The following is a 72089-nucleotide window of genomic DNA, read 5'->3' on the forward strand; positions in this document are numbered from 1 at the left end:
GGGTAAAGACCCAGTGTTTGAGTTAAAATGGCCAACTAGGGCAACAAAACAATTTGCAGTGTTTGATAGGATATTCAATTCATTTTCCAATTCTTCAAAAGCTTCTATAGTAGAATACTTAGAATTTTCAGGTGGTACATAAACACAGCCAAAAATTACATCTGAATTAAGGGACAAAATTGATTTCGAAATTTGAAACCATAAAACAAATTGACTCTCAGTATTGTAGAATTTCAACTATTTTTCTAAACTCTTTCTATGAATAACAACTATTCCACCTGATGCTTTTCTAAAAAATTTTCTGTTTTTTGTGACATAAATGTAATCGTCTGGTAAGTTTAAATTATCTAAATCAGTTAACATTGTTTCAACAAAAACACAGATATCATGTTTTATCAAAATGTCAACGAAATCAGGAGACAATAGTCTTTTCTTAAGCCCACAAACATTTAAGAAACAAATATTTAAACAACCATTGTTGAATGTATATTTCTTATTATCACAGTTTGACTTTTTTGAGGTTGTCCTCTTGCACCATTCACCTATCTGCCAGAATTCGGTGGAGGGTTTGCGTGTGGTGGACCAGTAGACGGTCCAAGTTGCTGTCTTTTGCAAGGTGGTGTATCACTAGAATAAGAGCCTTTTGGGGTTGTGTCATGGTTTGTTGATGAAGAGCCGGTATGCTCTGTTCTACAATCCTCCATTAGTGTGTCGGGAATGTAGAGCTGATTGTCTTTATATAGTTTATCACGCACTAAAAATTAATGAATCGTTAAGTTCTATAAAGAAAACACTATTATGTCATGGTTCAATTATTTATTCATAACCATAATAACAAAGAACAATAAATGACAGTAGATTATTAACTTATATAAAATTAAATATTAAAATCAATCAATAAATGTATAAAAAATAAATAATTAGCAAAAAAACAAACAAAAAAGTCATAAACTTTTAATAATGTATCACAGTAAATAAATAATAAGCAAAAGTCAAAATAAAAAAGTCCCAAGCTTTTACAGTTTGCAGGTGGTTTATATTAACATAAATCGTCACGTTAAATAATTCCCTGAGTTAAGTTCTAAATTCACAAAAGAATTACTACATAAACTACAATAAAAAAAATCGTCATTTAAAAAAAAAAATATAGTCATAAAGTATTGACTCAAAAATATTTTTAAACAGTGTTGAAAGTCTTAAGAAAAAGATTATGCAATCAATAAAAAAAATCATTGTCCTGTGCTAGTCACTTTAATACCTTCAAATAATTTACCAATACCCTCAAGTTTAAATTTGGTTTCTAATTTATTAACTTCCTCATCAAATGTGGCCGTTTCAGAGGACATCAGTCCAAATAATTTATCTAATTTTGTCAAATCAGGTTGCTGTCGGTGGAATTTAAACTGCATTGGTTCGAAACCTTTATTTTTCAATTCTCTGACCATCTGTCCATCTGAATGTTGTTGATGTAAGAATGAAACAAATACAATCTTTGCTGGATAAACTTCTTTGTAGTATTTCTCATATAGTTCAGCAAACCTACAATGAAAATTAAAAAAATAATAGTTGGAACTTTAGATGTTAGCATGTCAATAAGTAATACCCCTGCTTTAATTTCCAAATTTCAATGTTCAGGTCATTTCAACATCTAGGTCTAAAACGATTTTTCTGTAAAAGTACTCATAAGAACTATAAAGTTTCAAGTAAATAAAACCTCACCTTCATGGTAAACCACTTAAAATCAAAACTTAATCCTTATACAAGATAGACTTAATTGTCAAAAAACAGACGAACTCATGGACCAGAAAACAAAAGGCCAATTATTTTGTAGGCAGGGGATAAAAAAAGTGATTAAAATGAGGGGGGATAGGACCTTTATCGGGACTCCGGGATTGGGTGTTTTTAAGCTCGGGATTTCGGGATTGACACTTTCAGGATCCGGGAATCCTTTTTTTCTGATTTGGGACGTCGGGATTTACTTTATTTAAGTTCGGGACCTCTGGATTTCGTTTTTTTAAGTCCGGGATTTCGGGATCAGCACCCCTCCTATCCCCCCTCTAAAATGGACTAACATAAATTTTCATAACTAGTCCCTCATCATCTACATCTGGACCTACCACTAAAATGATAGTAAAGTTATTATCTTAGAAATTCATGATAATTCATATTTGAATAGCACAAAATTCCATGATTACAAATGAAATCAAGTGGAAACACTTCTATTCGCATGGAATTTGTATCTCTAAAAATAGGCTATTTGCCAATTCCCGTCAATTGACCCCGTTATTAGAGATCCCTTTTTAGTTGTCTCCCTTATGAAGGACATTAAGTTTTATTTACAATGGGGAGCTAGCAGAAAGAACAAATTTACCTGTGCGTAACATGAGTAATCTTTAAGGTTTTCAAATCTTTTAATTACATTCATTTGTTGTTAAGCTAAATACTTTTGTCATCAGAAATTGTTTTTCGTGAAAAATTAGTTGAACCGCCGATACACCTGACTTTCAATTTGTTATGCTTTGCATTGGCAAAAGCCAATTTTGTCCGGTATGGAACCAGTCTACGATTCACAAAGGGAAGTAATTCTATTAAAAAGTGTATAGTAACAGAATCAAATCGGTAATTGGCAAATGGACTATTAAATAAAAAAAAGATTTTCATTCATATTTTTTTAAGTCATATACAATTTATTTTATGTTTTCAGTTGTTAGGTTGCTGTCACTTTAACATGTCAGTAAAATAACAAACAAATCAATCAAGTGTACTTACCTCTGATTTTCAACGTAAGTATTTTCTTCTTCATCAGTTACCATTATAATAGTCTTCACAATTTCTTTGGCCTTGTAATAAGGGTCTAGACATACACCTGGGTTAGTAGCTGATCCTGCTTGTATGTCAACTGCTAACTTCAGAACCTGAAGAAAATACATATAAGTTTGATTACGTAGGATTCATTAATATTCACTGGATACTTTAAAATAATCCATGTTTTGATTGTTTCTTCAAAATTTGGTATATGTATACAGTCAAATGATGATCACAAATGTTTATTTTTTTATTGAAGTCACTTTTATAAATGCTGGTAAAAATTACTAAATTTACAGAATATATTATTGTACATGAATTATGCCGCAAGTTTTCTTGTTTGAACTGTTTTACATTTGTCATTTTGCAGCCTTTTAAAGCTGACTATGAGTTATGGGCTTTGCTGATTGTTGAAGGACAGTGATCTATAGTTGTTCATTTCTATGTTATTTGGTCTCTTGTCGAGAGTTGTCTCATTGGCATCATACCACATCTTCTTATTCTTATATGGCTTCTAAATTCAGAACTTGCCAGCATGGGTACACTAGGTCCCAAAATTGTCAAAAAATATTATAAGGACCAGAAGAGCTACAGTTTCACATATACTTCACCCAGGGAGCTAACTACATTACCCAATAAACTTACTTCTTCTATACTCTCTGGGTTTTTATCTGGTGTGATGACTTTTGTGTTGAAAAATGACAATTTAGCTTGTGTTATTGCACTCAGAAGTCCAGCTATGATTGAACTTGTTTTAATTGCCACCTGCATAGAGGCTGAGGCATCACCTATTACTGCGATGGGTGAATCCAATGGTAAACTGAAAAATAAAATATAAGTAAAGATATAAAAATATGTATATACCACTAATGAATCATCAATGCAATGCTGCATTTTGGAACAAACCACTAGGAAAAAATGTTGTGATCTCGTTTTTCTCAGTATAATCAGTTTGTCATTTTTATTTCATGTTTTTGTGTGCTTAAAGCCACTGATTGCTGTTAAATACATTATTACTCATGAGTTGTCAAATAATTTCATATATTGTTGTTTTCATATTTAATTTCACACTCTCCCAAGCACAAAACTTTGTGTCTCATCCTGACCGCCAATGGTGGTTGTAGATGCTCTTGTTTCCTGTATTTGATTGGTTTTAACTATATTTTCTTTTATCATCAATAAATTGTAGTTGTATGAGACAAACGGTTACAAACCTATAGTAACTTTATATCAAATTGTCATTACTTTAAGTAAATTCAACTTATTAGTAATTGTATATATGTACTTTGTTAAACTTCTGCAATTTTGAAATGATAACTATCAGTATTTACCTCATAGCATCTAATCTCTCCTGACCAATTGGTAGCAGGTATTTATAAAAGGGAGCTTTTGATTGGTCCCTCTCTCTGATGCCCTGAATGGTCAACATTCTCTCTATAAACTTTCCATCTGGCAGATTTATTTTTTCTCCTTTAGATATTCTTTCATCTAGTAATTTATCTACTTCTGCACACTGTAAATCTTCATACCACCTGTTATAAAAAACAATACATGACTTTTAAAACACTAAATCTAAAGCACATAAATAGAATATAATGTGATAGAAGGAATGGTTAGAGCATATGTATATACTTTTAAATGTAGATTTTTTTTGCCACCAAACTGATAATCTTTTGAAAGCTTTTTGACATGGCATGAATATGTTTGCATACATATGTCTTAATGAGTGTTCTCTATTCTTTTGTTGTTTTTGTCTCAATTATTCTAATTCTTTGCACATTATTCTCTATTATAATATGAACCCTTCCAGAGCCAACTTAATGACAACACTGAACAACATCAAATTCTTAAATGAACCCCAAAAAAATCCATACAAACAAATAATAAAATCCATTATCAACTTTACTGACTTTGAAGGAGGATATCAACATGTTGTCAGGTTTTCTTGTTTTATCTATCAATCTGACTTCAACTTCAATGATTGAAATTGTACACAGTGATAACTTACCATAAAACTGTATCTATTTTAGTTTCATACTCTGCAATTCTACCCTTTGTCTCACTGGTCAGGTTGTCTTTAAATTGTTTGACTTGACTAAAGGGTACAGGATATTCCTTCACAATTTCATTGATATTATCTGCTGATAGAGCTTTACACTGGAAAGCCATGGTGTCTGATGGAGGTTCATCGCCATAACAGAATCTCAGGAACCAAGGAAGGTTAGGGAAATCCTGAAATAAGCAAAACAGTTTTTTTAATTTAAGAATACATGTAGTTGCTTCTTTTTAACTTATAACTTAAAGAGAACTTATTTTGCCATAGTTATTTATATTGTACTTTCTTTATAAATATTTTTTTTCACTCCAGGGATTGAGGTTAAAAGAGGGAAGCGTTGAATCTAATAATAACTAATATATCCCTACCATATGCCACTTTTTGCCTACAACAAATATGATCTTATCATAATATAAACAATAAAATAAATTCTAATTTTGTATTGTCTCAAAAAATATTCTGACCAAGTATATTACTGAACTCCTCACTTATATTCATGCCATAGACAAAATAGAATGCCCAATTTGATTACTCAGTACTGGCCTAATCCAATTTTCCAAGATGTAACTTTTTTTTTAAATCCATGAGTTATCCCCCTTCTTTAATTTTAAAAATCAATTCCTTGACATGTGTACATTTTTGTATGTAACCAGAAATTATTTAATAATAACTAATTTTCAAATTTTCATGACTTTTATAGGAATATAGTTTTAAACGGTTGGAATGACTTTTGAATTCATTAACTATTCAAGTTGTCATAAAGCAAAAGTTACTTCCCTTGCTATAAATCAAAAATTATCTCACATTTTCAAAAAATATTTTTTGTTGTAAATTCTGTAATGACTGTGAATATCATAAGCTATCCAATTTCTAAACACTTTTAATTCTGAACAGTTTCTTTAGCTATATAATCTTACCTTTTCAGGATGGAAATGACAAATGTCAGCTAATTTCTTCCATGGTTCTTTGGGAAGGAAAACAGTGAAAAATTCTAGCTCTTCTTTTGTAAATGTTCTGGTCCACTGCCTAATGTGTTTACATACTGCCCCACTAGCTGATCCATACTGAATTAAATTATTTACATTTAATATTATGAATATTTTTATAATAAAAATTCACATCTAAAAAATATTTACTCCAGATTATCAAATTTCAGAGTATATAGTCTAGAAGGATTGATACAGTATCAAAAACTACATATACATGTATATGTACAATCTTCTATAAAAATAATATTTATAATATAATATTATTAATTTTTATATTTTAACAAATTTGATTCGTTTAGGGATAGTCACATGTTAAACTATATTTTCGAAGGTAGAGAGAAAACGGCGGATAGCAAAAAGCATATTGACCAGCAAAAAGCATATTGCACGGTTATTTTTAGAATATCTAACCAGATGCTCCGCAGGGCGTAGCTTTATACGACCGCAGAGGTTGAACCCTGAACGGTTAGGGCAAGTATGGACACAACATTCAAGCTGGATTCAGCTCTAAATTTGGATTGTGATTAAATAGTTGACACAGCATAGGTTTCTGACACAGAATGAATGTGTTCTAATGAACTTAAAATTTTTGTTTCTCTTAGAGCAATTCACTATGCTGTTGAATATTAATCCTCTCAAAAAAATGTTTGAAGAAATTTTCTTTTTTATTTATGAAATTTCAAATGAGAAAAATTGAACCCAATTTTTTTAATCACATCCCCCTTTCCCTTATTCCAAAACTAATCTCAATTAAAATTTCTAATGGAGTTTGCAACAATAACTACTCATTTAAATACATCATAAAATATTAAGATGTAAAAAAACTGCTTGTTATCACTGAATGGTAAAGATTATTTTAATTTATCAGTTGGTAGTAAAAAGTGAATATACATTGTATATTGTATATAACAAAGATTTAAGTTGATTCTGGACAAAGAAAGATAACTCCAATTAAAAAAAAATCTTGCTATTGCACAATATTTTGCAATTAGATATTTCTTGCTTACTATTCTGGACAAAGAAAGATAACTCTAATTAAAAAAAAAATTTGATATTTCACAATATTGTGCAATTAGATATTTCTTGCCATTGCGCAATACTGTGCAATTGAAAAGACTTGCTATTGCACAATACTTAATATAATAATTTTAGATCCTGATTTGGACCAACTTGAAAACTGGGCCCATAATAAAAAATCTAAGTACATTTTTGGATTCAGCATATCAAAGAACTTCAAGATTTCAATTTTTGTTAAAATCAGACTAAGTTTAATTTTGGACCCTTTGGACTTTAGTGTAAACCAATTTGAAAACAGGACCAAAAATGAAGAATCTACATACACAGTTAGATTTGGTATATCAAAGAACCCCATTTATTCAATTTTTGATGAAATCAAACAAAGTTTAATTTTGGACCCCGATTTGGACCAACTTGAAAACTGGGCCAATAATCAAGAATCTAAGTACATTTTTAGATTCAGCATATCAAAGAACCTAACTGATTCATTTTTTGTCAAAATCAAACTAAGTTTAATTTTGGACCCTTTGGACCTTAATGTAGACCAATTTGAAAACGGGACCAAAAGTTAAGAATCTACATACACAGTCATGACAGTTAGATTCAGCATATCAAAGAACCCCAATTATTCAATTTTGATGAAATCAAACAAAAGTTTAATTTTGGACCCTTTGGGCCCCTTATTATGTTGGGACCAAAACTCCAAAAATCAAACCCAACCTTTCTTTTATGGTCATAAACCTTGTGTTTAAATTTCATAGATTTCTATTTACTTATACTAACGTTATGGTGCGAAAACCAAGAAAAATGCTTATTTGGGTCCCTTTTTGGCCCCTAATTCCTAAACTGTTGGGACCTAAACTCCCAAAATCAATACCAACCTTCCTTTTGTAGTCATTAACATTGTGTTTAAATTTCATTGATTTCTATTTACTTAAACTAATGTTATTGTGCGAAAACCAAGAATAATGCTTATTTGGGCCCTTTTTTGGCCCCTAATTCCTAAACTGTTGAGACCAAAACTCCCAAAATTAATCCCAACAGTTCTTTTGTGGTCATAAACCTTGTGTCAAAATTTCATAGATTTCTATTAACTTAAACTAAAGTTATAGTGCGAAAACCAAGAAAATGCTTATTTGGGCCCTTTTTGGCCCCTAATTCCTAAAATGTTGGGACCAAAACTCCCAAAATCAATACCAACCTTCCTTTTGTGGTCATAAACCTTGTGTTAAAATTTCATAGATTTCCATTCACTTTTACTAAAGTTAGAGTGCGAAAACTAAAAGTATTCGGACGCCGGACGACGACGACGACGACGACGACGACGACGCCGACGCCAACGTGATAGCAATATACGACGAAAATTTTTTCAAAATTTGCGGTCGTATAAAAACCGATATACTTTGTGACGCCATGTAATGAATTTCAGGATATTGTTTAACGTTTTGAAACAAATGATATCTGTCATCGATTATTTGACAAAAAAAAATCTTGAAATACTTAAGATGTCCAAAAAAAAGTAAATGAAATAACAACTAATATGTTGTTATTGTCAAGGAGACAATGTAATATCTATAAAGTTCCAACAAACCTAAATGACGATTTTGATACAAACATGGTCGGAAATTAATAATATAACAAATATAGCCTTTGTATGAGGTCAATACAGGATATATCGACCCAAAGAAGTATATCGACCTCGGACTTCGTCCTCAGTCAATATACTTCTTTCAGGTCAATATATCCTTGTATCGACCTCATACAAAGGCTATATTTGAATAATATACATTGTAATGTACTCTACATGTATTATAAACCCATTCACATTTTCTATGTGCATTTCTCAAGCCAGAAGTGTGTAATTGACGTGCCCATAGTTGTCAATATTGGTTGCTGCCATACTTGTTTTAGTATAAATCAGACTTTTGTATTGTATCATATTTTGTTCTTCCAGTCCATTTCATGGTGAATTATATGGTTTAGTTTTACTTATAGTTAAAGGCTGTACTGAGTGACCTGTGGCGGTTCACATCCTTAGCTTGGAACTTTTCTTTGGTGGAATGTTGTCTCATTGGCATTTGTACAATTCTACTATTTTATCTTAAACCATTTGTATTTTTTAATCACAAGTATAAAGTAAACTTTTAGAGAAAAACTGGGTTTTTAAAATACCAATATTTTCATCTGTAAATATTTAGTATTTATATACATGTACTAATTTAAGTTTCTATTTTGTTCTTTACAATCTTAGCAACTGTAAAATTTACTTCAAAACTTTAATTCAAACAATCAAAACCATATGATTAAATCTATCTTTAGTGTAATATATGAGGGAGGAATAGAAACTTTATTGGGACTCCGGGATCGTGTGTTTTTAAGCTCTGGATTTCGGGATTGACCCTTTCGGGATAGGGGAATTTTTTTTTCGACTTTCGGGACTTCAGGATTTCGTGTTTTTAAGTCCAGGATTTCGGGATCTCGTGTTTTTAAGCCCGGATTTCGGGATCAGGACCCCTCCTACCCCCTCTCATATATTTATTTTCATAATAAAAACAAGAATGTGTCAATAGTACATGGATGCCCCCTCTGCACTATCCTTTTCTATCTTCAGTGGACTGTGAAATTGGGGTAAAAACTGTAATTTGGCATTAAAATTAGAAAAATCATATTATAGGGAACATAATATGTGTACTAAGTTTCAAGTTGATTAGAATTCAACTTTGTCAAAAATTACCTCAACCAAAAACTTTAATTAGAAGTGGGACAGGCAGACGGACAAAGGAGCGAACAGATGCACAGACCAGAAAACAAAATGCCCATAAATGGGGCGTAAAAATATGAAAACACTTACTGGTGACTTCTTGGCATTTAGGTTGTCAATGTCAGATTTCAACTTGCCAATGGTCTTTGGTTTCACCTTGTTCTTTGAGACCTGAAGCATTTTCATTCTCTTCTCAAGAATTCTGACTTGTCTTCCAGCGTCTAGTAACTCTAATGCCTTCAAAATTTCTGGCAGTCCAAAATTTTCCCTATTTGATAACAAGGCATTAGCCATATCAAAATCGTGTCTAGCCCATGCAGCAGTTAAACCTCTTACTCTGGCATCTATTACAAAAAAAAAAGGAAACATGTTAATGTCATTTATTGGTGATATCCTCTGCTCTGAGTAGTAATGTGCGGCCACTTGCCACTAGTACAAATGTACTTCTAGTCAGTTACTTCAGTTTTGGGATTATTCAAATATATATATTTTTATGAATTTTCATGCGCAGTTCATAAAACAATGTACAAATGTACATGATTTTCCAACAAAACTACATGTATGCTTCAACGGAACAGTTGACCTCAAATATTTTTGGTTCTTTAATAGGGATAATACACCATTTAAATTAAAGTGTTTTTTGGTATGATCTACATTTTGTACATTTGTAACTTTTCTTCTGTCAATATTATTTTTTAGTACTCTGGAAATCATGGTACATGTACCCCAGAAACATGAGATTTATTCTATCATATCCACACATATTATACATTATATAAAAATAGCTGACAATGTGGTACACAATTCGACATACATTTTGTTGTAAATGTAACTTTGACTGTGTGATGTAGAAATTTTGTTTTATACAGTACTGGTTTTTTTTTTTAAACTTTCCATCCAAATTTTCTCTATCTTTAATCGATCTAACATTCTTTTTTTTTTAGAACATTCTTTAATTTCTTTTTTTCTTTGCTTTTTTATATGACTTACTTTGAGTAATGGTCACACCATCTTTCATCAAAGCTACCATCCCTGCTGCATATTTGTGTTTGTTTTCATTTTGAGCATTATAATGTTGTTCAACAGATCCGTTTCCTATAAAATACTTCTTAACGTCTTTACTGATGTCCAACTCTTCTGTTATTTTAACTTCGTTGTCGTCCTTTGGCTGCTGAGGTCGCCTGCCGCCGCTTCTTCCTCGACCACTGGGTCGTCCACCACGCCCCCTTCCACGACCTCTGCCTCTTCCTCGTGGCATTGTTTCTGTTTTAGTGGCCTAGTTGTGTGCTAGGTGTCCTTTGCTTTCAATCACTTTCTTACCTGTAACTTAAAATTTTTGTAACCGAATTTATATTCTAAGCCAAGCTGCTAACTAAGCAGCATTGCACAACAAGTTGACAACGATGTAAACATAACCGTAGTACATTTCCGGTAAACCTTTCCGCAAGATAAAGTCAATTAAATATCATTTTGTCAAGTATAAAACTCTCTATTTTTCTAAAAAAAATACTTTTAAAGTTGTGAATATACCTTATTTTAATATATTATTAAGTAAATGATTTATATTTTCTGTTATAAATTGAAAGAATAATTTGGTCGTCTCTTATATTCATCCGCGATTTTATTTTTAGACCACAGGATTACCCCAGCCGTCAGCGATTTTTCTATTTCAAACTGATGTACATTTTTGTAACTACCGGCAAGAAATATAGAAACGTCTAGAGGCTAATTTCTTCTTTTTGTGCAATAGTTGAACAAAAAATTAAACAAAGAAAAAACTTTAATAAAAAAAAATGGCGTACTTTTTCCTCTTCTAGAAATGGCTATTTTACCTGCACCAGCAACAAAATTAATATAGCGAATTCGTTTTTTTACTGAGCTATTTTGTTGTTGTAAAGATTGAAATTTGATATTTACTTTTAAAAAGTACTATGAAAATGTGCACTGTCAACATACACGAATCTAATAATAACTGATATACCAGTAGTTAAATAAGAAAACAGTTAACAATATTGAGGGGGGATAGGACCTTTATCGGGACTCCGGGATCGGGTCTTTTTAAGCTCGGGATTTCGGGATTGACCCTTTCGTGATCCGGGAATCCTTTTTTCGGATTTCGGGACGTCGGGATTTACTTTATTTAAATTCGGGACCTCGGGATTTCGTTCTTTTAAGTCCGGGATTTCGGGATCAGGACTCCTCCTATCCCCCCTCAATATTTGAGACACATATATATATATATAATCGTTTAATTAAAACATTTATCAGTTAAAGTATACAGACATGAGACATGACATAATTATGAAGAATTTATAACAAGATTTTTTTTTATCATCCGTTGTTTCAATGAAGTCATATCTGAACATGTAGTTGAAATTATTTCTATGATCAGGCAGTGCCAGTCTTACCTTACATGTACATGTATGCATAAGAATAATACTTCAGATTTTCTAACTGTACATGTATTATAAAAAGTCAATCACATCTGGGAACAGTGTTCCTGATCACATATAGCTTAAAAAAATCTTTAAATTAAACTTGTGTTTTGAAATAAGTTATTTGAATTGCATATGTGTAAAAAAAAATAGATTTTAACTGGCTTCCATTTACCTAATGCCGACAAAATAACTTTTTCTATGTTTCCGGCACCGACAACACATTCTCTATATCTGCCTTGGTGGCATTCGTCTGGTGTCTGCTTTTTTAGTCAGGTTGTTGTCTCTTTGACATATTCCCAATTTCGATTCACTATTTTATACAATTTTTTTATCACTGAAGTTCTATTTCTATTGTCATTATTAAAAAAAGTACATGTAGTTTATATATCGATCAGTAGTCAGCCGGAAACAAAGCATCAAGTGGGGTATTAAGTTTATGACTTCCTAGCCTGGCATCCTGGCCCAAATCTAATACTTTTTGTCGATCAGTGAGCCAGGATCCAAGGCTATAGTGACTTCGAACGAACTGTATTAAGATATGTAAAAATGAAGAATTGTGGTATGGGTCATTTTCAAAAAATGTCGAATTTTGAAATTGCAAAAAATATTAAAAGTTACTTATTCAAACAACCCTCTACATTAGCAAATCAAAACAAACAGTTCTTTAAGAACAACATACTAAAAGATGCAATCTTAATGATGTCAAACAAGAATATCTTGAAACATTTTTTGATCGGTGGTACAATATTTTGTCTATCCTGTTACCATTTTCAAAAGAAATTTTGGGTTATTAAGAAAAGGTTTAGATAAAATGTTAAGCTTGGTTTACGTAGCCAATTAGATGGTTTTCAAGAAAATAAACTTCTATATATATTCATTCTGTAAAATAATAGATTGTTTGCCAATTTTCCAGGTTGTACTGAAAAATGCCTCTAAAAATTGGTTTTCAAAGGTTGTAAAAATTACCACCAGTAATGCAAGTCTAAGATAGCAGTTTATATTGTTCGGCATTTCAAATAAACCCAACATCAAGTAAATCCCTCATAAGTTAGTTTACTTTTCTCTTTATTTCATTGGTAACAAGAACGTACGTTTCTGATATATATCACTATATAAAAGTCTATCCTGTTACCTTTTTGTCTATCCTGTTACCGATATCAGTATTGCACCTGCAAATGCTTAATTGCATGGGAAGATAAAGACGTTATAACCTTAAGATGAGTTCAAACAAAGAAATATTTCATTAGTTTTGCACCGATATGTTAAGATAAAAAATTTAACGACGTTTTTGACTACAATTGTCTGTCCTGTTACTGTAACCATAGCAACCATAGTAACAGGATAGACATAACAGGATAGACAATTTTTTTCGTTTTTGATTGCTGTTGTGAAATAACTACTCCCTTTGGTGAAATGAATATGGTTGTTTCTATTGTGTATTTGGTTTCCAACACGGTATTGCACTTTTTACAAGCATACTGTTGGTGTAATTAATTAAAATTGTTGGTAACAGCATAGACATTAAAAAAAGTACGCTCTATTTTTTTTCATTAAATGTCTTGAAATTTGTTTTCTCTACACTGTCGTTCAAGAAATGAGGCGTTTTAAATGTAAAGATTACTTTGCACTTTTGAAATCAACACTGACTGATTCAATATTCATAAGGAGAATAATTTAACGGCTGTTTTAAGTAGCGGTAACAGGATGGACATGAACCTCCCGTACGCTGATTGAATTTAGTTTGTAGATAATATGTTACATACAATGATAAAGAAGCTACGATTTTTCGTTAGAGTAATAATTATAAATAATAAAATTAACGGTACCAATTTTCTTGCACCAGATGCGCATTTCGACAATACATGTCTCTTCAGTGATGCTCGTGGCCAAAATATTTGAAATCCAAAGCTTATATAAAAGATGAAGAGCTATAATCCAAAAGGTCCAAAAAGTATAGCCAAATCCGTGAAAGGAATCGGAGCTTTGCATGAGGGAGATACATTCCTTAATTTATAATAATTTCTATCATTTTGTAACAGTAAAATTTAATAACACAAAAAAATCCGTATTTTCATGCCAGTACCGAAGTACTGGCTATAATTAACGTTCTTAAAAAGTCCCTTTTGCAGATGCCAAGGCGATCAGAAAATCGGAAAAAAATCATTTGAAATGTGTTTTTTCTGACACTGTACGCACACAAATACCCCCAAAATCGGCCTTAAATGCAGTTTAATCTTATCAAAATAGATGAAAGGTGTGTTTTTTTATTAATGTTCTGAATCACAAATCCGACAAGCTTTCATTTAAACCATTACAACTGAAATTTCCATTAGAAATAAAAATGTAAGCATGGGTGTACTGAAAATTCGACATTTTTTGAAAATGACCCGTATGATTGCCAATAAGACAACTCAGTATCCACCAAAATGAAGTGGAGGTTAGGGAACTGCACGAGTACCAACCACGAGAAAAACCCATACCGTAAAGTCGTCTTTAAATTGGCCAGGTCGATATGGCGGTATAAAAAATGTTTAAAGAGGGACCAAGAGACTTAAAGGGTTCATTATACAGGTGAACAATTCTTTAAATTAAAATTTTGATTGCGATAACAGCGATATAAATTACCCTAAAGAAAAAAGAGCACAGTGCATTCAAAATTCAACAAACACTTAGGGACGACATCAAAAGTTCAATGTAGGATAAAAAAACTTAATTCACATAGTATTTTGGCTGACCCCCCTACCCCCCTTCTTAACTTAATTTGGGAAAAATTGATTTACCTATATGGATATATGTAAAATCGATTTTAGATTAACAAAACTTGCAGCAATGTTGACCCCCCTACCCCCAAACTATTCGATTTAAGTTTTTTATCCTACATCGATCTTTTGATGTCGTCCCTTACCATGGGTCATTTTCTTCACAAAAACAGTCGACAACGATGTCAATTTTATGAAAACAGATAACAGCTTATAAGTCAATAACTATAAGCAGCACATATTTTTTCTAAATAACAATTAACAAGAGCGTTAAAATGCCTAAAATAACACCATATTCACAATAAAAATCTTATCCCCTCCCTATTTAAAGGCGCCAGCTAGTCCTCTAATAACCAGGGACAATATCGCAACGGCACAACACGAATGAAGAGAACAAACTATAAAAAAAATTAGAAACAGAAATAAACAACGACCACTTAATTACAGACTCCTGATTTGGGACAGGCAAATATATACAGACTGTTTATTTAGGTACGCTTGTTATGGTGTTATTGTCATTTACCACCATTTCGCTCAATTTCAACACATTGTTTCTATCTTTTATTAAAGGATTAATAAATTCTATGGATTTTTCTCAAGAATTTACAATCTTAGGAGAGCATACCAAGGCAAAACAATTCAATTTTTTCCCAATCTAATTAAAATATTGATCTCTGATTACGTTATACTACATATGAGTAACTATAACGTAATCAGAGATCAATATTTTTTAAATTAGATTGTTTTTTTCCTGAACTACAGATTTTGTGAATGTAAGAAGTATTGGATATGGGCAGGGTTTCAGCCACAGGCACTTTTTTCTATCCACAGGAAGGTCGACTATCCATATAAATAGCGTCTATTTATATGGATAGTCGACCTTCCTATGGAAAGAAACAAGTGTCTGTGATTGTGAGTCACCCGACTCCAAATCTGCATAACTATAACAAATTCAATATTCCTCTGTGGAGAAAAAATACTAATACGAGTGCATAAAAGTCTGATCTTTTGCACACAAAAATTAAATATCAGAAACGACGTTTTTGTGTGAAAATTGGGTAAAAAGTTGTTATAACTGATTTTGTACTTTTTTAAACTATATTATTTGTTTTCTTAATTTTCAAGCCTGTTTATACTTAGTTGAACATAAACTCACCGTAGTTTTTTGTCTGTCTTCACTTTGTTTTTTTGTGGTTATCTACTCCGTACGTTTGATCAGGAACAGTCTAGTAAGTGCAAGTCTCTTGTTAGACAGTCAAATAGTAAACACTTTAACTATTATCGAAACTCAGTCCAAGGCCTTCTTTGAATGCCCCTGAAGTATGTATTGCCTACCAGCATATGTAATACGCGAAAACCTGTGAAATATTGTTTCATCTCATACACCTAGCTGAGAGTGTTTTACAACTAATCTTTTCAGGGTGCTTTTATTTTCCTCCATTTCTACTATCAAAGAACTTATCTTTAACCTCTGTAATAAATGTTTTTTTCTAAAATTGTTTATAGAGTGGATCATTTAGACAATTTCTATGCTTTTGGTGGTTCTTTCACTTCGGTTGACAGTTTTGTCTTTTCTACACTTCAAATTACACTTCCACACAATCTTTTTCATTGTTCCGAAGCAATTATTGGTCACTGTATAGTCTTCAACAATGAGAAAAATTCATATGTATAGCTATTATATAAAATGCGCCGATATGAATAATTAGAGTGAAACAATTCAAATGAGAAAACTAACGTCAAAAGTATAGCAATACTATGTAAACCATACATACATAAACCAGCGAAAAACACTGAATTACAAACTCCTGACTTGAGACAGGCACATAAAGGATTCGCGGAATTCTTGGGTGCATAAACTGCATCCAATCTTGGACAGTTGTGTAATAGCACAAAGTAAAAAACTGTAAACAAGAGCGCACACTGTCACGCTGAATTGTCTCTCCTCGATCTTCACTAACCATTAATTTTATGTTGATAGTCCTAAATAAAAAAGCTTTACTACAAGTATTAAACAAACTTAACGTGATCCAAGAAAACGAGGTCAAGGCCAGATAAACTAAATGAGAAATATATGTACACCTTATAATCATTATACACAAAATGTAGTTGACCTTTTGCTTATAGTTTCTAAGAAACAGACTAACCAAAAAACTAAACATTGAATGACCAATAGACCATGAAAATGAGGCCATGGTCAGATGAACCATGCCAGACAGACATGTACACCTTACAATCAATTTATGAATTAAATAGTTGACATATTGCTTATAGTATCCGAGAAACAAACGTAACCATGAAAACTCAACATGACCAATGAACCATGAAAATGAGGTCAAGGTCATATGATACCTGCCAGCCAGACATTATTTATACAGATTAGACAGATGGTTTTCCCGTTTGAATGGTTTTACACTAGTCTTTAAAGTTTTTGGGGCCCTTTACAGCTTGCTGTTCGTTGTTAGCCAATGCTCTGTGTTGAAGACGTACTTTGCTCTATAATGGTTTTCCTTTACAAATTGTGACTTGGATGAATAGTTGTCTCTTTGGCACTCATACCAAAGCTTCTCATATCTATATACACTTTACAATACTTCCATACAACCAATATAGTTGACATATTGCTTATATTCTAAGTAAAACTGACAACCAATATAGTTGACATATTGCTTGTATTCCAAGTAAAACTGACAACCAATATAGTTGACATATTGCTTGTATTCCAAGTAAAACCGACAACCAGTATAGTTGACATATTGCTTAAATTCTAAGTAAAACAGGCAAAAAACACAAAAATCACTGAGCAATGAACCGTTAAAATGGTAATACAAGAGTGCACACGCTGAAATGTCTCGCCTTCTATACTAATCATTGATATTATGTTGATAGTACTAAGTATAAAGCTAAGCTTTATTACAACTGTCATATAAACTTAACATTAACCAAGATAACTAAACAAAGACCAATGAACCTTGAAAAAGAGGTCCAGGTCAGATGAACCATGCCAGGCAGACAGGTACAGCTAACAATGCTTCTATACAACATATATAGTTGACACATTACTTATAGTTTAAGAAAAATAGACCAAAACACAAAAACTTAACACTGTGCAATGAACCGTGAAAATGAGGTCACGGTTAAATAAAACCTGCTCCACTGACATAAAGATCATAAAATATTTCCATACACCAAATATAGTTGACCTATGGCATATAGCATTAGATAAAAAGACCAAAACTCAAAAACTTAACTTTGACCACTGAACCATGAAAATGAGGTCAAGGTCACATGACATCTGCCCGCTAGACATGTACACTTAACAATCATTCCATACAACAAATATAGTAGACTTATTGCATATAGTATGAGAAAAACAGACCAAAACACAAAAATTTAACTATAACCACTGAACCATGAAAATGAGGTCAAGGTCAGATGACACCTGCCAGTTGGACATGTACACCTTACAGTCCTTCCATACACCGAATATACTAGCCCTATTGCTTATAGTATCTGAGATATGGACTTGACCACCAAAACTTAACCTTGTTCACTGATCCATGAAATGAGGTCGAGGTCAAGTGAAAACTGTCTGAAAGACACGAGGACCTTGCAAGGTACGCACATATCAAATATAGTTATCCTATTACTTATAATAAGAGAGAATTCAACATTACAAAAAATTTGAACTTTTTTTTCAAGTGGTCACTGAACCATGAAAATGAGGTCAAGGACATTGGACATGTGACTGACGGAAACTTCGTAACATGAAGCATCTATATACAAAGTATGAAGCATCCAGGTCTTCCACCTTCTAAAATATGAAGCTTTTAAGAAGTGAGCTAACGCCGCCGCCGTAGCCGCCACCGGATCACTATCCCTATGTCGAGCTTTCTGCAACAAAAGCTGCAGGCTCGACAAAAACCTTCAAAACTGACATGCACTTCATAAAATTTGCCCATACACCAAATATAGTTGACTTATTGCATATAGTATAAGAAAAAAAGACCAAACACAAAAACTTAACATTGACCAATGAACCATGAAAATGAGGTCAAGGTCAGATGTCATCTGCCAGTTGGACATTTACTCCTTACAATAAATCCAGACACCAAATTTAGTATCTGAAATATGAACTTGATCAAGCAAACATACCTTGTTCACTGATCCATGAAATGCGGTCTATGTCAAATGAAAACTTTCTGATGGGCATGAGGACCATGCAAGGTACGCACATTCTAAATATAGTTATCATATTACTCACAATATGAAGAAAAAAAACATAACAATAAAACTTATTTTTTTCAAGTAGTTACTGAAACATGAAAACAAGGTCAAGGACATTGAACATATCACAGAAAATCCATAACATAAGGCATCTATATAGATATAGAAAGTATAAAGCATCCAGGTCTTTTACCTTCTAAATATAAAGCTTTAGAAGTTAGGTGACACGCTGCTGTCAGATCACCTTCCTTATGTCGAGCTTTAAAATTTCAACAAAAGTCGCAGGCTCAACAAATTTTTTTAATAAAATTAGGGATAATATATAGAATAGAAGACATAGTGCCTTTTGATACAGACATCATATAATACTATGCAAGATTTCTTTCTTCTCTACAAATAAATTTAACAGCCCATTAAGACAAATGTGTCTACATTTAATGGTTACTTCAGCCTGAATGTTACTGGTGGTATATATCTCTTAAGCCTTATCACAGTTTTTTGTGTTTTGTTTCAGCACTTTCAGTTTTGGACTACAGTACTATTTCTAATATGACTTCAGTTTAACTTTAGGTACAATTTCATGATCGAGGTTGTTGACCTATGTATCTGTTCTTATGTATATCTATACATCTGTATAGTAACAGGTTCGTAGGTTTGCATGGCAAAATGTTCATCTTATCTAACACACCCTCTTTATCTATTTGACTTCCAAATTTCCAGCAATCTAATTATTATCAATATTTAATAACACCATTTTGCTGTGAACTTTCACAATATTGTCATTTAAAAAAAAAAAGAAACCATAGAAAATATATAGTCTAAGAATTAAACATTTGAATGTGAACTTGATCTTGAAAGAAGATTTTCCTGAAATACCTTGGTCAGGTTCTCTAGTGATCACAAGCTGTATCATCATTGAACTTTTCAGCAAAGGTTTGAATATTACAGACCTAAAATTAATTGTGAAGGATGGACAAGAAATTTTAATACCATAACTGTTTTTTTGTTAATCAAACTTTTGACATTGATGAATTTAATATGTGTTAGTTAAGTATTTGTTTTGAAGGGCAAACCTTTGTTTTGAAGGGCAAACCTTTGTTTTGAAGGGCAAACATGGTGCATCAGATTTGCATTGGTATCTTGTAATTATTTAGTACTTTTAAACATGTGTAAGTCTTCGAAGGAAGATATGTGTGTGTGTTACTTACCTTAAAAAGTGGCATAGACTATAATAATTTACAGTGGTGGATCCAGAAATTTTCCTAAGGGAGGCCCACTGACTGACCTAAAAAGGGGGGGGGGGGCTCCAGTCGTGCTTCAATGATTCCCTATATAATCAACCAAATTTTTCCCACAAAAGGGGGAACCTGAGCCCCCAGGGCCCCCTGGATCTGCCTATGACTTAGGTGCAGAGAACAACAACAATCACCCAGATCAAAAGTTGAAATAGCAGATGCCCAACTAAATGTTTTGTAGGAGCATGTTTGGTTGTATTCTGGGAACTATTTTCTCATTGAATTGCAGATTTAGTGATTAGCAAGGACAATCCAGGATGTATAATAGAAGCTTCTGCTTGTGGTTAAGCAAAGGAACAAGCTCTTCAAATAAACATTACAAATTTAAATTCAAGAAATAGTTTTTATTTTCATACAAAAAGAGATTTGTACATAAACTTGTTAAAAGATCCTTTTCAGACTCCTGTTCTATGATTTGATTGGCTAGTAATTACTTAAATATCGTAACAAACATATAAAATAATTCTATGGTAACTCAGATGGATTTCAAATGTAAATCTGTTAATCAAATATATAAAAAAAAGTTTTATAGTTATAACTCAGGTGGATTTCATATATAAATCAAAAATATAAAATATTACAAAAACAGTAATAAAATATTGCAGATCTAAACTTTAACAACAAATAACTTCAAAGAGGGATTTCATAATATAAGATACTTTGAACTAGAAAATGACTGTTCAATCAAGTGGCAGTCCTTTTAAGTCGCAAAACGACTGTTCACAACTGTTAATGACATCAAAGGTCTTTAGAAAGTTTTACCTAGACTATCAATGACTAATTTATCAAAGGTGTTTTGGTGTCACAAACTCTGGTATGTGAATCAATGCTCATTAAATAAGGTCTGTGACAGACCAGATAAATGTTGAGAAAGACTGAGATAGCTGAGAAAAGCCAAAGTCTAACATTTGTCACAAATGTTTGGTATTAGTTTAGTTGTGAACAGTCATAATGGCACAGTAGTGACTGTCAGTGGAATGGACAATCATTTTTTATGGTCCAAATAACAAATTGCACAATAAATAGCAAAGATAATGTTTCACAACAATGGTTTTGTATATTTCTAGCAAAATAAAAAAAAAACATAGAAAATATATTCAAGCAAGACTTAATTCAATTTAAGTTCAAAATGTTACATTTCATAACTAACTTTAACAATACTATTTGCCTGCTGGTTTTATATATATTTTTAGAATTTTACAGACAAAAGATAGTTTTGATTTTTTCCATAACAGAATTCTCCTAATCATGCAAATGTCTAATTTCTTTTTCAGGATTGACACAGAAATTTCATTTAAACATTTTATGATTGCATCTCCAAAAAATCATAAATATGTAGGAAAGTTGAAGATAATATCTGATATGATAATTAAAATTGGTCTTGATTAAGACTTTTGAGTCTTCAACCAGCAAAAAAGAAGTTTGGCTTCATAATGGATGTAAATTTGCATAACAACTTAAGACTTGTGAATGTTTAAATATCATACAACATTTCCTCAATAAAGGGGCTGTTATGACTTGATTATTAAAAAAAAAGCAGGCTTGTGAAAGTTCAAAAATAGTACATCCTTTTAACAAGACTTAAAAGTTCTTATGAGTGATTAGAACCAGCCAACCTGTACAATTCTATCTGAAGGATAAAGACATACAATACAATGGCAATGTTTTTTTTAATATTTCAATAATGTTTGAATGAACTTATAGTTTGACACTTTGTTGTGATAGATCAAAAATTGTACAACCTTTAAATAAATGAGTGCAACAGTTCAAAGAAAAAAATCTGACTTTTTTCACAACCATAGAAGTTTTATTGCCACAACATGACATATATATCATTTTCACTTAAATATTTTGGAATTTTGAGATCTTTCTTATATATTCAAAAGATAATTATAATGGAGCAGATAATGGATGATATTATTCTTTTCTCAATATTGAATTTTAGTTTGATGAAAAACAATCATGAATTATCTCCCCTATTTTGCTGTAGTTTAAAAATGATCAAATGTCAAAATGATTAGAAATAGGAACAAAATATGAGTAAAATCTTTTAAAAGATCTGAAACAGAACAAAGACGCAGCATTTAGAGTCTTCATGTATAGAATTTGAGAGTATTAGTAATAATATTTAAATTGTCACAACAGTAAAGAAAGAGTCACTTAATTTCAATATTACTTCCATTTAGATATAAGACACATTAATCATCATTTAAAGTGATAATAAAACCCTTTACCCTTATTTTTGTTGAAAGTGAGTATTAAAGTATTCATTGGTGTATCTATTTCCTGTTTTGAAGAATTTTTCTTAGATCCCGGATAACCTCTTCGATATCATCAACTGTTGCATCTCCAGGCTTCTCCAAGAACTCATCCAAGTATCTTTCAGCAAATTCTTCTCGTGTTTCTTTCTCTTGTTTTTTTTGTTCCTGTATTTCTCTTTCTTTTTCGGCTATTTCCTCTCTCTTCTCTTTCTCCTGTTCAGCTTGTTCCTTCCTTTTCTCCTCAGCTTTCTCTCTCCTTTCTTTCGCTCTCTCAGCTAGTTTTTCCCTCACAGCCTGCTCTCTTCTTTCTTTTTCACGTTCGTCAAAGATATTGTTAACAGCTTTTGACATTCCGTCAATAAATTTATCATGATCAATGTCTTCCTCCCCAAATGTTCTCCGACTTAGTCCTCGTCTGCTATTCGGTTGATCTTTTCTGACCTTTGAACTGTATGACATCCCATGATTCAATATATCAATGACATGGTTTTCATCAAAGCCTTTCTCCTGGAGATAAGAAGACATGTCATGAATAACGTCCTTTAGATATTTCTGTTCTTCTTCCTTTTTTTCATTCTTTACATCTTTCTTTGCAGTGTTTTTGTCAGTCTTCTTCTGGAATCCTTCTGTGTGTCTTTTCATATCTAAACGTTTTCCTCTTTTGAGTTCTAATTCTTTCATTTCTGCTACTGCTGCTTTGCTTGGTTCGAATGAATCTGTGCTACGTTTGTTAGGACTGTCTGATGTTCCCAAAGCAATCAAAGAATAGCTATAAATAGATTGTTTAAAGGGAAAATTTTAATCTTATTTACTATTTTGTTTTGATCTACAGCTAATTTAATATACAATGCATTCATTCATTTTCTTGGTTACCAACATTAATGAATAGAATATTCTGTGGTTTTGCCAAAGTTTGCATACAAGGCTTTAGAACTTTTTTAAATTGGTGTGTTGCCTGTACCCAGGAAATACATGAAAATTTTATCTCACTATAATAATAAATTCACAGTATAATTAAATTTCCGAGTGAATTAGCTAATTTTATGCATCAAACATAAATTAAACTGACTAAGAAATAGAGATACTTTTATTACAACCCCCCAAAAAAGTTTGTCAACATAAAAATTATGCAAAAGATAAAAAAATGAAATTGTATCAGGAACCTGTCGTTTGTTGTTCAAATAATGTTTCTTGTTACATAGATAAAATTGAGAATGGAAATTGGGAATGTGTCAAAGAGACAACAACCTGACCCATAGAAACAAGAATGTGTCCAAAGTACACGGATGCCCCACTCAATCGTTTTTCATGTTCCATGGACTGTGAAATAGGGTAAAAATCTAATTTGGCATTAAAATTAGAAAGATTATACTATAGGGAACATGTGTACTAAGTTTCAAGTTGATTTGACTTCAATCTATCAAAAACTACCTTGACCAAAAACTTTAACCTGAAACTTCCACTTTCATTTTCTATGTTTAGTGGACCGTGAAATTGGGGTCAAAACTTTAATTTGGCACTAAAATTAGAAAGATCATATCATAAGCAACAAGTGTACTAAGTTTCAAGTTGATAGGACTTCAGCTTCATCAAAAACTACCTTGACCAAAAACTTTAACCTGAAACTCCCACTTTCATTTTCTATGTTCAATGGACCGTAAAATTGGGGTCAAAAGTCTAATTTGGCTTAAAATTAGAAAGATCATATCATAAGCAACAAGTGTACTAAGTTTCAAGTTGATTGGACTTCAGCTTCATCAAAAACTACCTTGACCAAAAACTTTAACCTGAAGCGGGACGAACGAACGAACGGACGGATGAACGAACGGAGCCACAGACCAGAAAACATAATGCCCCTCTACTATCGTAGGTGGGGCATAAAAACAAACAGCAGAAGGTCACCAACAGGTCTTCAATGTAGCGAGAAATTCCCGCACCCGGAGGCTTCCTTCAGCTAGCCCCAAAACAAATATATATACTAGTTCAGTTAATGAACGCCATACTAATTTCCAAAATTGCACACAAGAAACTAAAATCAAAATAATACAAGATTAACAAAGCAAAGAGGCTCTTGACTTGGGACAGGCTCAAAAATGCGGCGGGGTTAAACATGTTTATGAGATCTCAAACCCTCCCCCTATACTTCTAGCCAATGTAGAAAAGATGTATAGTATAATCATTGGTTTTCCACGTTGTATTGTTTTACATTAGTCATTTTGGGGGGAGTTTATAGCTAAGGCTCTATTTTGAAGGCCATATTTTGACCTATATTGATTTACTTAAATTACAAATTGTGACTTGGATGGAGAGTTTTCCCATTGGCCCTCATACCAATTCTTCTTATATCTATCTACAAGCAGTAAAGACTTGCAGTATAATATTCTGATATCATTCTGGTGCAATACACCTTATGGCTATTCCCTGCTGACCCGAGAATCTGTACTGCTTGAAATTTTGACGTCATACAACAATCACTTTTCAATTGTGGCATCAGATATTTTGTATAAATGACGCCAAAATTTTACATGAATCTGTGTGATGTCCAGTAGTGGCGGCGAAATAGCGATAAGGTGTATTATAAAATTTAAAATTCCATTACTTACCTATTTAACTTCATATTATTGTTAGCACTTTCTTTCCCATTGTCGCAGACTTCTATTTTCCATAATTTTTCCCCAACAATATTCTCTCCCCAATTATTCAGCGTCATCAATCGGAAATTGAGTCCATCAGCGCTGTTATCTTCCTTCCTGGTCGACAACATCTGTGATACGGTACCAAACGGTGAGGTCAAGGTGATGCTGACATCCCCGCGTCTTCCTGATTCAATGTCAACCCATAACATGGTGTGTTCTAAATGCTCAATATGGGTATTGTGGTTATCCTGACAAAATGACATATCAACATGTTCTACTATACATCCATCTGCAGGCACATCTCTAGAAGTATAATATTTAAACCATGAAATAAATAGTGATAATGATTATGGTGTTTCTGTCAATATTTTCCTCATGTGGTGAAATCATTTATGCTGTTTCCTGAATAACTCTTTCTGTTTGGCTAATTATTACATCAGCCAATGAAATTACTCCTTACAAATTTTTAAAGGTGATCTATCATTATGACATCACCTATAGATCCCATACGGTCTTTAAAACAAAAAGTAAAACAGAGCATGGTCATATCCTTGCAAGCAGAGCATGCACACAAGATATGTATTTTAACAATCATTCTGGAAGTATAACATGGCAATACATAGTCTGCTTAATAATTCATTCAACTGAAACTAAATGCTAACTTGATCTATAAATTGTCAAAGTCTAAACTATAGAACAAATTTCAAATCATGATCGTGAAGCATGATAAAAAAAATGCAGAAAATCAGATTATATGTGTGAATTTTCTATATTCAAAGACCATGAATCTAAACGAAATCATCAGACCAGAATAAAAATCAATCTTGATCTTTAACTTGTCATGATAAAACTATGTACCTTATATCAAATCAATATCTACATACATGAACTGAAGGATGGATGGATCGACAGACAGACTGATGGAAAGCAAACCTAAAGTCCCTATCGACTTCATCAGTAGGGGTCTAGGGAACCAAAAAGATTGCCAAATATACAACACTTACTTGTTGACCACATGGTCGGAAGAATTACATTTGCCAGCCTCAGGTACATTCTTCCAGTCAATAGCCATCTGAACCATCAAAGATACGTCCATCACACCAAAGCCAAAGCTGTGACTACGATGAAAGCCAGCACCATTAACCAACCAGTCTTCTGTTACTGAGGGAATTCTACTTCCCTTGGCAATAATGTGTTGAACATCCCTCCATGTCAAATCATTACTAAAATTAAATAGTATTACTATGCATGTGTTTTGTTGTTAAGTAAGTGTAACAAATTATCACGCAACAAGTTTCTATCAATGTTTTAATACAATTTCTTTTTGTGTATACTTTTGATAATTTTTAGTGGGTACCAATTTTTGAGAATTGATAAAACTAGTACTTTTGAAGATATTTGTATTCATGGTTTTACCAGCGTTTACAAGACAATCTATGCTCCAATGAACATTTGTATACATGGTTTTACCAGCGTTTACAAGACAATCTATGCTCCAATGAACATTTGTATACATGGTGTTACCAGCATTTACAAGACAATCTATGCTCCAATGAACATTTGTATTCAAGGTTTACAAAAGATGGTATCCTATGTACAATAATGAATCCATAGTATTGTACTGACCAAACTGATGCAAGTGCATCATCCATATTAGACTTGGGACATACTGATTTTACTTACCTTAAGGTGGTACCCAACACCTTCACTAAAATGAAATTGGCTCGTTTAATTTTCATAAAATTTTGACAAAGTATTTACTTGGACCCTTTGACAAAAATATAAAAATTTCAAAAAATTTGAACCAACCATTTTATCAGAAAAATTACACTGGTTACATAGCAGTTTGACAAACACTAATTTTGATCATTGAGAAGCTTAATATTCCTTTAACAAGGCAACGTAATTAAAACGTTTAGCTGATATTACAGAGTTATCTCCCTGTAGTGTTAGGTACCACCTTAACAAAAATAAATAGACCCTGCAGTTTAGTACAGAGGAAATGAGTATATATATTTGACTTACTTGGCTTCCAGTACCAGGGCTAATGCTCCTGCAGCAAGTGGTGCAGCAGCTGACGTTCCTTCAAAGTTTTCTATACATCCTCCTCCAATGTCTGTTGTTACCTAAACAGATTTGAATTTAATTCAATTCCAGATTCTAAATGAGGATTCTCAGGGGTACTAATTTCACAAAACCCACTTTTTTTGTATTTACCCCTTACTGCTTCAATGGATCATAACAAAGTGACAGACTTGCTGAGGATTGATGCCAATGTTTTATCTAATTTGCACAAGATTTATAGAAAAGCTGCTATGAAATAATACATATACCTTTGAGCCAAGCCATTAAATGTATTTCTTTGATTGAAAGCCAAAAATTTGGTAGACTACTGGATATTCTAAAAATAATCAAAAAAATTAGCCTATAAACTCACAACTCTAATTTTAGTTCTGCTACCGTCTTCTCCAATGTGTTCCTCTCCTCCACTAGGTACAACAGCAAAAGTTGAAGGACATTTCTCCATAAAGTATGGAGTTCCACCTCTATCAGTAATACTCCCTATAGATATAGTTTCTGGCATCCCTACGTACCCGTCACAGTTACAGTCGTCATCATTTCCACCTCCGTTACCAGATGCCCATACAAATATGTTACCTTTTCCTCCACGACCCTACAACATCATATGAAAAATTATTATTTATCCAAATGGAAATTTGAAAACATTATCAATTTTTTTTTCATGCCTAATTTGATGGAGTCTAATTGGACTTTGTTATGTTTTTTAGCCTCTTAATGTCTGTGAATTCCAAATATAATTTAGTATACCTTGAAGACAATCATCATATAATTCTGATGAAAAATTTATGGATCATCTTAAACTTGGTATGATGTGAGGGTTTGTTTGATGTTGAAGACTTCACTGTGACTGTCAGACAAAGAACAGCAGTGGGTTTTGTCAAAAGCAAAAATTCTGTTGGATTCAGTAATATTTTGAACAGACCCATTAATTTAGGAGTTGTCTGATTATTAATATGGCATATATACAACTGAAAAAAGTTTTACCAGAAGCTTTTCCTTGTCTGAAATTTGAATTATTATGTGTATGGCCTATATAGTGCACTCTCTCCTTTTTGCCACCCCTTACTCTGTTTTTTTCTAATGACTTTCCTCCCCTGAAATCTTTTTACATTGACTTACCTCCCTTACACTTTTGTCTATTTGACTTACCTCCCTTACACCCTTTTCTATTGCTCTTATTGATGCAGCTCCTGGTGCCTCTGTTGTAGCCCCATTATCCCTTGGACCCCATGAAGCACTGTATATATCAATATCTTGTCTTTTAAACTCTAAGGCTTTCCCTTCTAAAACATCTGTGATAGGTCCATCCAATATCCTAATACCTAAAATATGAAATATATCAATAGTAATCTACGATACCTAAAATATCAAATATACCAATGGTGAACTAGGATACCTAAAATATCAAATATACAGATGGTAATCTAAGATATATAAAATATCAAATATACAAATGGTGATCTTGGTTACCTATAATATCAAATATACTGATATATGATCTAGGATGTACCTAAAATATCAAATAAACTGTTGAAGATCTGGGGGAAATTCCTTGGATCTTGTTTTGATTTTCCACACCTATGCCTATTTCCCAAATACTTCAAAATTTGCCATATATACAATTTCTGACAAGAGATTTGTTTTGCCTCAGTTTATATGTCATCCTTTTATCTAGCAACATTACACAAAATATAATAAGTTGCCAAATGATAAATATCCTTACCTCCAATGCCTGCACCATATGCTATACCAACACCACAATTATTGTTATTTGCAGCACCCACTATTTCTCCAGCACATCTTGTTCCATGGCTGAAGTACAAAAGTTGAAATTGAGCAAAAGTTAACATCTTGTCTCTGTATGAGCCTCCTTTATAAGGAGCACCACTATGAGTTATGGCGTATAAAGGAGGACATTTGGAGCCTGTATCTGTACAGATTGATGTGAGCATTTGTTAACAAAATCTCTCATGTGAATTTTATTCTTATATAAACCAGTACATAGAGAAAGGTATAAATAACTGGTTAGTATGGCTAAATTATGACTGGATTAAACATCTAGAAATAGCTATGTTGGATAATGGATTACAGACTTAGTTTGAATAATATGTGAAAATTCACCAGATGGTTACGAAATGATATAACCATGTATAGCTTTGAATATCTCCACTAACAGCAATTATTTTACCTCAATTTTTAAATAAAAGTTTCTTATTTTTGCTGGTAATTGGTATTGCAACATTAAAATTTAAAAGGAAAGGATTTATAATAATTCTTTTGAAAATTGTATCATACAAGTTAATTCCAAGCTAAAGGAATTAAAAAAACAAACAAAAAAAATGACAAAAACAAATTCAAAACACCAATTAAACACGAACAAATCATCAACTAGATCATTCCATGAAGCAAACAAAAATTTATAGACAAACCACAGACAAACAAACAAACAATCAATAAGACAAAAACAAAACAATTTCCATATGATCAAATAAAAGAAAACATAATATCAAGACATATTTAACATGCCAATTTACATGCAACAAATATGTTATTTCTGTGAGCTTAGACTCAATAATATTACCTCTGGTTTCCTGTGTAGCATTAATAAAATGAAACAATGCATCATATTTGATAAACATGTTAAAAATCAGAAGAAATGTTATTAAATCATCAATTTTATCATATAAAAACATTTAATTTTCAACTTATGAAAATTAATTTAACCTACATTTCAGTTTATAAAAAAAAAATCAAACATCATAAATTTCAGGACTGTAAGATGATCTTTTTTAAAATGGTATCATGACTTCCATATTTTCTCAATATCATTTTTCCAGTAAAATTTATCAAAAATTCTATTTCATTAAGAATATGTTGAACTATATACCTGGTTGTTCGATCATGTTATATTTGTTTTTTTAAATTGTTTTGTTATTAATTAGACAGTTAGTTTTCTCAATTGAAATGCCTCATAGTTTTCATGTCACGGCCTTTTATAGCAGACTAAATGGTATGGGTTTTTCTCGTTGTTGACATTTGGTGGATTTCTGTCTCATTGGCATCCATACCACATCTCTTTATTTCTATCTATATACATTTATCTATTAAGGTAATGCTTATAGATTATTGTTGATCATCTTAAAAAGATTGATTTTCTCTCTTGTGCAGGTACGACGAAAGCGAGAAAAGCAATTGAGTTGAGATAACCAATGTTTACCGCTATTTTACCAATGATGACATTGTCAACTTTATGTCAATTTCATTGACAATGCCACGTCCCCCCTTAGTTTCTAGCAATAATATTTATATCACTTGACTCCGCTGAGAAAGGAAATTATCAGTCAGCAAGATCAAAGGAAAATTACGTAAAATAGCGATATCATAAAATCTTTTAGTGTTGATCAACCCCTTGCAGTAAAGACAATATAAAACTGCATACCTATTATCACTGTTGGAGACATCAGGCATTGGGTCATTGTCACTTTTATCATTCATATCAGCACTCAGATCAGGCCTCTGTAGATATAAAATAATAAATTCAAGAATTCAGAATGTTATGCAAATCTTCTTGCAATGATAGGATGATTAAATCTAAACAAGGATAATTTATGTGTAATAAATGTGTTATTTGAATTATGAGCATAAACTAATTTGTTTTTTTCGTTTGCTCCATAATTTATATATTTTACAAATTCTATTTAAATTAGTGGACACCATCTTGGTTGGCAAGCAGACATTTATTACCAAACAATCAAATTGCTTCTGAACCCTAAAGGGAAAAGATTGCATTCATTTTGCAGTAGAAACTAAATATCAAACACTGCATTGTATTAAGCATTGGAAGGTAAACAATGTTATGGAAGATTCAATTACATATATTAACAAAGGGGGACAACTCCCATTTCAAATGACATCATTGTTCTCCTAAAACAGTTACTGTAAATTCAGAAATTATTGCCATGATTTTATTATAGTGAAAAATGGGAGGGGTAATAATTACAATAATTTAAACTTTCATTTTGAAATTTTTAGTATGAAATAAACAGGATTTTTCTCATTCTCACTACATTTTAGTCTTATAAGAGGGACGAAAGATACCAGACAGACAGTCAAACTCATAAATTGAAAAATAAACTGACAACGCCATGGCTAAAAATGAAAAAGACAAACAGACAAACAATAGTACACATGCCACAACATAGAAAACTAAAGAATAAGCAACACAAACCCCACCAAAAACTAGGGGTGATCTCAGATGCTACGGAAGAGTAAGCAGATCTGCTCCACATGTGGCACCCGTCGAATGACGAAATCGAATAATGAATGCACACAATAATTTCTTAATTTACAGTACTTGATTCATGAATCATGCACAAATTATATAATTTTCTTGAAAAGTATGATTATATACATACACATCATTTCTTAACATGATCCAATGTCTCTGAATATTTCATGGACATGTTTTTTTGTCTTTAGAAAGGATGTGCAGAATGCTGTGTTCAATGCATGATGCTTCATGTTTATCTCATAAGTAGTGATCAAGTCTGGAACAAAAACAAATAACAAACCTTCCACAGTAAAGGTTTTGATAGCATGAATGCTATTTTTACCCTTAAACATCTGCAGACTTACATAATTATCTTTGATATCTGGATGTGTATGATCGATCCCATCATCAAGGATACAGATAGTAATATTTACACCAGTATAGCCATTCTTCCATGACAGTACAACGTTTAAATCTACGTCTACTTCTCCACCTGTCTGCCCATCATTGTGCTGAAAAAATAAATAACATGTATTATACTGAGGGCATACAAAGGAAGGTTGGTAGGTTTGCATAATTTCTTCATTTTGTTTATTTAAACAGCAAACCTGGCAGAAGCCAAATCAGGTATCGAACCCAATTAGAAAATGCATTTATCTATGTTTCCAGTGTTTAACTACATGCTCACATGATGCTTGCTTGTAATGACTTACTTTGATGGCTGAAGAAAATTTTAGATGAAATAATGTAAATTTTCTTTAAAATTCCTATTTTATTTTTATCAAAATAAAAAAAAACCTGTTAAAACATGTATCAATACTTACACAATACCATTGATCTTTGTAAAAAGGATCATTAAATTTTATCTCTGGGTTAGGAATTCCATCTTTACGAATGAGCCTTGATGGTTCCGATCGGTAGTAGATAGAGTTATCTGTGATATGTTTGAATGGCAGTTCTACTTGTTTGTCATGGATTATCTCCCTTTTAACTCTTATTAGTTCTTTTTGTTGCTCTGCTAATTTTACCTGTAAATTAAATTCTAGTCAATTCAGAAATCATTGTGTGCATTTATTGTAGCCACTTTGGAAGAAAGGACAAAAATGAAAGGTTGATAGTGATTTCAGGAAAATCTGCAATTCTGCATACAGAAGTTGGTATCTGATATCAGAATGGGAGTTCCTATTATTGTGATACTCACCCAGTTGCAGTAATGACAAGAATAAAAACTTAGAAACAATCTGAATTTACTGTATAATAGTTATTAAGAACTATTTTCAATTTCTGTTATTTCTTTTCAAATTTTATAAAAAGAAAATATTTGAAAAAAGCCCTTATATGGCCCTAGAAATTGTATCATTCTGACTTTTTGATATTGAATAATCATTAAAAAGCCCTTGAAAATTAATATTTTGAACAAAATGTTGAAAATAAAAATAATATCTCCTTACTCATGTACTGTAAATGATTTTTTTTCATGGCCACAATTTTTTGTTTTTTTGAAAAAATGTATTTTAATAGATACTAATTTGCTGAACCCCATCATGCCCATCATTCATGAAAATTAGCTAACAATAAAATAATTATGGATTCACAGGGCCACAATTAAAAATATTTCAGTTTGCCCAAACCCGACCCATGATGACTGGGTGTGGGTAGGTAGGTAGGCAAATTTTTTTTTTTTTTTTTTTTTTATCAGAATTTGCATGAAAATATTAAAAGATCTTAAAACAGTATATCTTTTTGTTTCCGTCAAACGTTTGTAGAGACAACCAAAAGCCATGAATTTAAAACCTCTATAAATAAATTAGTCTACTATATGATTTGTATCCTGAGATGTTTATAACCCTGACAATTGCTAACTGTGTGAAAGGGCTGGTGGATTTATGAAGTGATTTTCAACAGTTCCATCAACACGATGTTTGTGTAAAAATACTATCAGCTGATTATGTAATGATTAAATTTGTTTGCAGTTTTTAAATCCTATTTCTATTAAAATAGATTAAATGTCCTAAAATATTTATATGAATTATTATCTGCCATCCTTAGTTTGTGTCTTTTTAAAAAAAAATTATATTTTACATTATCACACAGGTAAACTAATTTGGCTATAAATAGATCAAAGCATGTTCTGTAGAATCTCCAAACTAAAAACATATTTGTTATAATTATATTTCTTTAAATAATCAAGTTTAAATTTTTGAAAATAATCATTATTGATAAAATATAATTGCATAAAGTTAATGTTTTCTGAAGACTATTTATTTTTAGGTCATGGTTCTAGAGGCTTAAGCTTCCTCACAAAGGAGTAGGTTCAGTAAGCCCCATTTTTGGCCCCAAAATATAGCAGTTTTACAAAATTGTTAAGATGTAAAATTTTAGTTAATCATTGGAAAGTAAAATGCTTCTGCTTCTGCTACATAAATATGGGCTGTTTTTGACGGTTTCTGTCTTAAATGAAAGTGGCCGCATTCGTGTTCATTCTTAATATTGAAATGTAAGCTGTATTTTATGATAATACATAACATATATAAAGGTTGTGGATGAACACGGATGCGGCCACTTTCATTTTTGACAAAAACCATCTGAAAAGTGACATTTTTGGGCATATTTGATAGATTTTTCATATTTAAGCTAGAATCGGAGCGTTTTTAATGAGTAAATCAGTTAAAATCTTTCACATAAACTTATTGAATCAACTGAAATAGACACTTAAGTGTTTAAAAAGTGTCTAAAATCTTTCGTCAGATGAACTTGAAATTTGAGGCCAAAATAGGCCCTTACCGGACCTACTCCTTTGTATAAAAATCCAATATGGCGTCCATAACATGTTTTTACTTTTGCACATGTGTAAAAAATATTTTTCTGACAAAAGTCAGATTTCTCTTGTCAAAAGGGATTTATATTTATATTGCAATAAATTATTCAAAAGGAGTTACATTCAGTTAAGATTATATTTCTGATTCTGTGAGCAATTATCTGATTATAGTTTTATCAAATTCTCCCAAACAGCAACGTACTGATCTTGTCTAATGAGACTTGTAAATTTGAACTATTTGAATAAAAGGGCATCTAATTTACATGATAAAGGAAGATTATAATTAAAGACAACAATTTATCAAGAAATAATTCCTTTTTATTCAGTAAAAACAAAATCTTCTTGCAAGATTGTAAATTCGCAACTTCCGGATCCATTTCCTGTCAGAATAACATTGAAAATATTCGATTGCACATGGTTTTGAACAAATCTACCTGAATATTCTTATCAGATATTCGATAACACGATGAAATTAACATTGAGCATATAGGTAAGGGTTTGGTATTACAGACACCTACAGCGTAAAAAAACTGTGCCACTTCACATGTTTTACTGTTTCACGTTCGTTAAACATTGTTAAATCAGAAGATAAAAACAGAGAACATCGAATATCGATTAACTGCATCTCTTATACGCTTTCTTTTAATCTTATTCACAGTTACTTTCAAACGCAAAGACGACAAACAATAAGTTTTGTACGATGACGGAGCGGACCCAAAAAAATCCGAAAAAAAAATTTCTTCAAAAAAACGTCATAAAAGAATTTGAGTCGGCGGGTTTATTTTGGGTCGGTCGCATTTGGGCAAACATACAATCTTTTTATTTTGGCCCAGTCAAGCATGAAGTTGTTATGGCATTAGAAAACACATATTGTTTTTGTTTTGTTTATACATGTTCAATCTTTGAGTGTAATCTTACCCTGTAATCTGTCCTGAGTTTGTTTACATGATCAACGGCACTTCTTTTAGATCTATGGCTGACTTCTTTGTGGCGTAAAACTACAAACCCCAGGGATGGCAACTGTAAAACAGAAAATCATATCATGATATATTTCATATGAAGAATTATGGTATAAATTTTAAAATTCACAAGCATATTTTCTTTATCTATGCATTTCTTCAAATAGTGAAAAAAGTTGAATAACAATGGTATAGAAGCAATGATCTAATTAATCATTTTTACATTTTTATATTTGACAGTTTTAACCTTTTTTAAAGTGCAAGTCTTCTAAGGATGATGTATGTTTGGATGTTCTCAGAGCCAGTACTTTTTTTTTTTCTTTCTTTGAAAATCACATTTTTTTTTAATCTTTTTCATAAATACAAGCCATACGTCATAACAATGCAATTTGCCATATATATTAATACATATATCTAAGAGGCAAGAGGTAATTTTGGAAAAAAATGTAAGTTATTAATTTCATTGTAACGAATGTAACATCTTTAATGTAAATCATTATTTAATAAAAATTCTATTACATCTTCTTCAACTTCAAATCCATGATCTGCTAGTAGATCGTCTAATGTGGATCTCTTGTGTACTTCAACAAGGAACTGGTTTACATAATGTCCATCTTCAGCGTTGAGTGGGTGGGCATGTAATAAACATAGACATGCTGCAAACAGCACTATCAACTTCCGCATAATCAGCATGCTGAAAACAAACAAAAGTAAATGTTGTACAATATGCTTTTGTAATTTTAAAATATCGATATTACATAGAGAATATCATATGGCTTTTTCAATATCGCATCCGTATCAACCCGAGACACCAATATAATCCCAAGAGCTCTGCTCGAGGGATTATATTGGTTTAGGGTTGATATGGTGTGTGATATTGAAAAAGCCATATCATATACACTTTATTATATACATATACCTCTAGTAGATGTTTTTTATGTAACATGACGTCATGCAGGTTATTAGATCTAAGGTTTGACATGACGTCATACAGATTAGGGATTTGAAAGCCTTTGCAACAGTGACTGCAATCGATGACGTGACCTCATACAGATTAAAGGTGTGATAAAGCTTTTGCAACATGCTGATATTGATATCATCACGGGTGGCTGATACAGCACGCTTGCCAATGATTGTTTTACACATACAATTTATCTGTATTTACTACTAAGTATATAATAAATAATAGTAATAAACAATACTGTGGATTCACAACCATTTCAGATTGTGTGGTTATTATGTAAATCAAGAATTTTTATGTTCCTGAAATTATGAAAATTTTGGCTAAAATGTAATTCTCAATCATGTGTTACATCATGTACATGTATGCTGGTATGTAGAAGTGAACTGTATATTATATTTGTTTTTTCAGTTTACTGTTTTGTTCATAAATCAGGCAGATCAGTTTTCTGGTTAAGTTTTGTTATTAATTGTCATTTGGGAGCCCTTTCCAGCTTGGTATGGTGACCTATATTGACTTACTTCTTCATCATTTTGTCTCTGCTTGTGTCAGTTGTCACACAGACAATCATGCCACATCTTCTTACTTTAAATACATTTAAAAGTTGAAAATTTCTTCATTTGGAATGTAAGATCATATCATTTTTATTATTAAAAAGTTAGTACTGACCCCAAGGTCAATTGCAATACATGCGAGACTAGTTACCATTTAACTTAAAATGGTGAAATAAATTATAATTATTATTATCTTTATTTATCAGATTAAGAGATTTCCATGATATATTCATATATTAATTTATAGACATGAATAAAAGATTTAACCCATGAAAACTGCATACATTTCATTCCCCTGCAGTTGTTCCTATCTAAAATCAGGCGCAGATCCAGAGGGGGGGTTCTGGGGGTTGGAACCCCCCCTTTTTTTTGGACGATCAATGCATCTGAATGGGGACATGTAATTGGAAACCCCCTTTGTCCTGGGTTAGGAACCCCCCCTTTTTAAAATGGCTGGATCCGCCCCTGTAAAATCACCTTTTGCATGGTACAAAAATATTAAATGAACATCTTATATATATATATCATACCTAAATATTATTTCAAACTATAAGACATCATCATGATCATTTTCAGATTAAATATCCTTTGCTATCACATTAGTCATTTACTGTCTGGTGGAGAGTTGTACCATTCCCTAGTTATTCATGGCTTTTTTGCGTTTTACAAAATTTTAAATCAACATCCCATATCATACCTGAATATTCTTTCAAATTTTAAGGATACACAGGCTTCATTTTCAGATTAAATGTCCTAAGCTATACAAACATGAATTGAAAAATCAACAATGTGTTTAAATTTTCTATTGTGTAATGGTTGTAACAGGTATCCTAATTATTGACATGTTAAATTTTGTTATTTGTTAATTTCAATTAAATTAGGTAAATTAACACTCAAAGGTACATGCCAAACTTAGTAAGAAACTAAGAGACCAATTAACATAAATTTCAACAAAGTAAACAATCAAAAATTACATGTACCTGATTTTATACATGTTAAAATTATTTAGAAGGAAGTCGGAGAATAGTTAAGGCAATTATACTGATGTAGTAAGTTATCCATATCCCTATAAGTTAGCAACCTCACGAAAAAGTTTCCCTGATCAAAACTTTTATCTTTATTTTTAAAGTTGCCCTTATCAAAAGTTCTTGTGATTATCTTATTCCATTGGTTGTGTTCTAACAATGAAGTAAATATATATGCTTTTTTGTTGCATCAAAAACAAAATGAAAGGATTTTTTTCTTTTTTTTGTTTGTATTATACAATTTTTTACATTGAACATGTTGAATACATAGTATTTTTCTTGATTTCATAATAAAATAAGGTTTAATTTACAAAGTAACATCCATCTACTAAAAATTTAAATATTTATAGATAATTGACACAAGACACTTAAACAGCAGAAAGCTTTCTGAAAAATATGTTACATTTATATTTTGTAAAAAAAACCATAAAACTTTAGATAGTATCTATCAACATGATCAACATGATCAACAAGATCTCAAAACTTTTCTTACCATGTTAATGAAAAAGTAAAATATGAAACATGTTTGGGAGGATGTGATATTGAAATGACTACTTTAGGAAGTTTCTTTTTAATTAAATATCTATCGTGTGCACGAAAAAAATTACCTAACTCTAGAAACTAAATAATGGATATAATTAAAAAATAATTTGAAAGTCAGTTGCAAAAAAAATTACCTAACTTTAGAAACTAAATAATGGATATAAGTAAAAAATAGTATGAAAGTCAGTTGCAATCTGGATTGTTGAATAAATTTAAAAAAAGAAAATGTATATATATATAAACCTGGACATTTCAGTATCTTGAAGTCTCACATTTTTTACATGTTATGCCCTATTCCTTTAATAACTATATATAAGATATTACGATGGAACCATCATGCCATTATTTTTTGATGGGGTGGGATGGGGGTAGTGATTTAGTATTAACAAATATGTTGAAGTCGGTACCTCAACGTATAATGGTTTAGTTTTATAAATTGTTATGTACTTGGTTATAGAGAGTTGTCTTATTGGCACTCATACCACATCTTCCTATATCTATTTGATACTAAATAAATTTATTATTTAAATTTTGTTTAAAGATACCATATATTTGATTAGAAACTTACCTAAGATTGAAATTTCTGTAAAATCTAGTAATATCATGCTGCCCTCAAGTTTTTTTATTGAAGATGTTTAAGAATGAAATTAAAAACTTGATTTCGAAATAATCACAAAAAAGGTATTTGAATAACAACTAAAAATGTATGAACTTATTTAAATTTTCAGTTTTTTTTGCATTGTAAGATAAGTAAAACCAAACAGGAGTATCAACCATTTATTGTTAACCTTCATAAAGCTGAAACCCATAATTTCATTTAGAACTTGGCATAAGCTCTATCATTCAAAAAAATATAATAGGAAAGAAACCTTCCTAAAATTTCTTGTCTCTGATTTCCTCCAGGTGATGCCAACCAAATATGGCAAGTCCTCTTTCATCAATGTGTATGCATTTTCCGCAAGTTCTGTCAAAAAGAGGGGTTAAAAAGGAATTCTTTCCCCATTTACAATTTAAAAGATCAAAAACCATGTACATTAAAGAGATTTAACCAATTACAAAATTTAAACACATTTTTTTTGTATGAAACACTTACCAAACTGAATTCCTTTTCCCTGCTACAAATTATTCCCTTATATTTATTTTCCAATTTCTTGATTCTGTTTATGTGGCAATATGGCAGAATTGAGAGGTATAAAAATATGACGATTCTCTTGTTATTTAATTTCACAGTGAACAGATTTAAATCTTTCAAGTTCATCGAATTCTCTTTTACCTGTGACACACTTCAATGATTTTACCTACAAACATACCCTTAATTTTAAAATAATAAAAAGTTATTGGAAAATTCATCATTATGGTTTACATGTATTTATCCACAAAATATATACCAAAAGCAATAACAACTTTAAGATGTAAATATATTTATACAATTAAAGTTTGAATGTGTAACAATTTATATATTCTTTATTTAGAATCTGAAGGACAAAAGCCTCAGGAAGAGATATTATCCAAAATACATGTTTAGTGAGAAAATAAAAATTATAATTGAAACTCAATTTCATCTTTAAAAAAATTAAATGCAAAATATATTTTTATAACATTTTCTTTGATTTCATTTTTTTAAAGTGATTTCTTGTGCGAGTTTTTATGTAGTGTGAAAATTGACATGGAATTAAATTTCAATGAATATAGGAAAAATGTCCCATACAACATCTTTAAGTCAGTCAATGCCCACCCCCCCTCATCTGAAAATTTCTGGATCTGCCACTAATAGTACACATGAATTTTTAGCCACCAAAATGCGCGAAATGTAAATTGCAGGAGTTTGTAAGTTAGAAATAGGTTATCAGTACAGAGCGGAATTGTAAGTCATAATAATTTGGGCAAGACATCCTTTAGAACCCCATTTGAGTAGGTCTTTGCTTAATCATCAACAGAAAAGGGGGGTCAAGGGAACACATGTATACATTCCCTAGCTTAATCTCCCATTATTCACATTTTGTTTAATCATACTATGAGAAATTTATTGGAAATTCCCGAATACTAGTAAATTGTTGTTTTTCTTTAAATCACATAGTTGAAAGACATCAGACCACAACTGGTTTTTTTTCTTCTTTTAAAATGTAACATACATGTCATTTAGATATATTTCCAAAAGGGGGCCCAGTGTTTTAAATTTTGCATGTTATATTAGCATGTTTACATGGCATCAACCTCTGAAACATTGTATTTTGAACACTAAATAACCTTGAAGAATTGAATTCACAATATATATTATAAATTCTTAAAACAAATAATGACAAAAAGTGTTCAGCAACTAACTATTTATCTAAATCTAGTCAATACATGCAATTTTAAGCTCATCTCTTGATTTAACCTTTCACATGTTAGCAAATCTTTTCACTCCTACGAAATGAGTGTAAAGTTTTGCGTCATAACTTCAATCTCTTTTATACACTAAAAAACTCTTAGTTTATTACCTACCAAAATATGTCACAAAAACATGATCCTCTTTTGTATAATTTCTATTTATCTACTTATAATCTATTTCTGGTTGTTTCCTCTGACGTCAGTTCGTCTTAAGGGTATATTACATTTAAAGGTATTATTATGGTTCAATTGAAAATCGTGTGTTTAAAATTTGTTGACATCAAGTTTACTCAGGTAAACCCAAATCGCAGGTGAGTTTAATAAAACCGCGGGAAAATATTATTCTTGATTTTAATCGAAAGGAAAATTCCGAGATTACCGAACGGAATTTTACGTTGATCATGTGACAGTTCAAAATGGATAATGCATTGGCATTCACTTCATAAATTGTCGAAGCCTATATTAAGTTTTACCAAACAAATTGGGGTCGAAATGAATAATGTACATAATGTTGCAGCGACTGGGTTTAACCAGGTATCACAGGATGTGTTTTATATTTATGTAAAAAGTCTCCTTTACACATATTATCTAAAACATTAAGTTGGCACCAGTGTCAGTGACACAGGCACTTGTTTCTATCCATACGAAGGTCGACTATCCATATAAATAGAAGGTCGACTATCCATATAAATATTCTATTTATATGGATAGTCGACCTTCGTATGGATAGAAACAAGTGCCTGTGGTCAGTGATGCCGATGGATCACATTATTGATGGAACATTAAATGATCTTTACCCAATGAAAACCATTTTAACTGAACTTCAAAGTTACAGAAACAAATAAGTTTTAATATACAAATCAAGAACTGAAAAACTAACTCAGACATGTCAGAAATTGAGAATAATCTGAATTCAGACGAGGTGTGTTTGCAGGGTATCCTGATCGTTTGCCCTAATTACATGTTCGCCCTATGTTCGTTCGCACTGAGTTTGTTCGCCCTGATAATCTGTTAGCCCTGGGTTCAATCGCCTTATTTTCATTTATGGTATGTATATGTTACATTAATGAATGAAATATATATATATATTAACATGATTAAAATTTATGTACATGATGTATATATATCTATTAAAAGTTAAATACAGAATATTTGTCAAATTAAATAAAATTTTTGGCTGCATTGTTTCGCTTTATTTTATAATTACTTTTAATTACTGTTGATCGAATTTTGATTGCTGATTAGGTATATTAAATTTGAAATCTTTGATATCACTGATTTTTATATGAATTGTCTTTCATTTGTCTTTGATGGATAAATAATGAAAATAATATTTTTCTCTATAAAATAGTCAGCGGCTTGGATGGGTAATTACACCGATTTACAAATTGTTAGTCATATATGAAATATACAGAAACTTATAACCTAGTACCAGCTAGCTATAGACAACATAATACATCGTAAATATTCGGCGAAATTGTAGACTGACTTCAACATATTCAATTATATAAACACAACGCAACACTATACTAAAAAATAAAATCAGGGCAACCTGGTATTAGGGCCAACCCGAACTAGGGCAAACCAGAATCAGGGCGGACGAACCCGGATTCGTTTGCAGGATAAGATTTAGTCCAGATATAAATTATGACGTCTTGCAAGGGTATTTATATTTTTTTCTTGGACACCTTCCGTTGTTGGAGTCTACAGTATTTGGACTAAGTAAGCGCCACCTTTAAAGCATGCACCTCCATCACGTGAATCAAAACTAAGTCAAAATGTTATGATAGGGTGTTAATTTTACTAATTAACATGATTAAGCCTAACAATTACATGTACCAAAAAATATGCCTGTTAAGTGTTAACAACCCAACCATTTCAGTTTTTAGGAGCAAACTCTAACTTATTTTATTTCTATAGTAATGTGAAAAATTGATAAGCAAAAGCAAGGTAAAGTTGCAATAATAGAAATCAATTGCCAGATATATCCTTAAATGTTCACAAATTTATGTGAATATGACTGCTGTTTTATGGAAATTCAGGACTTGTGTGTGGAAATAGACACTTTGCCAATATTTTTTGCAACCGATATCAAAGAGAAATATTCTAATTCCAATCATTTAAGATAGAGGTAAAGTTTCCAGGGACAACTCATACTACAGCAAGACAGACTGCATGACTCATTTATAACCATGTCGCAAAAATAAAATGCAAAACTAAGTTGAAATGGAAATATCGACCTACCTACCCTATTTTTTAAAGAAATAACCGTATTAAACAGACATGAATAAGATGGTTGGATTTCCTGTTTGAATTGTTTTACACTAGTCATTTTGGGGCCTTTTATGTTTGCTGTTTGATGTTAGTCAAGGCTCTGTGTTGAAGGAAGTATTAACTTTTTACAAATTGTGACTTGGATGGAGAGTTGTCTCATCGGCACTCATACCACATCTTCTTATATCTATATAATTTTTTTTTACCAGTAATCTTGGACAAGTCTTCTGGATAGATCTCTGGTATTTCATATATAAATGTATTAAAGGTTCATGTGGACCCTTTTCGCTAAAATGGCTGTGGTTTCACCTCAAAATTAAATCTGGGTAAGGACAAATCTGTGTCTACATCTAGAAAATTCAAATGCATTTTACATTTTAGAAAATTTGTGTCGACAATAAAGACAACAACACTTGTCGACACATTCTATATTTTCAAGATGACTGTGAATACCTAACTGTATCCACTCGTTTTTACCTTACCTCACGATCACCACTTCAGGTGTTGGTTCACTCGTATTTTTATTATTTTTTAATTTTTTATTTTAGAAAATTGAAAGCTGAACTGAATTTTGCAGTGCTTCACAAGCAAAACATATTGCCTTGTACTTTATACAGACATGTTATCTAATAATAATAATAATGTGAAGCATATTAATTATAAATAATAAATTTATTATTGCAGGGCAATCATTATGACTCAAACAGACCATCATATACAGACCAAGCTATACGATATATAGTAGATGTACTGTCAGAGTTATCTCCCCTTAACAGGAAAGGTAAAAGTTTTACAATTAAGAATGAGAAAAAATAATACCACAGAAATGTTTAATCAGAGTTATGTACCCTTGACAATTGTAAATAAGAATGATAAAAAATATCAATAAATGTTTTAAAAAAGTTATATCCCCTAACAGCAAATAAAAATAAAATTGAGAATGGAAATGGGGAATATGTCAAAGAGACAACAACCTGACCATAGAGCAGACAACAGCTGAAGTCCACCAATGGGTCTTCAATGCAGCGAGAAACTCCCACACCCGGAAGAGGCCTTCAGCTGACCCCTCAACAAATATGTTACTAGTTCAGTGATAATGGATGTCATACTAAATTTGAATTATACACAAGAAACTAAAATTATAAATCATACAAAGGCCGGAGGCTCCTGACTTGGGACAGGCTGAATTATGCGGCAGGGTTAAACATGGTTTTTTGAGATCTCAATCCTCCCCCTATACTCCTAGCCAAGGTAGAAAAAACAAACGCACAACAATACGCATAGTAAAACTCAGTTTAAGAGACGTCTAAGTCCGATGTCAGAATAGATAACAAAATGACAACAATACATAAATTATGTATACATGTAGCCTAGTGACAAAAAAGAATGAGAACAGAGTTTTGTCCCCTTTGCAGAAAGGTCATACATTAAACAAATTGATATCAGGTAAATCATGTAAATAATCTGTTAGAATAATCTGACTTTATTAAAAAAAAATATAAAGAAACATCTCAGATCTGTCCTGTCTTTTTATTATACTTAATGATGATATTGTAAATATACAATTAAAAGGATTGAGATATACTTATCAGACAAATTATTTTCCATTGATAATAAAACTAATAGGTCTCAGTACAATAACATTTGCTTTTGAAGTTGTTTGATTATTGGTGTAAACTTAAACAACTTCAAAAAGGGGGTGGGGGTGGAGAATCATCCCCTGAAGTTTACTTTAAAGGAGGAGATTTCCTAGTAGAAAAAAATGCAATTTTCTTGCTTATTTCATTTCACTTCTAAAAGTTGCATGAAGGTTAAGGAAAAGTTATAACTTAAATTTAGAAGTATCAAAACAGTAATTAATAGATAAGCTGACACAATATGTCTAATATTTTGAATTATATATATTACTAGAACACACCCATGATATCGCGAGTTCGTGACTGAATTAAAGTATATACATGTAACTATTCGTATGCCTTAATTTAGTATTGGTATTGTCATCTGATAAAGTCATGCCGATTATAAGATGCACAGTTTTCTCTGCTTTTAAAATCTTTCTGTTTTAACCCGTCGACCTGGAGGAAAAAATTTGGAAAACAAAAGGGCCTGGAATGGAGTATTTTGTACTCAACAGTATACAGCAAAATTCTAAATACACCGTTTGGTGGTGCGCCTGTCAGATGCGTTATAGATAAGGAAATAGGTAACAGGTGAATATACTATTGGTATCGGTGTCAGACTCGACACGGAACTTCTTAATTATTGGCAATATTTATTAAGTGGAAAACAAATGGGCCTTGAGGGGTGTAATTTTTAATCAACACCATTGTACTATATTAGTTATATATAAAGTTGAATTCTTTGATTCATCGTTTGTACGTGATGACGGCTGACAAATTGGACCTTGTTATTTTAGTATTATAGATGTTAATTAACAATGAAGAGACAGTGATTCCCCAAACAAAGTATCAAAAAATGATCTTAAAGGAGTCAAAAAGTTAGATTTTTTTCCAAATAGGGGAGATTTAATTTTCTCTTCCGACAAAGGTTTTATGGGTTAGATTTTCTAATTTTTCTAATTTCTCCTCTAACTAAGGTCTTATGGGATAGATTTTCTAATTTTTATATTTTTCCTCCGACTAAGGTCTCAAGGGTTAGATTTTTATTTTTATATCTGGATAGTTGACAACTAACTCTGTTTTATGTACATTGTAAGCATGAATACATGTTCCTTGATGTATTTGCAGATCTCAAGTATGATGTGTTAGAACTTGGCGCAGGAACAGGAAAATTTACAGAGAAAATAACTTCATGTATATCTCAAGTAAGCTACATGTTTGATATGATATGTATGGAAGGACTGTAAAGTGTACATGTCCAACTGGCAGGTGTCATCTGACCTTGACCTCATTTTCATGGTTTTGTGGTTATAGTTAAGTTTTTGTGTTTTGGTCTTTTTTTCTTATTCTATATGTAATAGGTCTACTATAATTGGTGTATGGAATGATTGTCAGATGTACATGGCTAGCTGACAGGTGTCATCTGACCTTGACCTCATTTTCATGGTTCAGTGGTCAAAGTTAAGTTTTTGAGTTTTGGTCTATTTTTCTAATATTATATGCAATACATGTAGGTCAACTATATTTGGTGTATGGAAATATTTTATGATCTTTATGTCAGTCGCGCAGGTTTTATTTGACCTTGACCTCATTTTAACGGTTCATTGCTAAGTGTTAAGTATTTGTGTTTTGGTCTGTTTTTCTTAATTTATAAGCAATACATGTAGGTCACTATATTTGTTATATGGAAGAATTGTTAGCTGTACATGTCTGCCTGGCATGGTTCATCTGACCTTGACCTCATTTTCATGGTTCATTGATCCATGTTTAGTTTTCTTGGTTAATGTTGAGTTTATGTGACATTTGTAATAAAGTTTTATATTAAGGACTATCAACATAATATCAATGATAGTAAAGAAGGCGAGACATTTCAGCATGTGCACTCTTGTTGTAAATGAGTGTACTGAAATGAGTTACTGATTGAGTTTTCATTTGGTTCGATCCACAAGAAACAAAAGGATAGTTATATTTGTTTTGTGAATAGATACACGATCACTTATTTCACATCTTCATATTTTTGGCAGGCATTCCAACAATACTTATTTCCCAGTTTAAATTTCCATTTCAGTTAAAATGTTCTGTAGCTTTTGTGGAACAGTTCACATAATAACCTTGCTAGCTATATAATTTTTCACATAGATATAAGAAGATGTGGTATGAGTGCCAATGAGACAACTGTCCATCCAAGTAACAATTTATAAAATATAAAAAAGAAGATGTGGTATGATTGCCAAAGAGACAACTATCCACAAAAGACCAAAATAATACAGACATTAACAACTATAGGTCACCATACGGCCTTCAACAATGAGCAAAGCCCATACCGCATAGTCAGCTATAATAGGCCCTGATAAGACAATGTAAAACAATTCAAACGAGAAAAGTCTGCATTGTTGAAATCCAAGAGTAAGCACAAAATTTATTATCCAAAGGGACAATCAGTAATCACAAGTCAAACAAAACTGATAAAACCATGACTAAAATGAAGAAAAGACAAATAACAGTCAATAAAATGCATGTACTAGACAGACATACTAAAGACTGAGCACAAAAAGACCAAGGTTGATCTTAACACGAAAAATCAGATCTTGCTCCACATGTGGCACCAGTCATGTTGCTAAATTCTGTGATAAATCTCATTATAAGCAGAGTATCAACCAAAATATATATGGCAATAAAAATACAGAATTGACTACTAATTAAGTTTGATAACTATCATGATTTTTTTAAGAAAATAAATTATATGTTTTTATAAAAGTTTTTCCAAACTTGTTCTGAATCCCCTTTTTTGAGTTTTAAGTAAAATTGCATTACTTTATTACTATGATTTTTCATTAATAAATACTGTTTAAACTAACAGCAAATAGTGAGAACTTGTGCAGAACAAGCATGCTTTGATAAAAACTTAAGTTATATTTTTGTTTTTGTAGGATGTGAAATATTTAGCTTCAGAACCATCTGAGTCTTTCCTTGGTGTATTGAGGAATAAAGTTCCAAGTTTTGTGGATTGTGCTTCATGTACAGCTGATGCCTTACCTTTACCAAATAATTCTGTCAAGGTTTGTTTAACTTAGAAAATCATCTATGATCTTTTAGTCAAAGGGGAATAACTCAATTATTTTTCATTTTATGTACAATTTTAATTTGATTGATTGAATGATAGATTGTTTGTTAACATATAATGCCACTTGCAATGAAAAAAGTATTAATCTATCTAATACTAATGGTTCGTATATATTGCCAGATTTAATTGATGGAAAAAGTTGGATTTCCTAGTGAGAACCACTGACTTTCTTCAGGAAAACTAGGTGATCCTAGTCAATTAAAATAGGAATTGAAACATGACAAAAAAGTATAATCATAGATATAAGAAGATGTGGTATGAGTGCCAATAATAAAACTCTCCATCCAAGTCACAATTTGTAAAAGCAAACCAATGTAGGCCGAAGTACAGCCTTCAACATGGTGCCTTTGCTCACACTGAACAGCAAGCTATACAGGGCAAACAAAAACTGGTTTAAAACCATTCAAACAGGAAAATCAACTGCCTAATCTATATAAGAAAAAAGAGAAATGAGAAACACTTATTTATCAACAAACAACTACTGAACATCAGGTTCCTGACTTAGGGCAGGTGCAAACAAATGCAGAGGGTTTAAATGTTTCAATAGGTACATTACAGTTTCTGTGTTGATAAAGATTATCATTTGATTTCCAGTTAATTATTGCTGCACAGTGTTTCCATTGGTTTGCGAATCATGAAAATCTACAAGAACTGTACAGAGTGCTGGTACCTGGAGGACGGTTTGGTATGATCAAAGGGGAATAACTCAATTTTTCTTCTGTAGATTCATTTAGTTATCATGGTTATCAATTATCTCTGAATGACTTTGATTGAAGACAAATTGTATTTTCATGGATATTTGATTTCATGGTGTTGACAACATCTGCATAAAAGTCTATTAAAAATGTGTTCTTTGTTGAACATTTAAAGGAGTTCGCTTCTCAGTTTTAAAGTAATTAACTTTTCAAAACACTAGTTTATATTGATAGGGAATTAATAAAGGAATCCAAAGAGCAAAAAAAATATATAGGTCACCGTGTTTGTTTTCGAGATATTAGCCATTGAAATTTTGGCAGGAAAAAAATCTCTCGTGACTTTTCATTGCTTTATCATTGACAAGAAAATGTTTTGAAAAACTGATAAAAAGTAATTAAGATTTTACAAGACTTTTACAGACGGCTTATCATTATACATGTAAAAGATTTACAAAAAGAAAAATGGAGGTAGCCGGAGAAATTTTTTCAAGGCATTCAAATGGATTAAACCAGAGGATTCCGAATATCTGACAAAAAATCCAAAACATGACAAGCCAGCTTCTTTAATGAATTTGGGGTTCACTTTTATTCATGAAAATTGGTAACAAACAAATGATAATTATTTTACACTATATAGAACTATAACATGCCGTAGAGGGTTTAAAGGTGTTAAAACATATGCATGATGTTTTAGACTATTGGACTCTAGTTTACACTTGGAATCAGCTGTTTAAATGTAATTTGAAGCATGAAACCTAAAGAAAAACAATATAGCTGCAAATGTAATAATTTTTTTTTAAAAACATTGTTTTATTGTGAACACAATTTATATTTTCTTATATTATGCAAACTAATCACGAAATCAACCAATGATGTGTTTACAATACATTCATTGTGATTGATATATACTTATTATTATATAGAAATAAGAAGATGTGGTATCAGTGCCAATGAGACAACTCTCCATCCAAGTCACAATTTTGTAAAAATTAAACAATCATAGGTCAACGTACGGCCTTCAATACAGAGCCTTGGCCCACACCAAACAGCAAAATACAAAGTCATAAAGTCTGAATTGGAAACAAATTTATACAAGATAACAAATAAATCACACAAGCTCCCTAGAGTGCACTTAATTTTATTTTTACCATTTAATGTAAATTCAGAATTTTGTGTGTGCATTTATTATTGCAATTTTTTGAAGAATAGACGTGAAACATGCCATATTTAGTTGGTTCATTTAATTATATTAACATGTCCATTTTTACAGTGATGTTATGGAACAATAAAGACAGGAGTATCCCGTGGGTGAAGCCTATGGAAGATATCTTAACACAGTATTATGACGAAGACACCCCCAGGGCTGTTACTTATAAATGGAAACAAGTGATAGAAAGTTTCTCTGGATTTACATTAAAAAATCATCAGTTATTGCCTGGGATACAAATGAAGGTAGATTATAAAACCAGTTAGAAGGAAACTTCTCCTCATTAACTTTTTAGCTCACCTGGCCTGAAGATTTTGCAATTTCAAACATGAAACATCTTCAGGAAGACTTATTTTTAAACGACTGCAAAAATTGCAAAAATTTTAATCGTATATTGGTATGACATTGGCGTCGTCTTTGTCGTCCATCGTCTAAAGAAGTAGGGGTCAAAAGGGTCCAAAATTAAACTTAGCTTGATTTCAACAAAAAATGAATTATTGGGGTTCTTTGATATGCCAAATGTAACCATGTATTCAGATTTTTAAGTTTTGATCCTGTTTTCAAATTGGTCTACATTAAGGTCCAAAGGGTCCAAAATTAAACTTAGCTTGATTTTAACAAAATTGAATTCTTTGGGTTCTTTGATCTGCTGAATCTAAACATGTACTTAGATTTTTGATTATGGGCCCAGTTTTCAAGTTGGTCCAAATCTGGGTCTAGAATTATTATATTTAGTATTGTGCAGTAGCAAAAAATTTTGAATTGCACAGTATTCAGCAATAGCAAGAAATCTTCAATTGCACAGTATTGTGCAATAGCAAGAATTTTTGATTGCACAGTATTGCACAATTGCAAGAAATCTTCAATTATTGTGCAAGAGCAAGAAATCTTCAATTGCACAGTATTGTACAATAGCAAGAAATATCTAATCGCACAATATTGTGCAATAGCAAGAAATATCTAATCGCACAATATTGCGCAATAGCAAAAAATTTTCAATTGCACAGTTTTGTACAATAGCAAGAAATATTCAATTGCACAGTATTGTCAAAAATTAAACTTTGTTTGATTTCAACAAAAATTGAATATATGGGGTTCTTCAATATACTGAATCTAATCATGTATTTAGATTTTTAATATTTGGGCCCAGTTATCAAATTGGTCCACATTGAGGTCTAAAGGGTCTAAAATTGAACATTGTTTGATTTCATCAAAAATTGAATTCTTGGGGTTCTATGATATGCTGAATCTAACCATGTCTTTAGATTTTTGATATTGGACCATAATAGGTAAAGGTTTTTAATTTAAGTTTAAGTTCTTAGACCACATTCATTCTGTGTCAGAAACCTATGTTGTGTCAACTATTTAATCACAATCCAAATTCAGAGCTGTATCAAGCTTGAATGTTGTATCCATACTTGCCCCCATACTTGCCCCAACCACTGTGATTGTATAAAGCTGCGCCCTGCGGAGCATCTGGTTTTGTTTTCTTTTTATTGATTTTAAAATGAAATTCATGCATGGGGGGAAATTTTAACGATTTGATCTGAATTGCAACATTAGGAATTTTTTTGTGTACTATAAGTGAGTAAAAGAACATTTTTCAGTTTGGAGAAAAAAATAGTTTTTGAATTAATTTGAAATTTGAATTTAAATACAATTATTTATTTTCAGGGTGATAGAGATTTTGTTGTTGGACATTTTTCTTCAATCAGTGTTATATCCCGCTTATCTTCGGAAGAAAAACAAGAGGCCCTTACTAAATTCTACAATGTTCTAGGTAGTAGTGAGATGACCAAAGATTTGTCTGAAATACAGATTCCATTTCATACAGAAATTTATGATGTAGAAAAGATGGTGCTATAAAATTATAAATGAAAAGTTTATTTAAAGGAGTTAATTGAATCATTTTAAATTTAGATCTCATGTTATTATTAATTGATTAGAGAACTTAAATGTTACAAGTTTTGTTATCTTATTTGAGGACTTTTAAAATGTAACTATAATAGAAAGTTTTTTTGGATTCTTATATTGTCCCATTACATTTGATAACTGGTAAACTACTGTTGCCTAAATTCTCACATGTAAACAAAAATTCAAAGGGAAATCTAGAGACATCTTTTTTTATCATAACTTTGACACATAATTACACTATCAAATGACAATGTTGTCATTCCTGAAAATGTTTTTTTTTGAATTTCTAATGAAAATATCTTCTTGACTGAGGTGAAGGTCTAAAACTGTGTCTAGTTATTTGCAAAATAATTCAGTCCTAATGATCTTCTTACATCTGATAGAATTTGTTATTTGCTCACCAGAAAGTAATATGTTTACCCAATTACATGCTTTTCTTGATCAATGAGACTGACCTCTATTTAGTTAATTATACCTGTTAACTGACATGATTTAGGTGTAGACTACATGTATTTCAACACTTGTCCAAAGATTACAATCATAATGATCATTATAATCCACCTCAAATAGAATTTAATAAAAGATTGCTTGAAATATTTTATTCTAGATATTTTCTAATTCATATTTGGAGACAGTAGATTGATGATAGTTATAACCAGATAACTTGTTGAATATTGTTTTAATTATAAAATATCCTTCCAATAATTGATGACGATGTATACAGAGTATTGTGTTGTTTTCCTGATCTTGCTTACTATGGATTGATTTAATTTCATGTATATTATTTTTTGGGGTATTAAGGTGGTACCCAACACTTTCACTAAAATTAATTTGGCTTGTTTAATTTTCATAAAATTTTGACAAAGCATTTACTTTGACCCTTTGACAAAAATATAAAAAATTCAAAAAATTTGAACCAACCTTTTTATCAGAAAAATTACACTGGTTATAGAGCAATTTGACTAACACTTATTTTGATCATTGAGAAGCTTAATATTCCCTTAACAACACAACGTTATCAAAACGTTTAGGTGATTTTACAGAGTTATCTCCCTGTAGAGTTAGGAATTAAGAAGAAATTGTATTTTTGTGGATAAATGATTTCATGGTTTTGATAAAAGTCAAGCAAAAAAGAGTAAATCATTGAACATTGAAGTGTTTGGTTCACCTGTAGCAATGAAATTTATTTGTATCCCACATATCCTGAATGTTGTTTCTACTGAAAATGTTTTTTTACTTTTACAAACCAAGGGAGATGTTAAAGGGTTGGAACACATTTTCACCCTTTTTTCCCCCCTTTTATTAATTATGTGAATGTTTCATGGTGTTCCATGAGTTGGAACACCCCTTTTCAAAACAGCTGGAGATATGCCTGTTTCTTTATGATTTAACATGTCTAAAGGGATGAGCAAATTAATATGAGTGAATGAGATTTACATACAGTATTTGGTTTTTCAACTGTTTCTTTTTCATCATGATCAGAAATGTTTCCAATGATATTTTTACACATGCAACTATTATAAGTGACATACAAAGAGAACACTATTCCATTAAAATTGAAGGCTAATATCTGATTTTTTTTTACTAATTTCAAAATAAAAAATGGCAGTGTGATCAGAAGGCAGCTTTAGCCTGTGTTTAAATAAGTTGTCTCAGGTAAATTATAACACAGGGGAACAAATTAGGCATAGATTTTGTAAGAAAACATGATTTGAATCCTTGAAAAACTTATCTATCTACTATCTGTCAAATGGTTCATAAATTATTTTCATCTTGTAGTTACTGATTGATGTAGATTTGTTAAAAAATGAAATAGTGACAGTTTATTTTCTTGGTTGTTATTATGCAAAAGTGGTTTGTAATTTCTTGTTATAAATGTAGAATTAAAAATGAAGATTAACTGTCATTTTCTTGATGTGTTTTCCATGAAAAGCTAAGGATACCATATATTTTGAAACAAAAATACAGTGTTCTTATAAAGTATATATCCAATGTATGATTCTCAAAATCAGGTAAAGAAGATCAATTTAGCCAAAATTGTACGGTCTACTGATAAATGCATGTAGTATTAAAAGAAGTCAATGTTTAAGAGTATTTGCCAAGTGCAATAACTTTTATTCTGTTTGTCTAGTCTCAATTTTGTTTAATATCATTGTTTTTTAGTCACACTATTTAATGATTATGGAAGTTAGTTTTGCAAATGTGAGAAAATATATTTGAGAAAGTCAAACACAGGCTCAAAATTCCAATTTTGTTTTGCAGTACATGTATTTAGAATTTTCCTCAGAGTTCAGTTTTTTTTGTAATTTTACTTTATGCTGTGTTAACATAAAAGATTCTAATTAAAAAATAAGTATGTATGTGTTATAACTAACAAATGTCACATCGAATATTTGAATCCCATTTTGTAGTTTGAAAAGAGATTTGTCCAATTGAATAAAGAAGTTATGGAAGGTGAAACTCCATAAAAAGTTGCACTATCAAAGTAGAGCATAATGTTTATTGACGTTTATTAACTGTGACATTTAATTGAAAAAGAGAAAAAAATGGAAATACAAGACAATTTAATGTTGACAAATTTTAAGGTTGGTTACTCTAAACACCTGTTGTTTATTACACAGTTGAAAATTTTAATTAACTTTCCAGCAAAAATTCTTTTGCTTAAATGAAAGTTGTATGTTATTTGAAATGTTAATCAGTTGATATTTATTGTATTATTGATGTTTTTAACATTTATACATATTCAGTAATGTAAAATAAAACAAATTATCATGTTGATAAAATTGTTTCATTCAAGATTTCCATTTGTATTGTATCATTGTAAGCAATAGCGAGCGGTATATATTTGTAATGTTATTTCCCTTCTGTTTGTTCCCAACAACCTTGCAAGACCCTTTAGGGTAATCAAGGTTGTAAAAAAAAAACTCATCCTCGTTCTGTTTGTCTCCTTTAAGTGAGCTTTTCCCATCACTTGGCCTCCGTCGTCGTCCGGCGTCCGGCGTTAACTTTTAAAAATCTTCTCCTCTGAAACTACTGGGCCAAATTTAACCAAACTTGGCCACAATCATCATTGGGGTATTAAGTTTAAAAAATTGTGTCTCGTGACCCGGCATACCAGCCAAGATGGCCGCCATGGCTAAAAATAGAACATAGGGGTAAAATGCAGTGTTTGGCTTATAACTCAAAAACCAAAGCGTTTAGAGCAAATCTGACAAGGAGTTAAATTGTTAATCAGGTCAAGATATATCTGCCCTGAAATTTTCATATGAATCAAACAACCTGTTGTTGGGTTGCTGCCCCTGAATTACAGACATGGGGTCAATTACATTTGAAAGTAATTAATTACATTCAATTACAATTACAAAATCTTCAATTAAATTACACATTACATTTGACTTTTTTTACCAATGTAATTAATTACATTCCAATTACTTGGCAAATGTAATTAATTACTTCAATTACATTTGAAAGGAAATTTAAGATAAAACATTGAAAACATGCATTTATTCTATGATATGTACATAAGTATTATACATTGCTCTATAGTTATAACAATTAGACAGTGTTCAACTAGTATATACATTTTTGTATTGTGTCATATAACTTATTTAAGCATTTTCCCATTACATTTGACCATCATCAGCTTTTCAAATGTTCCATCAGCCAGTCTGCACCTTTCCGGCCTAAATGTTTTTCCAGCAGTGCTAAATAAGCGTTCAACTGGTGCAGATGTGGCTGGAATAGCTAAATATTGCACTGCTAACTTAGCTAGACGTGGTAAACGTTGACAGTTACTATGCCAATACAAAAGAGGGTCTTTTGACATATCAATACAATTATCTGACAAGTAATCATCCATTTCTGAACTTACAGAAATCCCTGAAGGCCTTATTTAATATCTTGAAAATATTAAATTGTTTTAATTTACCTATTGAAATTTTGCATTTATTTAAATTTATTTGATTGTAAATGATACAAAAAAAGAGCACTATTTTTTATTTTTTGAAATGATTTTCATTTTTATCCCAGCTTATTCAAATTATTTATCTTAAATAAGTGATTTAGAAATCTGATTTCTTAAAACAAAAATAAACTTTAGTTTTAATCACAACTAATTAATTTAATAAACAAAATATTTTCCAAATTTAAATGTAAGCTATTAGAGGATATAAGATAAATGAAATCTGATTAGAAATGAAAAAGAAGCATTATGAATTTATTAATTTTTAAAATTCTTATATAGTATTACCTTCATATGTGTAACAAAGTTGGATGTAACTTTATAACTTCCACTAATGAGGGTGCCACAATGCATACATTTTCCTTTGAAAGTATTTCCATTTTGGAAGTCATCAGGAACAGTAAAATGTTCCAGTACACTCTTGGAGCTCATTTTTAAATCTGATAAAATGTTTTCTTTCAACATTCATATATATAGTGAACAAATTTTGCAAGTGAGATTTTGTCATATGCATTATCCCTTCAAGAATTTAAACATGTACCTATAGGCCCTAGGGGTATATTTATCTCTCTCTAATTAGCCTTATATCTGTTTAACATAACTGTTATAAAAACAGTCATTATATAGTTTGTAATAAAACAAATAGCCAGAGGTTATATTTATTGGTTATTTAAGTCCTTGAATAAAGTTAATTATGTTAAATCAATGTCTTAAAATATCTATCTAAATCTACTAATTAAGGTCAAGACAGTGACTTCCTAGTGGTTTCTTTTAAAATTATGGCATGTGTCTACATTTTTTTTATCATTCAATACAAAATGAAGAATCTACCATGGTTGTGTTAATACAGAAAGTATACTGTGAAGGCTTTTATTTGTCAGCTTACAACATTTGTTAAGATTATTGCTTTTAATAATTTTTTGAGAAAACACAAGATTTAATCTTTTGATCCAAAATTTCAAATGTAATTGACTTGTAATTGAAAAGTAATTGTCAATTACAGGCAATTTTGGCTATGTAATTAATTACATTCAATTACATGTAATTGAAAAAATGCTCAATTACACATTACATTCAATTACATGATAAATTGTAATTAATTACAGTCAATTACAATTACATATTTCAATTACCCCATGTCTGCTGAATTGGTAATTTTAAGGAAATTTTACTGTTTTTGGTTATAATCTTGAATAATATTATAGATTGAGATAAACTGTAAACAGCAATAATATTCAGCAAAATAAGATTTACAAATAAGTCTACAGGACCGAAATGGTCAGTTGACCCCTTTAGGAGTTATTGCCCTTTATAGTCAATTTTTTTACATTTTTCATAAATTTTTGTAGACTTTAAGAAAATATTTTCCACTGAAATTACTGGGCCAAGTTCATTATAGATAGAGATAATTGTAACAACAAGAATGTTCAGTAAAGTAAGATCTACAAACACATCAACATCATCAAAACATAGTTTTGTAATGAATTTATCTGTGTCCATTGTTTAATATGCACATAAACCAAGGTGAGCGACACAGGCTCTTGAGAGCCTCTAGTTTTTATCTGAAACTACATGTTCTAAATCCCTCAGTATATTTCAATAAAATGTTAACAGATGGACAAATATAAATAAACTCATCATAGATACAAGGACTAAAACCAGCACGTCTGGCGTACTAAATTATTATCCTGGTACCTTTGATAACTATTTACACTAACGCTAGCCATGCGTTTCGTCTACAAAAGACTCATCAGTGACGCTGGAAACAAAAAAGTTTAAATGGCCAAATTAATTACGAAGTTGAAGAGCATTGAGGACCAAAAGTTCCTAAAAGTTTTGCCCATTAAACATATTGAAAGGTAAAATAATAGAAATTAGAAAATGTGAAATGAGTGTCGATGAAACAACTATTCAAAGAACAAGAATGTAAACAATTACAGGTCACTGTAAGCACTTCACCAATGGGTAAAATCTTCATCTGATTAGATAATCTTAAAACATCTTTTTGAAGTGTGTCCAAATACCATAAATAGACTCCTTTTTATACCACCTCAAACAAATTTGTGGTCATATATTTGAATCATGTTGTTGTCGTCCTCGTATAAAGACATTTTGTTTCTGGATAATAGAAATCTATGAAATTTAAACACAAGGGTTATAACCACAAAAGGAAGGTTGGGATTGATTTGGGGGTTATGGTCCCAACAGTTTATAAGATGCCCAAAGAAGCATTTTTCTAGTTTCCAGACAATAACTTGTGGAACATTGTATGGATCTCTCAGAAATTAAACCACAATTCAAATTTAGACCTGTATTTAGCGCTAATATGGTTTCAATTTTTGCATTAACTGTTCAGGGTTTGACCTCTGTTGTTGTATCCAGCCGTGCTCGGTGAAGCGATTTATTCATATTCGCCATAACGATCTTTTGTAAAGCCCTCTTTTGAAATTTCGTTAGCTTCAAAAATGAATACAGAAACTCTGACTCACTTTCAGAACTAGGAAGATATCAACATTTTAAAGACGACCTTGGTGGCTTAGTGATCTAAGTACTAGTAACACTGAACTTATAAATTCGAAACCGGCACGTGGCATTTGCGCACGACTCCAATCTCAATTGAATAGGACAGTCAGTCTTAATACCGATTGTCGTCGGTTCTTTCCAGGCACTCCAGCTTCCCCCACAACACAATTTGACTGCCACGAAATAGCACAATATTGCTGAAATTATTTGGGTTAAATTCCAATCAAACAACCAATCAAGATAATAAACCAAAAATTTTAATGTTACCCCTAAGTTTTGCCATTTGGACCTCGTTGGTTGGTAGGTTGGATGGATAATCTGACTTTGAAAAAAAGATACAAACCCCAATGATGTTGGTGGCAAAGTTTGGTCAAATGTCCCAGTTGTTTCAAATGAGAAAATAATTGTACAGGTTAACAGATGATAATGAGGACTAACCATATGTATGATACTTTTTGCGATTTTGATGGACTACGGGTAGTTTTAAGATACTAGTAGAGAGTGACCCTTGCAACAGAGGTGAAACACAGTCATTAGATTCAAAAGACGAAGGTAAAAAAGGATATTACCACCATACCTGACGATGAAGGTTTAAAATAAATCAAAGGTTTGATAAATCAAATCCATTAGACTCTCCAGCCAGTCCCCTCCATGGCAACAAGAACCACCGTCCAGACAACTGCAATACCAATATAGAACGTCAATCGGGTGACAACATATTTGTTACGTTCAGAGGACGTGTTTTTCAACTGACTGTCGGCATTCCAATGGGAACAAACTGCCCCTCTACTTGCCGACTTATTTCTTTATTATTATGAGACTGACTTCATGCAGGAACTTCGTAGGAAGAAAGATCAGAAGTAAACAATATCCTTTAACTCTACTTTCCGCTATATAGATGATGTTCTTTCACTAAATAATTCAAAATTTGGTGACTGTTGAACGCATCCATCCCATTGAACTAGAGATAAAGGATACCCCAAATTCATGTATTTGGTTTTCATGTTATATTTGTTATTCTCGTGGTGTTTTGTCTGATGCTTGGTCCGTTTCTGTGTGTGTTACGTTTCGGTGTTATGTCGTTGTTCTCCTCTCATATTTAATGCGTTTCCCTCGGTTTTAGTTTGTTACCCTGATTTTGTTTTTGTCCATGGATTTATGAGTTTTGAACAGCGGTATACTACTTTTGCCTTTATATACTACAGATACAGTTAATACAGTTAAGTCGGCTTCATATCTTGACTTACATCTAGAAATTGACAATGAGGGTCGGTTGAAAACAAAACTTTACGACAGAAGAGATGATTTCAGCTTTCCAACTGTGAACTTTCCATTTCTAAGTAGCAACATTCCAGTAGCACCTGCATACGGAGTATATATCTCTTAATTGATACTATATTCCCGTGCGTGCATTTCCTATCATGATTTTCTTGATAGAAGGTTGCTGCTCAGAAGGAAGCTATTAAACCAAGAGTTTCAAATGGTGAAGTTTAAATCATCCCTTCGTAAATTTTACGGACGCCATCACCAGTTAGTTGACCGTTATGGAATAACCGTTTCACTTATGATATCGGATATGTTACTTACGTCGTAACTACAATCCCCTTCCCTTTCATGAATGTGACCAACCGAATTAGACTATTTACCGGATTTGATATCACATAAGCAACACGACATGTTGTTTATTCTTTGGTTTTCTATGTTGTGTCATGTGTACTATTGTTTGTCTGTTTTTCTTTTTCATTTTTAGCCATGTCGTTGTCATTTTGTTTTATATTTATGAGTTTGACTTTCCCTTTGGTATCTTTCGTCCCTCTTTTACAGAGAAGCAATGTTTCTTAAGTCAGTCAGGTAAAGACACACCAGTAACTCTTTGGCCAGCCATCAGAAGTGAAAATGCATATGCATGAGATGGAAACATCAGCACTAGTTTGATAACACGAGCAACAAGACGGTTGCGACATGTGGGGCAGGGTTTGCTAACCCTTCTGGAGCACCTGAAATCACCCAGGTTTTTGGTGGATTTCGTGTTGGTTGTATTTTTTTGTTGTGTCATGTGTACTGTTATTTGTCTGTTTGTCTTTTTCATTTTCAGACATGGCTTTTTCAGTTTTTTTTTCGATTTATGAGTTTGACTGCCCCTCTGTTATCTTTCGCTACTCTTTTTCAACCGTCTTTTTTAGAACACCACATACATACACATTAATGAAATTTTTTTTTCTAGATATAGAATTTGCAGCAACTACCATACCTTGGTCATACTGAGACTTACATAGATACACCAAGTCAACATCAAAATTACCTTTGTGCATTTCTAGTTATACCAGATTGAACAAACAGAAATCGCTGCTATTCGGAACAAACACACACTCAACCATGATCATAGATACACTAAAGGTTCGTGTAGGAGATAGATTTTACTACACAATGATACCTAGCACTTAACCGTATTTAACATAGAGAGGAGCTTACAAAGAATATCAACAGTCTAATAGTTATAAGAAGTTTAGAGATACAGTCCATAACAGTACCACTAGTACTATATTCATATGTCACAGAAATGAAAAATACTTATATGATTTGATTTATTGCATAATCACTGATTATTGTATAATGTGGAACAAGTTTGATAAGTTTGACTTTCCCTCTGGTATCTTTCTTATACTGTCTAACTTTAAAAACGCAATACTCATTTTGTTGATTTTTTTTACCTAATCATGATTGATCTCATACAACTACTATTAATACTACTAGTAACTATACTTCTTTCTATTAAGAACAAATCTACATATAACTCACCTGTGGTTATAAAACATACCGAATTTTTGAAGTCGCACGAATTTCATAAAGCGAAATTCTACCCCATAAAGATTTTTTCAGTTTATTTTGCTTTGAAAAACAGTATTTTCAATCCCTTGCCACACTTAAATTACTAGTAGTAAAAACTAGTTGCATCTCCATATTGCCAACACTTGGAAGTAAACAGAGAATCAGCCAATAAGGATACTGCAAACAGGAAAACGTGAACATGCTGCAACCATACAGGTTGACTTCAAAAGCTCGTCTTACTGTCCTTCCGACAACAATACAGGTAGACGGAATTTGTTGCTGAACACCAATGACCAGAACAACATGTAGTGACAATGCAGCGTCAATAGAATGTGATGACGCAACGTCATTTGCGAAACATTTTTACGGCCTCAAAGTCAACTGTTAATCAAATTGCCAAATGTTACTGTGCTCAGATTCATGCCATGAACGTTTCCCATAAACTGAACTGCCAAAGAATCGACGGAGGAAAAACATTTCAGGCCCCCAAGTTTCAATCGAATAATTGCCAAAACCCATTGTAATAGGTGAAAAAAAGCAAAATCAGAAGGTTTAAAACAGAACACACAAAATGTCGAACAGAATTGTTCGACCTTTCTGACAATCTTTTTGTTTCAGGCAGACATTGCTTTTGACGGCGCCACATTTAAAAAGAATAATCTAATGTTGCGTTTCTAAAGTCGGTCAGTATATTAATAAAGTAATAAATATGTTTTTTTTCTCATATTTATTTACAAGAACTATCATCAGCATAAATAAGAAACAGTAGTATAATAGACAGCTTTAGAATTTAAAGTTAAGGTTAACAACATATTTAGTTAATGAGAATCATTTATGCGGCCCAGTAGTTAGCACTTCGGTGTTGACATGAATCTCAATTATGTGGTCATTTGTTTTTAAATTTCCTGTTTATAAAACTTTGAATTTTTCGAAAAACTAAGGATTTCCTTACCCCAGGCATAGATTACCTTAGCCGTATTTGGCACAACTTTTTGGAATTTTGGATCCTCAATGCTCTTCAACTTTGTATTTGTTTGGCTTTAAAACTATTTTGATATGAGCGTCACTGATGAGTCTTATGTAGACGAAACGCGCGTCTGGCGTACTAAATTATAGTCCTGGTACCTTTGATAACTATTATGCAAGTATTTTAATAAAAGATAGTCATCAAAAGTACCTGGATTCTAATTTAGTACGCCAGACGCGCGTTTCGTCTACATAAGACTCATCAGTGACGCTCATATCAAAATATGTATAAAGCCAAACTAGTACAAAGTTGTTATTTTGTTAATAAATTTTTATCATTATTCTAACAGGTGTCACCAGGATTATTTGTTTATTTTCCTATTTATTTATTTTTTTAATTTTTGGTTGGTTCTCCAAATTAAAAGAAAAGATTTATTGAAATCCTAACATTTTCTCATATATATTCGTACAGTGTGATTTTTTTAATGTATTTAAATGTCATTTATTTCAAATTGAAATTCTAGATGATAAAGAACATGTTAGTATGTTGGATATAATCCATAATATCTATTACTTTATAACCGCTTCGATGCTCATCATAATTATAAGCTATTTAAAATATGCATGGTATACGCCATATTGTTCTGAAGAAAAACCCAGTATGTTGATATAAACTCGGTATCGAAGAGGCACCATTATGATTTCGAATTGGATAAAATATGCGTCCTTTATATCTGGACATTATATCAATGCAATAGAGTGCTTATTGAGAGATTTTGGATTACTACGTTGACACATTATGCAAGACAATCGTTGTTAAAATCAATAATGGAATGTTTAGAGCAAATTGTTAGTCAGGATGACATTCATTTGTATAATATTATATTCAAATATATACTTCCCTTACCTATTGTCCACGAATCAACAAACAGGAGCGACATTAATAATGATATTACGGAAACTTCGACAAAGACAGAATATCCAGAAATTGACAGATTTTTGTGGGCCGGTAGTAAAAAGGAAGGATTTACAGTTCCAATAACAGTAAACCAACCAAACAATTATGCATATCTGATGACCGACTATGACTTAATTGCAGTTCTTTCAGGTATCATTGCCATAAATGAAAAGGCTACTATTACCGAACTTCAACATCATGAACTTTATCAAATAAAAGATGCGCCTCATCCTGGTTTTGTTGAATTGTTTTCAGTTGCTGATCAACAGTTATTCCGAGTGCGATTTGATACAGATTGCTCCGGAAAAGTGCACTTTATGCGCAATAACGATTGCAAAGCTACAATAAATATCCCGGTCAATGAAATTATCCATAAACAAGTTCTACCTTTAACAAGTTGCACAGAAAAGTTTGCACATGGTCCGGCATTGTGCTTTAAGATAAAATCCGAACATCCGACAACGGCTAAATCTGTAGTAAACACAGGAACCGAAGTTGATGTTGTTCTAGCAGTGAAAATAGGTTCATGGCCTCAAGCAGCAAATAATTGGCATGTGAGACATAGAAGCTGTAACTGGCCATCTATGGATTTGATCGAAAAAATAATGTGCTCTGCTATTCATTTAGTTCCTGTCGGTCATTCCAAAAGCAACAATTCAGAAAACGAATGGAGATACTCATTTACAATACCAGAACGATTACTTGCGCAAAGTCTTAATGTGTTTCAAAAAGCATGTTATATAATTGCAAAAATTTTGCTAAAGGCTGAATTTGCAAGCGACAAATGTATATCTTCGTATCTTTTAAAGACAACAATGTTTTGGTTATGCGAGGAAATACCATGCGAAAACTGGACAGATGATAAAATGGGATATTTTGTCGTAATGCTTCTTTATCGTCTCCAATGTAATCTTCGCAGACAAGAATTAAGACACTATTTCATACCAGAATATAATATGGTCGATCATATGTCGCCAAAAGTTCTCTCCAATGTCTCTGACAGATTAGCAGTGTGTATTAAAGACCCTTTGAAATTTCTTTTCAGTTTTATAGAGGCTCATAAATATTTTGGATTTTATGTGCATCCTTCGAAAGAAATTTTTAACCCACTGATTGAATTATGTAAATCAGAGAGAGATAAATCACCAAACTATACGGAAATGATAAATTCGGCAATTCGTAATTTGTTGTTGGAATTTGTAGGTCTGTATTCGTCATGGCTGAAAAGAAACATAGCGCCACCTGGTGATAAGATCACACGTCCATTTGCTGAACTAAAATTCAGGCTTCTGTTAGGAATCGCAAAAGATATTCAAAATATTGACAAAGCAAATACAATTGATACTATTGTTAATTCGATTGCAAAGAAAATAGAAACGCACAATGCAGATAATGCTATCGAATTTTTGTCTTATGCCAAATCGTTTTTAAAGTCTGACTTGTTTATTTCAAATTATAAATAATGGACAAAAAATTATGGAAATCTATAAAAAGTACTATATTTCAATAAATCAGTTGATTTGAAGCATTTTTCTTACTGTCAAAGTCAGTTGGGAACTTCAGCACGTCAAGCTCAAGGCTCTAAAGTAATGACAAACAAGCAGCATGCTATCATGTATGCTCCTTATACACCAGATTTTATGCGGACTTGCAACATATTAAACAGTTGTAAGGGCTGCTTTTTGCTTCACTGTAAATTTGAGCATGTATGTGCTATCCCATCATATGCTGATAAACTTCCAGCTTTTTCAGCATACAAGAAATAATAACTGTTGCAGATCAATGGGTTCTGCAGTAAAGGATTTTGCAGTTAATTTGACAAACATTGTTTGGGTTTCACATGTGTATCAGAAAAAGCTATCTCATTTGCACACACCTGGATTTGATTCTGAATTTGATAAAACATGTTATAGAGGTTTGTGATGTTTTCTTTTTGAAAAGAAGTAATAAATTGTATTTTTGTTCTATTTTCTGTGTGCGTCCTACATGAACTTGCGTCTTTTGGTATCGTCGTTGTTTGTCATATTTACTACTTTTAAAAACACATAATCTACACAAGTATATTCTACTTGTTTTCAAGTAATGTGTGTAAAGAAAAGTTTATGTATTTATTAGGGGAAAACATGTATTTCTGCAAACACTAACATGACTAAGGCTAGATCAATGACAATACATACATTAATTCTCGAAACAGTAAAACAATTGCTAAGATTGGAAAATATGAAAACAAAATGTCAATTACAAACATGTTTATGGTTTTTCACATCTGAAAAGAGGGGTTATCTCGCACCAAACATATAAGCATAGTTGATACGAACGAGAACGTCAGTGGATGGACAGTTTATATCATCTACTCGGGAGATTCGTTCTCATACTTAAACTAAAACTGAATTCTAGTAAAATTGTATAAATCAAAGGGAATAAATACTTTTTAATAAAAAAAAATTGTAAGGGGTTATGCGTACCCTAATTTTACTGCTGTCAGTGTAAATGTTTACTTAGAAATGAGTCCATTCATTAGTTCAAATTTAAAATTTAAAAAAGTTAGTTTGTTTTACATTTGTGATTTCTGGGCCTTTTATAGCCAACTATGTGGAATGGGCTTTGCTCATGGTTGAAGGCAGTACAGTGACCTTTGTTTGTTAATTTCTGTGTCATTTTGTCTCTTGTGGAGAGTTGTTTCATGGGAAGTAATAAAACATCTTTTTTATTTTTACTATACAATTATTCAATAAATACATTATAGCTTTCATTCTAAAAATGTTGCTTCATGTGAACTTTCGGATTTTGAACAATATTTAAAATAATATTTATATTTCAATTCAAGCTTTGTTAATATTGTAGTTCATTTGTATCTCAAAATCATTCAGTTATAACAAGGTAGATACATTTTTGTTGTATCATGTATACTATTTATATATTTAGACCTCAATCACTAGTAAGATGATAACCATAATGATAAAACAAATCACACCATTTCCGAAATCATTTCATTAAGATGAAAATATATTTTAGCATGTTCCTATCATTGGAATTTTTACACTAGTTCTACCATCCCATACGCACACACTGACAATCACCGCTTGCTAGATTGATGGAAGTAACCCAAGAACAACAAATGCATCGATGAACCAGTGGTGAAGTAATGTGAACATTATTACAATCTCTTAATACCGTAGTTCCGTGTCTAATTGCTTGTCTGAAAAATACCAACGAAAATAATTTTAACCTTCTTACAAAACAAATGTTGTACATGTTTGTTAAATTTTGCTTAATCGATCTTGTTATATAACGCACTTTGCCTTTCATTACAGCTCAGTCTTTATTCAGTGAGCAAAATAAATGTAGTCTTGAAAAAGTAGTGATGCGCATCATAATTTTGATTTTTAAAGTGCAAACCTTTTTTCCCATCGATTGAATATAAGTCTTTGAAAAAACTATTTTCAATATTTCTTTATATATAGGTTTTAAAAAATGATAATTGACACATCTTAGTTGTATTTCTTTATTAAAGTTTTGACATCTTCTGAACTCGTGAAAATTGGAAGACTTTATCAAGACAATGATGTTATATCCTCAGAACCTTATGTCGGCATCTTTAATTTGGTGACCATAGTGGATTTCTTTTCCTGGATTTTCTAATTGATTTATTGTTGATTGCTGAAGGTTTAGATTGAACCAATATAATGAAAGGATTGATTAAAAAATACATATCAACCAATGTCCCTTTATTCCAAGTCTTTTTCTCAAGATAACTTAATGATGTCCTTGCAAATAAAAAATAATTTCGGAACACATTAAAGTAAATTTTCTTGTTCTAAATGGAGCGTCCTTATTCACGGTTCCATGTTTAAAACAGTGTCCTTTACTGACAATCAGGGTCAACGTTCGTTGTCAGGTAAGATAAGCATCTCCTCCAAGATGATGGTAAAAACCCTTGCCAAATTAAAAATCCTTTCACTCAAAATAATCGATAAATAGATAAAATGAAAGTATTGACAAGTACCTACTAACCCGAATAATTCATTATCCCCTGATTTACGATTATTTCACTAACGCTTGAATGCATAGACATTAAAAAAAAAAATCACCAAATATTCAGAATTAGCACGGGATATACCTATTCCTATTTCGATTAAATTGATATGATTGCTGATTCATCGTCTCTTCTAAAGGATACCAATCACAATGCAGGAATCGTAAATAATTCAGGTTCTCGAAAGAAGTAAAGATAGAGTACAGAGAGGAACTGAATTAATCAGTTTAAGTATGAGTGGACATTGCAATTTATCACTCACCTTCGACATATTCTAAGATGATTGCTACTCCGTCCAGAATCAATACCGTATACAACCTTCATCCTGCAGTCATTACGGCCGTAACAAATGACGAGTCCTCTTTTAGCACGATGTCCTAAATAAAAAGATACCACAACTATTAGAGCTTTCTCTTCCATATCCATAGGACCACATCAATTATCTAACAAGAAATGTTCCAAAGGATATTCCTCGTTAAAAAGCTTATTATATATTAAGAAAAAAACCCCAAAATCGCTCAAGCAAAATACATCATTTATTCACTGTGACAACACACAATATATTTGTATTCATAAACAATTGAAAACACACAATTTATCATTTAAACACATTTGTTTTTCAAAAGATGTGCCGAGTCTTGCTAAGGTTATTTTTGCATGGGCATAGAAACCCTAATATTTGGAATTCTAATATTTTATAATCAGTACATTTACTTAGCATGACTATCTTTCTGTGATTTCGTGGTAGCTGATAACACACTTACGGTACCAATATTTCTTTACTAGATGCTCAATTTGACAATAGCAGTCTCTTCACTGATGTCCGACGACACACTATTTAAAAATACATAATTTAAAAGATAAAACGGTAACCTTAGGGACGTACAAACTCATTAAAGCTTCCACTATTCTTATTTGATACGCAGAATATTTTTGTTACCTGTGGAGCGAGTCATATTGTATACTTCAGCATCTTGAGGTATCTTCTTTTCCTTGTACAGTGGGTATTCAAAATTATGATAAAATTCTTTGACAGCCCCTTTGAGGAAAGTAGGTTGAACGACGTCATGATTATCGGCATAGTACATTTCCATGACAACTTCCCCATCTGCACTGATTATGCTTTTATCGCCTTTATTCTTAAAAAAACAGTTTAACAGATTAAAATTAACCCTATCTATTTACTGCAAAAGATTCACACTTCGACACTTAATAGTTCTTTAGTAATGCTTGAGGCCAAGCATAGTCTGTAGAACTAACTATTCTTTTATATCTAGACTGAGTTAATATATGGTTTTTATTTATCTTTTAAAAAGACAAAAGAATAATAAAAACCTATATTTCAGCTAATTATTTGTAAATTAAAATAATGTCATACCTACACTTAAAAGCTCTTCCAATATGTTTTAAATCAGAGGTTATACAAATTTATCATTATTATATAGTGATTATATGGAAAATGAAAACTAAATGTTAAATAAATCACTGATGACTTGTTTGGATTCCTTTCAGTAATAGCAAATCAAAAATGAATGGCGATCTTATTTCCATTCTCAATTTTATTATAAAATTATATTTTCCGAGTTGTATGTATAAAAAAATTTCCGAATTGGATATTTTGTATTTATATACATGCATTTTTACATATTAGGGTAACTGAGAATAAATGACATGAAGTCGAAATTGTCGCAAAAGTGAACGGATGCCGTATGTGCTTTACGATCTATTAATTTACTCTTCAAGAGCACCTGAGATTACCAAACACTGTAGACGATCCCAGTTCCTCAAGAAGAGTAAACAGGTACAAACGTAGCATATGTCATCCCTTCGTAAATTTTACGGACGCCATTACGAGTTGGTTGACCGTTATGGAATAACCGTTTCACAAAGGATATCGGATATGTTCTTTACGTCGTAACTATAATCCCCTTCCCTTTCTTGAATGTGACCTACCGAATTAGACTATTTACCGGATTTGTAATCACATAAGCAACACGACGGGTGCCACATGTGGAGCAGGATCTGCTTATAGTTTTCTATGTTGTGTCATGTGTACTATTGTTTTTCTATTTGTCTTTTTCATTTTTAGCCATGGCGTTGTCAGTGTGTTTTAGATTTATGAGTTTGACTGTCCCTTTGGTATCTTTCGTCCCTCTTTCATAGTAATAAACACATTGTTAATATTCATACCCAGCTATGTATAAACGCCTCTGTTATTTGTCCAGCATCTACTGCGTGTTCTCTGTCTATATCTCTAAATCTACACTGATTTATGGATGGGAGACATGTCAGCTGTTGACCCTGTAACACAATACTATAGTGTCAATAAAAACGTAATAAGATGTAAGTCATTAATTTACTAGCCAATCTTCAGGCTAGTAGATATTTAAGCCATTTGAATTGGCATGCTATGGACGACTTTTCTGGAGAGAATGAATTACGATATTACCAAATTAAAATCCGTTGAAATGTTAATTTTCAACATAGGAAGTTAACCAACATAAAAATTAACGGACGTAAGTATTGTCAATGAGACAAGTATCTATTAAAACCGGGGAAATGATATAAATGAGAATATCAAAAGCTAGACTTCACCTAAATAGAGATTAAAAGTATTCGTATGTAAAATTACTGGCTTATCAATGTCGTTGTTGCCAAGTTATACCTACCAAAAATGTTTTTTTTATAAATCAATATTGTTATCTTTTAAATTATTTTATTTTGAAAAAATTACCGGAGAAGAATTTTAAAATGTAACTTGTTAAAGTAAAATGTAGTTGGGTTTATTGTTATTTGCGTAATACAAGATACAGGACTTTGTTTTAGTATTATTACTTCAGTCTCTGGTGCACAGAGTGTTCATATATCCGTTCATTATAAGCTCTTCAATATAACACTCAATATGACTTATAATGTGTCCAGTGCTAAAAAGTATTGTACAGAACAGATATGATCTCTGCTCTGGAGATTGAAATACTTGTCTCAATATGTGTTATACTACAAACCTGACGGAAGTCTTGTATTTTGTAGGATTCGATAACATCATTGTGTGCTGGTGTATGAATCTTCACTATATTCTTTTCGAGATTGGTTTCTATGTTTTCCAAATACTTTGCCTCCCCATCAATTATTTGATAATCAAATTTCTGAAAACGATCGAAATTCATCAATTTCAAACGCTAAAAATAAGTCGTATTATAGCATATGCATGATATTATATATATTTATATGTATAAGGCGGTAATACAAATACAAAAAAAACCCAAGAAATGAAGTACGAAACAAGGAACTCTGACTTAAGAGTACTAAACGAAAGACAAGTAGAAGAAAGGCTACCTCGGTTGACAATTTAGTCGAAATGCATGTCAGTATATGAAAAAGATAGAAGCCATCAACAGCAGAATAAGGTACCATGGAAGCATGTTAAGTGTTAATTTTATCAAGATGTAGACTTGCATATCCAACTTCAAACACATGTTTGTGTTATGTCGCAAAGGTTTGCGTTTGTGTTATTAAACATAGGAAGAAATATTAAAAAATAGTTGAGTGGCGCTAATATACTTCCGTACAAATGTGTTAATACAAAAAATAAAATAATACATAAAAGAAAATTGTCATATATCAGATATGTGTCCAACTTGTTAATGATCTGACATAGAAATATACATACCATATCAAAAGCCATGACAGCGGACAGGAACAAAAATTCAAAGACAATTATCATTATTCTTCCCATGTTTAAAGGTTATTTTTAAGTCTGCAATGAAAATTATAAATTATTAGTTCTTATTAATGAAATCGTTATAAAGCTAAGACAATTTAGACACAGTTTTTATTGAAGGTATATTATTTACAGGAACAAAGTCTTTTTAAGAAAATGTGTGAAAGAAGATGACTGGTAAATGTTGATTTTTTTTTATTATTCCGTAATGCTTACTTCCAATAAACAGCTCTCAAAAAAATAATAATTTGATTTTACTATGCTGACCAAAAACATTTAAGCAGATACAAAATATCATTTAAATTATAACTGTGTAAATGGTACAATTATAAACTCTAGTAAATAATTTATAGATACCGAAACTACTTACCTTTGCAGTCTGTTCTCAAGTTTGAAATGCTTTTATGCTTACCAACCAGGATGCAGATTCTGCTTCTGAGAATATCTAACTTAAGAAAATTCTGTTAATCTAATATTTATTCGCCATCTAAGCATCTTTGGAAGACCTTCATCAATTAATTTGACGAGGTGTAAAGTGGTATGAAGTAGTCATACCAGTATTTGCCAAGAAGCCTTCTTTGATGTGATCGTATATGCTTAAGTATTCTGCGAATTCATCCCTATCAACGCCCTGTGAAAAAACCCTATTTATTGGAAAGAAACCTTATACCTACAAACATGATCATTCTGGTCACATTTTTAATATTTGTGTCTTTGTTAAAGGACTTTCAAAAACTTTTCCTTGGAGTTTGTTAGTTTATTTGTCACCCTTTTGCAGCTGTTTTTTTTTTGATAGTCTGTCAGATAAAGTTTTTATTTAGTGTTGTACAATTAATAGGTAGCTAGATTTCTGGCTTTATTGTGCAAAGTCGGAACTATGAAAAACTCACTAAGAGGTACTAGATTTGTGAATAGTTGATAACATCCTCTTCCTTGAGATGATAGTTGTATCATTGATAGTTACACCAGATATCGTTATTTTCATATTTTGGAGTTGTTGTGGATTGCCAGGTGACATTGTATTGTCTTTTTAATGTATAATTTAAAACCCTGCGTATATCAATTTCTGTAGTCTACAATGTATTTCTGCCGAAATTTAATTTTGGCTTTATTGATTAGTTCATTTGTTTTAATGTTAAAATGTTATTACATTGGTGACTTCATCTAAACGGGGCACATGCATTATAACTTTGCCTGTTTTGGCCTTTTTAACATTTTGATTCCAAAAAGTGAAGAATATCTGTCCAATTTCTGATTTGGTACATGAAACAGACAAATTTGACAAAACCGTTTACCAATGGGATAATGATATAAAGATTTCGTTACCTTTGACTCGACACAAAGATAATGTTAATAAAATGATTTATTTTTTTGCACTGTAAAATTCTACATTTTTCTATATATAGGAATAATACCAACATTTATATTCCCCTATT

The 72089-nt window shown here is 31.6% G+C and overlaps 4 protein-coding genes across 10 annotated transcripts in view; 1 reads left to right on the forward strand and 3 right to left on the reverse strand.

Moving 5' to 3' along the window:
• Positions 1–1099: 1099 nt before the first annotated feature.
• On the reverse strand, positions 1100–11050 carry LOC143049845 (uncharacterized). Its single transcript, XM_076223588.1, has 8 exons — positions 10619–11050; positions 9719–9972; positions 5779–5925; positions 4814–5037; positions 4137–4337; positions 3451–3625; positions 2770–2915; positions 1100–1539 (listed from the first exon to the last, which is right to left on the reverse strand). Exons 1-8 carry the CDS (start codon positions 10884–10886, stop codon positions 1230–1232), a joined length of 1725 nt encoding a protein of 574 aa, XP_076079703.1. The 5' UTR covers positions 10887–11050; the 3' UTR covers positions 1100–1229.
• A 9626-nt stretch (positions 11051–20676) lies between these two features.
• LOC143049846 (neuroendocrine convertase 2-like) lies at positions 20677–41099 on the reverse strand. 6 transcript variants are annotated; one of them, XM_076223589.1, is made up of 13 exons: positions 40941–41099; positions 35893–36067; positions 35333–35434; positions 32421–32624; positions 31962–32108; positions 30766–30842; positions 29050–29138; positions 28476–28648; positions 27682–27918; positions 27270–27370; positions 26249–26467; positions 25212–25547; positions 20677–23377 (listed from the first exon to the last, which is right to left on the reverse strand). In XM_076223589.1, the coding sequence occupies exons 2-13, from the start codon at positions 36064–36066 to the stop codon at positions 22627–22629; spliced, it is 2610 nt and encodes an 869-aa protein (XP_076079704.1). In that variant the 5' UTR covers position 36067; positions 40941–41099; the 3' UTR covers positions 20677–22626. The 6 variants fall into 6 exon arrangements, with proteins under 6 accessions (XP_076079704.1, XP_076079707.1, XP_076079709.1 ...); XM_076223592.1 differs by having other exon boundaries at positions 40937–41094; XM_076223594.1 differs by lacking the exon at positions 40941–41099 and adding an exon at positions 40779–40801.
• A 117-nt stretch (positions 41100–41216) lies between these two features.
• On the forward strand, positions 41217–54450 carry LOC143049848 (uncharacterized). Its single transcript, XM_076223595.1, has 7 exons — positions 41217–41360; positions 43785–43881; positions 45848–45924; positions 47650–47778; positions 48438–48528; positions 49809–49990; positions 51420–54450. The coding sequence occupies exons 1-7, from the start codon at positions 41250–41252 to the stop codon at positions 51609–51611; spliced, it is 879 nt and encodes a 292-aa protein (XP_076079710.1). The 5' UTR covers positions 41217–41249; the 3' UTR covers positions 51612–54450.
• An 11422-nt stretch (positions 54451–65872) lies between these two features.
• Positions 65873–72089, reverse strand: part of LOC143048967 (uncharacterized) — a 6653-nt gene continuing 436 nt past the window's right edge. Inside the window, exons 1-7 of one of the 2 annotated variants that reach the window (XM_076222806.1) lie at positions 72044–72089; positions 70603–70689; positions 69938–70078; positions 69123–69233; positions 67873–68071; positions 67195–67309; positions 65873–66095 (exon numbers count right to left, since the gene is read on the reverse strand). The exon at positions 72044–72089 is cut by the window's right edge and continues 436 nt beyond it. In XM_076222806.1, coding sequence (XP_076078921.1) covers positions 65945–66095; positions 67195–67309; positions 67873–68071; positions 69123–69233; positions 69938–70078; positions 70603–70668 — 783 coding nt within the window. In that variant the 5' untranslated portion in view covers positions 70669–70689; positions 72044–72089 and the 3' untranslated portion in view covers positions 65873–65944. Of the gene's footprint in view, positions 66096–67194; positions 67310–67872; positions 68072–69122; positions 69234–69937; positions 70079–70602; positions 70690–71023; positions 71053–72043 lie in introns of those variants that run through there. The other variant, XM_076222805.1, reaches the window with a different exon arrangement.

This window comes from Mytilus galloprovincialis, chromosome 10 (genome assembly GCF_965363235.1).
Source record: "Mytilus galloprovincialis chromosome 10, xbMytGall1.hap1.1, whole genome shotgun sequence".
Lineage (NCBI taxonomy): Eukaryota > Metazoa > Mollusca > Bivalvia > Mytilida > Mytilidae > Mytilus > Mytilus galloprovincialis.

Excerpts from the sequence above, each read along its gene's own strand:
- LOC143049845 (XM_076223588.1), bottom strand. The coding sequence starts at position 10,886 with ATGCCACGAGGAAGAGGCAGAGGTCGTGGAAGGGGGCGTGGTGGACGA. Across the intron at positions 5,926-9,718 it reads TAAATGCCAAGAAGTCACCA|TATGGATCAGCTAGTGGGGC; the intron begins GTAAGTGTTTTC and ends AATTTAATTCAG. Across the intron at positions 2,916-3,450 it reads ACCCAGAGAGTATAGAAGAA|GTTCTGAAGTTAGCAGTTGA; the intron begins GTAAGTTTATTG and ends TATTTTCTTCAG.
- LOC143049846 (XM_076223589.1), bottom strand. The coding sequence starts at position 36,066 with ATGCTGATTATGCGGAAGTTGATAGTGCTGTTTGCAGCATGTCTATGT. Across the intron at positions 32,109-32,420 it reads ACAAAGATCAATGGTATTGT|CACAATGATGGGCAGACAGG; the intron begins GTAAGTATTGAT and ends TTATTTTTTCAG. Across the intron at positions 23,378-25,211 it reads AATAATATGAAGTTAAATAG|CTATTCTTTGATTGCTTTGG; the intron begins GTAAGTAATGGA and ends ATCTATTTATAG.
- LOC143049848 (XM_076223595.1), top strand. The coding sequence starts at position 41,250 with ATGCATTGGCATTCACTTCATAAATTGTCGAAGCCTATATTAAGTTTT. Across the intron at positions 43,882-45,847 it reads ATCTCCCCTTAACAGGAAAG|ATCTCAAGTATGATGTGTTA; the intron begins GTAAAAGTTTTA and ends ATGTATTTGCAG. Across the intron at positions 49,991-51,419 it reads TGCCTGGGATACAAATGAAG|GGTGATAGAGATTTTGTTGT; the intron begins GTAGATTATAAA and ends ATTTATTTTCAG.